Consider the following 72,089-nt stretch of genomic DNA (forward strand, 5'->3'; position numbering starts at 1 on the left):
CCATTCTTCGGCCCCCCCCCCCCCCCTTTCCCCCCCCCCCCCCCCCCCCCCCCCCCCCCCCCCCCCCCCCCCTCTCTTTTTTTCTCCCCCCCCCCCCCCCCCCCCCCCCCCCCCCCCCCCCCCCCCCCCCCCCCCCCCCCCCCCCCCCCCCTCCCCCAACCACCCCCCCCCCACCATTCCCCCCCCCCCCCCCCCCCCCCCCCCCCCCCCCCCCCCCCCCCAAAAAAAAAGAGCATATCCTTTTTCCCCCCCTTCCGGCGCCCCCCCCCACCCCCACCAAAAGGGGGTGGAAACCCCCCCTGAAGTGATAGTGGCAGAAAGGAAACATCAGTCAGTTGACCAGGTGGAGACGAAGAACGCCAAATAGCGCAAGGAACCTTCTGTGGAGGGTAGTCAGGGAGCTTCCAGCGCCTCAAATGGTATCCCGGCCTAATATCCCTCATAGTGGAGGAGGCAACACCTCTAGGGGGGAAGCAAATATCGAAGACATTCTCAAATCTCAGAGATCCAACAACAACAAGGGAAGCTGGAGGCACCTTGGGTATGAACAAATCATGCAAAACCAAAGCTAAGCAAGCCACTTGTTGTTTTAATGACTAGGTTATTGATGTTCAATGGTATTAACAAATTGGAAGTCTATTTGGATGGCAATAAGTGAATCCCATCTACTTCAAGTATGTTTGTCTTCTTTGATGAAATAGATCAAAACCGTGAAAAAATGTACAATTGTACATCGATGGTGGCCTTTACCATTGGGTAATTTCTAGAGTTGTGTTTGCCAAATTCTAATCTATGTTAGAAGTATTGTGATTTAAGCAAACCATTGTACATAATACTCTCTACTTCTCACATGTAAAGAAGTAAAGCTAAGTGCTTTTTTACTTGAACAACTGCCAATATAAGTAAAACTACTAATTCTCTCTCCTCCCCCCTCGCGCACACACACACACAACATATAAACCTTTCTCTATATGAATTTGAAATGATATTTTTAAAATATATTATTCTTAATTAGAATGAATAAATTTTTTTTAATCAACGTAGGGTTGGTAGAGGGATAAAGACCCAAACTTCTAAATAAAGAGATTGTGGGTTTAGCATATATAATTTTAGTTGCTTTGATAAGAATAAAATTCATTTTTAAATTCAAATTACTTTGCTCTTGATACATGCAATCTCTTGCTAGTTGGTAGAAATTCTTTTAAAACAAAATATTATGTTGTTTCGAAAAAATAAATTGAGATTGACATCATTGTATTATATTTATTATTATTATTATTATTATTATTTAATAACAATTATTTTATTATATTTTATTGTTATAAAAGAAATCATCAAACGCATGCTTTGGACACATATATAGATCCTCTGGAGTATGGAGAAAGGTCCAACAGTCAAACGACAAAAAAGATTTTAGTTATTATTTGACAATTTGAAAGGATTATCTGTAGTCTTTGGGGAAAAAAATTAAAACCTTTCTGTACCTCACTTACCTTTTATTCAATTTTTGTGTTTAATTTTCAATGAATAAATAACCATTATCAAAAACCCAAGGGCAGAGCTAGGACAAACAAGGAGGGAAGAGAAAGGGGGAGGAGGGGATGGGGGAATGGGGGGATGGGGGGACGGCCACTAATTGTTTGGTTGAAGGGAGAATCCTAATTCAAAGTAAAGAATCAAGTGTAGCTTAGACCGAGTCTAAAAACTTAGATTTGGATGTCTATCTTCTAAATTGGTGCAAATGAGCTTTTTATATATAGGAATGAAAATATTATATAAACTGAGAGTCACATTTATAACTTTTTCAATAAGAGATGTTGGTCATTTTTAATCCAGCAAATGTTTTTTGTCTATCTTCTAAGATTTTGCTCCCACAAAAAATTATGAACGGTGATTTCAAAGACTAGTAATTCCAAAGACTGACCAACAAGATAAAAAAAATGTTAGGGCTAAAAAAGAATCTTATGATCCACACTCAATCTTGTGCAAAGAAGTGCCCTCAAGAGTGAGGCCAAATAATTTTTCAAGCTATTTGGTTGGGTACAAAAGTCATATGTATTTTCAAATTTATAAATCAATTTATTTTATACTAGAAAACTTTCACGTGCAGTCATATAATCAGGTTGGGCAAGCGCTCAATCAAATAAATTCATCTTAGTTGAACCATTAATTAAAGGTTGTTAAATATATCATAAAAGTAAATAATATTTCGAGCTATAATGTGAAGTAAATGAATAAAAATAAATAAACTGAATACAAAGAAATGTCTTGATTGTGGAGTTTTTCAAAAATGCTAATCATGTGAAGCATATTAAGAGTATTTCATTTCATTTACTCCCCTAAGTGAACCAGAACCACTTTGTTCATTGACACATTATGCATGCTTGAAAATATAAAGAATCATACAAAATCCGCATGGATAATGGGATATTTTTGTGGCTATTGTCATTTTCTCTAGTTATCATTTTCTAAAGAATAAGTTTGAGATGCTGAAAGCAATTAAAATATAAGAAATAAAATTCACGTACAATTTTTTTTCTTCTAATTTCGTAACAATATAATTTATATTAGACTATTTATTTTTCATGAATTAATGATTATCCAAATTCCACCATACAAATAATTATCCAAATATTTCGATCACAATATTTTATATATTTTCATATACAAGATGGGTTGTTTTTAATTTTTTTTTTGAATTAATAATTTTTTTGGAAGTATTGTCATATTAGAATTAATAATTGATGTGCTTTTAGGTTTTAGCACAGTGGTGGCATATTTCTAGATAGAGTTTAGTAAGTATAAGGAAATCACATGCTCAAACTTCTGTCCCTACACACCTTCTCCCTTCTCTCGGACCTAATTAGTCTATAAAATCCAAACCATCCATTAACTACTAATTGAAGTTCCTTTTTATGTTTATGATATGATAAACGCCATATTATGAACGCTATTGCTCTATCTTTTCATTGCAATAACTCAATATTTTTCCATTACAATAAGTCTATACTCTTCTAGATTATTCTATTTTTTTTATTATTATTATCTTTTTTGGAGGAGTTCATCTGGGCCAGCTTACGCAAGCTTGCGCACCACGATTACATCCTCAAGGGAGATTATTCTATTTTTATTTCATTCATAGAAACAGATCCAATCCAAATCATCTATTGTTTTGGTTCCCAATCGAAGTATAATATCATAAAATAGAAATTGATGATTTTTGTTTTGATGTTGACTCTTTAGTAACAAGATCGATTACTTGGCCGCTCCAAAAGTAAGCGTTCATGGCCGACTTTGTCCCTCAAAAGTATATGTAAAATTTTAAGTTTAATGTTTTTTTGACAGAAAAGTTTCATATGTATTAAGGTTTATATGAAACCGAGTTTTATGTTCTAAAGTGGTGTTTTGTAATAGAATCAAACCTTATTTCTCGAAAAGATATTTTCTTAACTTTTTTATTAACACCCTACTACATTTTTCTTTTATTTTATTACAATTTTGTGGTAAAAAATACACGTCATCAATTTTAACAGGATTTTTTTTTTAAGAAATAAAAACAGGACATCTCGGTTGGATATGGACAAAGGGGTCACCAGAAGATTCTTTGTGCTTGTACGTGTGCCACTTCCCTTATTATCTCTTTAAGTGTCTCGAGCACAACGAACGGTGCAGAATCCATGTGAACAATCACATCAAGCCACCAATGAAGCAGAAGAAAAAAGCATCTTCCTCGACAAAGCTTGAAAACGATTTGTTCCAATTGGTTGGCCCCCTGCTTCCTCTGCAGTCATCATCTGATCCTTGACAGTTTTAAGTGGACAGCTGTAACGCAAGTGTGGAACATGATGATGTGGATTTCTTGTATTTCTCCAAAAATCATTTTAATTACTTAATTTACACGTCACCTTTGACGTATGTTTTGAAACACCACGGTAGACTAGACTCTCTTCTTTGATCGCGTTTAACGGTTAAGATTCCCTGCAGTTAGCATTTAGGCACCATTATTAAGGGTGGGCCCCACTCAATTGAAAAAACTGCAAGTGGATTCTTGACCGTTCGTGGTAGTTATCACTAAGAAATATAAGATTTTTGTTTTTTTAATAATAAAAAAATAATCAAGTAATTATCAGCCAGCGACTGTGGAGAAGGAAGTGGTGGAGCTAACATGGCCAAGAATCTAAAACCTTGCGCAAATCCTTGTTGTGTTGGGCTTGAGATAGAATAACGAGGTCGGTTAGTTAGAGTAGGAGATAGATCTGGTTTCAGGATCTGATAACTCTTTTCGTTTTGTCTTCGATTCCAAGTTATGATGCATTGAAGTCCATTAATGGCAGATGCCGAAGTTTCAGTTTCTTAATTTATTGGTGGATCGGTAGATCTGAACAGTTCCTACTGCCACTGATTTACTATCTTGGTTTAGCTTCTGTCCTCGAGGTAATTGTTGCTTCAAAAAACGTGATTCTGAGCTTGATTTAAGTATTTTCTGGTTGCAGATTGTGTTACGTGTTGGATTGCTATGGTGTTATAGAGGCTTTTTAATTTACTTCTAACAACCTATCCTGCTGGATAGTTGCAAGTCAGATGCAGAGTTAACTCTCGATGAATAATTGGCAACTCCGTAGAATATGGATTTGTTATTTGTTTAAGGCTAGCAGCTGAATTGAAGTGAATCTTTTTTTCCGAAAAAAAATAATTTAGGCTTCTTTACAGTTCACTTATAGAAACAAATATGTTGTACTTTTCTTCCGTTAACTGCTACTAAACCATGTGAGGGAATAAATGAGTTGAAGGTCGGTTCTGGATTGTTGCAGTAATGTTTTTCTTGTTTTTTTAGGTCAACAGGTAATTTTCGTTTTACTAGGATATTATTTATTGCAGAATTTGAATTTGTTTACTATAAACTGGCTTTTTATAAAGCCAGACTAATTCGACATTCTTTGCTTTCAATTTTCTTTCTCGAAATTCCTCTTTTCCGGCACGGCGTGGCGCATCAATTTGCAGGAAGCTTGAAGCCATGGAGGACAGAAGAAATTATAGAAGAACGATGAGTTTTGGAGTATCGGATGTGGCCTTAGAAAGGGTTATGGCATACATCAACGATCCTCGGGACCGCGATGCTGTGTCTCTGGTTTGCCGTAAATGGTGTGAGATCGATGCGTTGACACGGAAGCATATTACTATAGCTCATTGTTATACAGCAAGCCCAGAGCTTCTCAAAAGAAGGTTTCAGCGTCTTGAGTCACTCATACTGAAGGGAAAACCGAGAGGTGCAATGTTTAATCTTATACCTGAAGATTGGGGAGGATATGCTCGTCCTTGGATCATAGAAATTGCAAGGAGTTTTAATTGCTTGAAGTCACTTCATTTCCGGCGAATGATTGTTACGGACACCGATCTTAAGCTTCTTGCTGAATCCCGTGGTAACATGCTCCAGGTGCTCAAACTTGATAAGTGTTCTGGATTTTCAACAGATGGCCTTTTGCATGTTGCACGCCGTTGCAGGTGCTTTTACTCCTGTGGTAGCTTTATCATTAATCCCCCCTTATAATCCTTCTTATCTTACTTATCTTTCTACACTTTAATTCTAGTGGGCGTCTTCTTGCATAAGTTAATTTTGGAAATAGATGCTTCTGAATTAAAGAAATCTGGGAGAAACTATGAGGACTCCTTTCAAACACGCCGTATTGCTAATTTCATGGTTTCAAAAGTAAACATCCGAGTTAAACTAAAAGATTGTACTGTGTATGAATTAACTGTGAGTGGTTTCCATAACAATTCAATGCTGGAGTACAGACTCTGGCTTGATAGTGCCATTCAATTTCCATGGATGGTTTCCATGACAATGCAATGTTTAATGAGGATCTTATTGGTTGAGTCTGGTTGCTTTAAAGGGTCGAGGTTCAAAAAGTTTCATCTCTTGTCAGCTGAAGGTCATAGTTTCTGGAAACGATGAAATATGGCTGTTATTTAGTTCTATAACATGTCCTCTTTCTTCCTAAATCATATAACTCCTGAGAAAATGTGACTCTTTCTGCCAGTCTGAAATTCTTGGCTATGGTTGACAGACCATGGCACCGTGGTGATTTACATACTTGGTGTTATTCTATCAAAACAGTATGCGATTTCTACTTTCACTAGATGCTGCGATGAAACTTCTGAAGTTTGTGCTTCTTGCTTTTAATCAAATTAATTTTATATCAATTCCTAACCATCTCTTCAATTTTCCCCCCTCAATGTAAATCCCTGAAACATGTGTATATCAAAAACCTGCTGAATCACAAGAAATTTTGCATGTACTGAAAATGAAAAGTTTGTTTTTAGAACCTGTTCAAATAATCGTATCTGAATGGTCTGCCATTTTGAGCCATGTGGAGAGTTGGTTTTGGCCAACTGACCCGTGGCTTTGTTGTACACTTTGAGGATTAGCCACAGTTAAGTTACAGCCTCAAGTTCATTCAAGTACTCTATCGTCTGTGCCATTGCGTCCTTGTATCTTTAGTGAAAATCCAATCCAAAAAGTGGTCCTACTTTAATATTTATTGGCAGAGATTTTCAACTACTTGGGCTATCTACGTGATAGACTGAATTATATAGCCCAAATTTGAGGGTGTAAAGGGTCATATGAAAACAGATATTTGATTAGTAGTTGAGTTCATTAGGTAATGTAGTTGACTTAATTCAGTCATTGAATAGTCCTTGTCAGGAATACTTAGGACCTTAGGCTTCATTTTCTTATACATAAGTCACCTATCCCATAATGATACCCAATCTGGATTCAAATTGGTGTAGCCAAGAAGGTTTGCTCTTTTATCTCTCATATCCTCTGTCCAGTTCTCTCTCTTTCTTCCTTCTCTTTGGTTATTGAGCAGGAGTACTGTTCAGTCCTATAGCAACCCTTATCTGTTATCTCCTTTGTTTCCACAATGCATGGAGCAATCCAGCAAGCCTCTTTCAATTCTGGTTTGATAGTTCAGATTTGGGTCCTACAGAACAGTTGATTGACTTTTTATTCCTAATAATATGGAATCTAGGTTGGCTGGCTGTTTCAACTTGGTATCATGGCCTAATCTAACATAAATACCATGGTTTCAAGATTAAAGTTTATTTTCTCAATGCAAAAATCTCTTTGCCACTCATTGTTAGAGTGGAAAATGAGAATCTCGTCTTGCAGATGGTGGTGAAGATGTTGACTGAGACTAATACGATAGTTGTTGACCATTCAGGAACTTGCTTGTGTTAGATTCTCCCTCAAATTTTGAAGAACTACAGGAAATTCTATTAATGATAATTATGAATTATAGTTATCTTGTTGAAGGTGGACCTTGGTGCCAGGGTAAGGTTGCTCCATCGTCACAGTTTTAAGTCTATGAAACAGCTTCCCACGTGGGGGTAAGGCTGACACAAAAACCCTCTCACCCTGCAGTGGTGGGGACCTCATACGGTGGGTACACCCTTTTTTAGTTATCCTGATCTTCTTTTTTATTTTCTTGTTAGTTGTCATGCCTGCTTTCCTCGTAATTTGGATCTGTATGTGTGTGTTTTTGGGAGGTAGGTTTGTTTTCGTGGGGGAAGGCTCCGGTATTATCTTCTTGACAGAAGGCTGCAGTTTAGAAGTACTGCTCTTGCTAGGAAAGAAAGGCCTTACTATCTTCATTTGAAGGTCCTGCTTTTAATTCTAGATTCCTTGTTAAAGACCATCTACAACAGTAAACATGATAGTGTCTTGCTGTTCCATTGTCAAGATCCAATTGTGAGTCTTGCCAACCATTCATTTAGTCTTTCTTTTGCAGTGCATCTGTAAGTTGCTGGTTTCAGATGCTTTGGTTATCTCTGGATGTTAAGCATTTCACTCAGTGGATGTATCATTGGCAATCTATGCCCCTACATAATAACATACTATGAAGTGACTGCCTGATTTTGAGGGTTTGCCTGATTTTCCCTGACTTGGAAGATGGTAACCATGACTCCAATTCAAAGAAATAAAAGTTGTGCCATTCCAGTAGAACTGTTAGATTTTAGCAAGATTTTAGCACTGGACTGAAGAGATAAAATAGGTCAAAGTCAGTCAAGTTCAGTGAGATTAAGCCGTAAAACAGGACTTCCTAAGGTTTGGCTGGGGAGAGTATTGAATTTTCTAAGTTTACTGGTGTGACTGGTATAGTGTAAACATTATGGAGAATCTAGGGTTTATATTCTGTTTCTGGGATTCATGTGAAGTGTTCCTGAGATCAGGATTTGGAGTCACATCTGACGTACAGATCAAAATAGTTTTTTCATTCCTAATCAGTTTATGGCTTGATCTTAGTTGAAGGACTTAATTTCTGCTTTTATTTTTCCTTTGCATTTAAGTTTTGGATAACTAACAGTTTGAAAGTGTGAGCAAGACTTCTTGTTTTTTGTTGGATGAATGAGAATTCATTACCAAAGAAAATAAGGGGGAGGGGGAAGGAGATACAAGTGAATGCAAGGGCAGAGCCTATACAAAGCCAGCAAAAGTACCTAGCTAAACAGCAAAATTAAAAAAGAATAAATGGCCAAGGCCACAAGATTTTTTCCCTTCTTTTTATGTGAGACTTTGGCACTGGGTCAGGCCCAGTGGAAGAGGTGCAAAGGCCACTGACTGGGCCTGAGAGGACCAAAGGGGAGAGAGGGCAACAGGGGGGAAGAGCAAAGGGCCCGGCACTGGGGGGCCCAGGAGAGATGAGCAAGAGTGAAGAATGGAAACTGGGGATAAGGAGGGAATCCTTTCTGTGCAAAGCAGGGGAGGGGGAAAAGAGGAAAGAAGATGAGGTGGGTTAGGAGGGTCCTCGATCGAGGCAGGGGGATCAAGCAAAGAAGAGAAAGAGGAGGGAGGTTCTGCAGGTCGGAGGTAGGCTGGTTAAGAGACAGAGAAGAAGGAAATTGAGAGATCTGTAGGTGTTTGATGACAGGAGTAAGAATGCTCAGGCATCGAGGACCAGGCCCAAGAATGGAAGGGGAAGGCATGAATCCGTCAATGGCCAAGCTGGAATAGCACAAATTGGCGATTGCAGAATCCTGAGTATTGGATATGGTTACATGCTCTTGGTTGGAGGAGACTGCAATTGCTTCAATTGAATTGGTCAAGGCAGGAATGGCAGCAGGGGAATTTTGAGCAGGGTCTGCAGGAGAGGCATCAAACAAGGATCACAGAGCAGTTCTGTCAGGGTCATCGGAAGAGGAAGCAGGTGCGAGAGGGGCAGTGTGAGATGCATGGGGTCTTGACAGAGTTTGACTGCCAAAGGGAAAAGCCATTCTGCAGGCCTGGGTTTAGAGGGTTTGCTGGAGTGATTTCCTGTGGGAACAGGTTTCTGCTTCTGGGACATTCTATTTCTCCGTGGTGAGGGATCAATGTCCTTCCCCTTGAAGGTACATGAGTTTTTTTCTTTGGGGGGGGGGGGGTTTATGGAACACTAATTTCATCAGCATGTGCCAAGACAGGAGCAGAAGTGACAGCAGGAACAAGGAGTTGGTTGGATGGAGGAGCTGTGTCATCTGGATTCATTCTTGCATTCACTGTAGCACAAGAGTGATGGCTGAAGAGGTTGCAGGAACTATAGTGTGGGGGTTTCCAGTCAGATTTCACATCTTGGGTAAAGCTGAAACCACATTCTCCCAAGATGATGATTGATGAAGAGGAGCATCCGCATAAACCACGATGCAAATACAAGCACAGGAAAGCCTGTCTTACTTCAGACTCATGATGTTGGTGTGCAGGACTTTTTTTGATTTAGAATAGGAATGGACCTGAATAGCCTTGGCTGTGGGCCATAGTGAACTATGTAGTCAGGCTTTTTTTTTTTTTTTTTTTTTTCTGTTATAAAATCTATTTAGGCTTAGAGAATGGGTATCCTCCTCACAGTTGAGGTCAGACAGACCTGAATCTTCTTTCTGTTCTTCTAATCCCTAGCCATCCAACTTTGCTTTTATGATTTTCTGACATTATTCAACTGCTGTGGTTTGGTTTTGTGTTCAATTTCTTTATGCAATTATTTCTCTTATCAACTGGAGAATACGATTCATTTCAAAATAGAGTGGCTCGTTTGTCTGCAGTAATTCACTTTATTGTCTTCCATTATTCACATAATTTCCATTCATATCAACATCTTATTGACCATCTCTATAGCTTCTTATACAGTTGTATTGTTTTCAGCTATAGAACCTGGGCCTGTGTCCAGCCCTCATTATTGCTGGAGGGCCATTACCTGCTGGTTTATTTCTTTATTTCTTTTCTTCTCCCCCCCCCCCCCCCCCCAATTGATATGCTTTGGCCTTAATGTAGTGTATCTTGTAGTGTTGCTTGGAACTGAACTTGTCTGGTGATAATCTTGGCTATCTTAGTTATGTGACTTTTCTTGTTCCATTTGGTTCCCTTAGTTTTGACTTTGGACTGAAGAAGCAATGTTTACTCAATCATCATCAAACTAGCACTATCTGCCTGGTATCACTTCCTCACAAGTTGCGAGCAGGAAGTGTGGCAAGCACTACAATGTTTGCCTGTAACCAAGCATTTATATTTTTGATAAGTATGATATTCTTTATTTTAAATCTTCCATTTTTGAGCTAAACGTCACCTTGGCTTGAAACCTAGCCCTTTTCTTTTAAAATAAATTCAATAGTTCATACAATCTGAAGTGAAAAAATAAAAAGTTTTCTGCCTCTTCAACTTTGACCACTCAGTTGCTTATAATCCAGGTATGTGTATTTGTGACTGCCTGGAATTAGGGTAAGTTATCTCTCAGGTAACTGCAGTATTTGGATCAATTCTGACTTTGAAGTTCTTATTCTTCTATATCTTGGGCTCCCTGGAAACCAAAAAGAGTTGGGAGGTGGAGCTGAAAATAGAGTAATATTTATGAAGAGAAACAACTGTATTTGGGTTTATGGTATCAAGGAACTACAGCATCTGGTTGCAAAGTGGAAGTGGGACCTACAAGGAGTTTATGTGCACCTTGCACTGCAATTTTTTAGGTCATTGCATGCTTGTTATTATTTCCAGTTGTTTATATTTGTTTATTTTGTTTGTTTTTTGTTCCTTTGCCTGTTTAGGGTCACAACTTACACCTAAAAAGCCGGAGCTTGACCGGCCTGATTCATTCTAGGCTTGGGCTTGATTTTCAGTTTGTGAGAACATGTGGGACAGGGTTTTTTTTTTCTCTCTCTCTTTTTTGTGGGGGGAGGGGGTGTGCACCATTACAATTCTTGATCAACCTAATATATTCTACAATTTATATTTTTATTTGATTGTTTATAATATGCTCCAAAATATTTTGATTGATCCCATTTAGTAGGAATGGTGCATTCATTTTGAAAAATTATGTGCCTGGAGCGGAGGACTCTTTTAATGAGTTCTTTTCAATGAATTTCTCAACTTTTAAAATGAATATCATATAATTTGAATAGAACTGGATTCATAGGTAATCTGATTGATCACATCTTATGGTAGAATCATGAGGAGTTGCAGGCTACTGTCCATACTATATATTGGTTCACCACAGGAAAATCTTTTCACCATGCATGTCAACCATTAAAATTTTCCAGTTTTAGCTTCCACTTCACAGTATGATTTCCTAATTTTGATCTGTTTTGAACATGGTTTGCACTACCATCGCGCTCTTTCTCTTGAGTTTCTTGTTCTTCCTTTTATAAAGCTTCATCAACTCATATTGGTCCTTGCATTATCCACTGCCATCTGCATGAATAAAATAATCACTCCTTTTTCATTTTCAGATCCCTACGGACACTGTTTTTGGAGGAGAGCTGCATAGAGGAGAGAGATGGTCAATGGCTCCATGAGCTTGCTATGAAAAACACAGTTCTCGAGAACTTGAACTTTTATATTACAGATCTTAGTGAAATCAGTATCAGGGACCTTGAATTGATAGCTATAAACTGCCGCTCCTTGGTCTCTTTAAAAATCAGTGATTGTGAGATCTTGGATCTAGTGGGTTTCTTGCGTGCTGCAACCTCATTAGAAGAATTTGGTGGGGGTTCATTCAATAAGCAAGCAGAAGACTATGCTGTTGTCTCGTTCCCTCCAAAATTATGTCGCTTAGGCCTAAGCTACATGGGTAGGAATGAGATGCCCATAATATTCCGGTTTGCATCCCAACTCAAGAAGCTGGATCTCCTGTATGTCATGCTTGATACAGAGGACCACTGTCAGTTGATTCAGCAATGCTCCAATTTAGAAATTCTCGAGGTATTATCTAGAAACTATTTTTGTCCTTTCAGCATATCTATCATTGCATTTTCTTGGAAAGTTAACCAAGGAGCTTGGTCTCTTCTTTCTTATAAGCAGGCAAGAAATGTCATTGGAGACAGAGGGTTAGAAGTTCTAGCTCAGAGTTGCAAGAAATTAAAAAGGCTTAGAATTGAGAGAGGTGAAGATGAACAGGGAATGGAGGATGAACAAGGTCAAGTTTCACACACAGGGTTATCTGCTTTAGCACAAGGCTGCACTAAGCTTGAATACTTGGCTGTTTATGTGTCTGATATAAACAATGCTTCATTGGAATCGTTTGGCACATGCTGCAAAAACCTCTCAGATTTCCGTTTGGTGTTGCTTGAGCATGCAGAGAGGATCACAGATTTGCCACTTGACAATGGTGTTCGAGCCCTATTGAGAGGTTGTGAGAAGCTTAGGAGGTTTGCTCTCTATCTACGAGCTGGTGGCTTGACGAATGTAGGTCTCGGTTATGTAGGGCAGTACAGCCAAAATGTGAGGTGGATGCTTCTGGGTCTTGTGGGAGAGTCTGATGGAGGGCTTTTGGAGCTCTCAAAAGGCTGCCCTAAACTTCAGAAACTTGAAATGAGAGGTTGTTGCTTCAGTGAACGTGCACTGGCTATTGCTGCAACACAGCTAAGGTCACTGAGATATTTGTGGGTGCAAGGATATCGTGCATCTGCAACAGGTAGTGACCTATTAGCCATGGTTCGCCCCTTCTGGAACATTGAATTAATTCCTTCAAGGCATTTTGTTTCAAAAGATGAACAGGGGAATGATATAGTTGCGGAGCATCCAGCCCAAATTCTTGCTTACTACTCCCTTGTTGGACAAAGAAATGATTGTCCAGAAACTGTCATCCCACTGCAGCCGCCGCCATGATAAATTCTTGAAAAATTCATGAAACTGTACGTATCCTCTCCAGATTGTCTCTTGTACTTTCTGCAAGGGCATTTAAGTTGCCCTGTCCACAGATCTCCCCCTTATTTGTGTTTTGAGTCCTTTCAGAGCCATTCTGCAATATATTTATGTTATATCATAGTCTGAAAGAGCTGGCCATCATGTGAAATACGTCCAGAAATTCTTGTCCTGTGAAGCCACTTCTCTCAGGCCTCCTCCTTTTCCAGTGTTGGTTGATTCAAGATGTCTTCAGTTGAAGCTAACTGCTGGAACTTACAAATTAGTCTGAGAAAATTACAGGGATTGAATCCAATTTGCTCCCTTTGCATTTAAAGCAGTGCCTTGGGCAACCTCAAGAAACCTTAGCCCGTGCATGACACTGACCCTATATTAGCTTCTTGTTTGAGTCCAAGATAATGAAACAGAAGCATCAGTATGGAGTGGACTGTTAATCTTTATGGTTTCAACTTTGTGGAGTCTTTCCTTGGTTGGATGATAGAGACCCACATTTGCTACTCTCTCTTGTCATTTGATCTCCCTCCACCCTTCTCTCCCAGTGTACATTTGATTTCTCATATTTGAGTTCTGTCCTTGTGTATGAAGAAAATTATATTATATGAGTGGAATTTTGATGTATACCCTGTCTCACATGAATCTTCACCCACCAAATCATGGCTACGCCAGTCTCAAAGCATGCATGAATTAATTTTTATTTCACTTTTTGTAGTTACTAGATAGATTAGGCAGAGTCATGTTTCCCCTGCTTGTAACAGCGGATATTTTGGTATTAAGGATGATATTGTTTTTGTATCCATATAGAAAACCCATAGACTGTTGAAAAACTAACTATGATGTATGTACAGAATGTTGGGCTATTAAGAAGGTTTATTCTTTTCCTGATAAGATGCTATTAAGAAGCATCATATGGATAAACTCAGTGTAATAAAATGAGGATGTTGAGGTGGATGAGTGACAAAACTAGAAAGGATAAAGTTAATGCATGATTACATTAGAACTAGCTTGGGAGTAGCCTTTGATAATTGGTAAGGTATATAGAAGTCATTTTGTGTAAAAGTGCCTTACGGAAGAGTTACTTAATTCACATTGAAAGAACTACAAAAGCTAGGGGCAAAGCTAAGATAACCTTGGAAAATGGTGAGAAGAGACATGCATAGCTTAGGCCTTGTATCCAAGTATGACCTTGAACAGAGATTATAGGAAGCCAGGGATCCATGTATCCAACACTAGTTAGTTGGGAACTGGGATAAGGCTTGTGTTATTGTTGTAGAAAAACTCATAGAAAGGGTGAGTGTAACATTACTACGGCACAGCAGAAACGACTTGAAGGACATCAGTTTTCAATTCAAATGTGGATCAAGATGATATGGTTTATATTTGAGCATAGGAATAGCCTCTCAACAAAAATTGCTTGTGCAGAAATTTTGGCACCGGATTTGCCCCCCTTTTTTTATAGTTTACATCTGAGCATTTCTTCTCTGTAGTTCAGATAAAATAATCATGGGATGAGAGGACAGCAGAAGGGTTTCAATCCCACTCCCTACAATTAACTGAGTTGTTGTTTGTAGCCACGGTTTTTATAATCCTTACTGTTCTTTGATTGCTTTGTTGAGTTCCCTCATCTTCTTATTAGTCTTCAGATGCATAGGAATTGGCCAGGGAAGCAGTTCGGAAGTCATTGGTTCTGCTAAAGAATGGAAAGTGTCCAAATAAGCAGCTTCTTCCATTAGATTAAAATGCCTGGAGGCATGCAGATGATCAATGGATATTGGAACTTGGAAGTCTCCTGTCTTGTTTATCTTAAAATCTCCTTTGGGTGATTCTTAGCCTGACTCTATACCATGTTGGGTGTCATACTGTCATGCATCAAAGAAACAATAGAAGCCAAAACAGAAGTGATCGATTTATGAGAAATCTCCATCACCTGCCACCTTTGCAGTTCAAATTTCTGCTTTGCCATTGTTGCCATAGGGGAAGCTCCATATTCAGGAATAGCTGATGTTATGTTTGGAGGTCATGAATTTGGGGTTCTGCATCCAGTATAGATTATCTACCACAGGTCTTCTGCGTCCAACCGTGCAACTGCTGGATGGATGACATTTGGATGCACAAGGATCCGATAGTCCAGCTCTTTGTGCGTCTAGTTCAGATGTCATCATACAACGGTTGGCTAAACTGAACGCAGAAAGCTGGACGCAGAGGATCTATATATGTGTCTTTTAGCTTCTTTGTTTTTTTTTTTTTTTTCTTCTTCTTTTTCTTTAGTCCTTTTTTTTCGATCTACTGATGCCAAGTGATGACCAATGAGTTGGCTTTTCCACTACTGCACTATATTTTGGTTCCTTTCATTGAAGTGAATCCTTAAATAGGAGGAAAAATTGATTCCTGATGAAACACATGCATAGAGTAAGAGTGCAAGAATGCAAGTCAAGTCTATGGCTCTTTTTAACCATTAAGTTTTTTTTTGTTTTTTTTAGTTGCCAACTCCGGTTTTCAAGGCTTTGCCTTGACTAATCTGTGGTGGGGGAGTCTCCCAGCGGGGATTTTTTGCATCCACAAGGTTTTGATACCAGAACCTTACTTAAGCGGACCAAACTGCTTACCACTTGGACCAACCCCCGTTGGTTGACCATTAATTTCTAATAGAATAGATATAGTATCTGTTTGCATGATAACACATGGAGTTTTCAAGTTCGTGACTGTGATTATGATAGGTTGAAATTATCACCTGTCATGATCTTTAAGACACTTATTTCCAAATATTGAAGATCGAGAATTTGATTTACCCTTGTTAAACTATCAAAATATATCATTAGAATGTTAAACTAAATTTTGTATAATAATGGAAAGATTTTAAATTATTTGACCCTTGAATGACATCAAGAATAAATTCCCCCTAAGCAATATATGATCCAAAAAAAAAGTATGATCACCTTATTTAGTGACAATGTATATAGACTTACATTTTACAATAGTTTTCAACCGCTGGATAGAAGAAACAAAAGTGTATCAAGCAAAGTTTTCTTCAAGATATAATAGAAACTTCATATTAACTATATGATAGATATTCTTTTCATTTTAACAAAAATAGCTTGTTAATAGGAGGTCATGTTAAAATTAGCTTGTTAATAGGAGGTCCACCTAATATTATGATTTGTTTTAAGGTGACATTAATATCATAAGAGGTAATTTAAGGGGTGGCACTAATATTTTCCTTTATATACTCTGTCTAAAATTGTTTTATTTTTAAATATAAAAGTATCTTAAAAAAGGGAGAAATATATAATATATCAAACAGCCCAAGAGATCTTTTCTTTTTCAATTATATCTTTTTAGACAGAAAAAAGTTTTGTATACTAATTGTATATTTTATAAGGTCATGTCCATTCAGATGATTGAAAATATAACTATCTATGTATAGTGTATACAATCATCTCAAATTCTCAAGATGATTTAAATATTTGAAACACAAGAGACATATATTATACCCAAGTAGCCCTTCACCCTAAACATTTCAACCCTACACAATGGTTGAAATCGCTTGTGTTGATGTGATAATACCAAACATTTAATTGAATTCTCTGATATTTGAGATCTAACGGTTATGATTATAAAGAAAAGATCAAACAAAACTTTAATAAGACCTATGAAATCTCAAATTCAAGCTTCTGTCATTCTACACCATCTCCATTCCAAAAAAAAGATTTATTGATCAAAATTAGAATAAAGTGAGGAAAATGCTTTCCCATGCAGCACTTGACAAAAGGAGGCTCTTTTCAAAAAGAAAAGTGGGTAATTTTGTCATTTACCTAAGAAAAGCTTATATGGAATGATCATATTGCTCATGTTACCTTGAATTCTTTACAACTTGGGGTTCGCGGTGGGCCTAGAAACTAACACACGCAACTGACATTGGTTTCCACTTTTCCATAATCCTTTTCACATTGCATTACTCATGGCTGCAATTTTTCAAATTAAACAACAACAAATAAAATACAAACCAAGTTAATTTTCGATGTATTAATCAAGTACCTAAAATTTGGTATCAAACTACAGCATTACATCATAGATATATCAACTTTGATCACTCTATGGCTTATTTATCCATTAATTCTTTCTAAGATGGTTGGGTTAATGGTTCTATTGTCTGCTCACATTAGTCTTCCCACAAACTAGTATTTAATCATTTTGATACTAATGCCTCAGCACTTTCTCTAAGAAGCACTGAAAAGGAGAAGAAAAATTATATAGAATCATAAGATATTTCTTCTACCTAAACAGAGTATCTTGAATCCCATTAGGCTTGGAGAAACAGTGACTTCTACTGGTTTTCTTTTTCTTTTTTGTTGCAATGGTTGTCGGTAATGCTACAGGTAGCTCATAGCTGGGCCTGTGTAATGGCAACAACAATTTAAACAATTGGATTGGTAGCTAAAGAGATAAACCATGGGGAAGGTTTAAGAAAAAGTGATTTAAGGATAAATATTTAACTGTACTTGTGATCTGACTTGGAGCTTTATGTGTTTTATATGAAATTCTTAAACTTATTGATTATTAGTTTTCTACCATCTAAGTAGGATCTTCATCCAACCAAGCTAGCATGTCCTTCTCATGGAGAAAGGCAACAAAGACAGAAAAGATAAAAGAAAGGATTCAAGCATGAGATGCTTGAGTTAGTGGAAGATAGACTCAGCCACTACTAAGGTTTTGGTGGTCAAGTTCAGTCAACTAGGCCATATTGCAGGTATAGATTTTCAAATGCCCAGAAAGGTAAACAACAGGAGCTCATACCAAAGGAAATCAAATGAAAAGTGAATGTGCTCTGTGACTAGGCCAACTTGATCCAAACATCCGATGAAATGTGGCCTCCCATCAGATTGTAGTGGTTCTACTTTAGCATATTTGAATACATGTAAAGTTTCAGGACTGATTCCAACTGTTGATTTCAGCCAAATGCCAAATGCTGAATTGATTCTTTTTGCCGAAAGATAGCTTGAAGTGATATCTCTACCCAAATGTACACTTCAAACATCTCTACCAGACACAACTACGCAATACCCGTCCTCGAGAACAACCCGTTAAAAAGAATGTCCCCAAGTATCTATCCGTAAGCTTTCACATCCAATGCGAGATCGATTTTTCTTTCAGTAGAACCACATCATGTAATAGTCATCAGTTTTTAGCCTTTCCAGCTGGGGTAGAAAATCACAAAAAGTATTGATATTTGAAGTTTGGAACTGCAGAGTCAAAAAAAATGGTAACTTTCTACTTAAATGATTTGCATAATTAGATTATTATTAGTTCATATGAGAACTAGGTAACTAATGATATTGGCTTTGACATTATTGAATGGTCTTCTCCTGAATCATGGACAGATGCTTAACAGCTTAGCACTTCAAGAATGCCTAGATTTCACTGATGGTTTTAGTAAACTCAATAAAACTAGAACTGCTTATTGCTAGTTACCAGCTAACAAATGTTTTTATATGCAACTCTTATTTTGAAAAGGTGAAGAGATCAATTGAGACCGTAGATGACCTTATAAGAGATGTTGAAGGAACACTTCTTTAAGATATTTTTGGTATTCCCCCGTCAAATTCAAGCAAATAAGAAAGTGTGATCTGATCAACGAAATGAAATAAATACCAAAAGGAACTCCCAACCCACACACCAAAAATTCAATTTTAGACTTTAATACAAACAGAACCCAATTTTGGGATCCTCTGTTTCTATTTCAAAGCTCAAAATTTGACACAGGTGCACAATATAGATCCTATTTACTGAAGATCAAATACATTTTTAAGTACTAAAACATCCCAAATATTCACAATGACCCACCACAAAAACACAGAGAAAGGAACTTCAAAGTGAACAAAATGACATTGGACTCTATCTGTGCTGAATATCCAAGAGATGCATTATCCATAAAGCTGTAGTTGTAGTAACAACTACATCTGGAACACCATGTTGTGAGACCCAAGATGAGATCCTCGATGAGACTCTTTATGATGGTTTTGCCCTTGTAGCTTAACCCCATACGGTGTCATCCCATATGCAGATGGAATGAACATGTTGCCGTGTGTGGAGTTGAATAGCATGCCTACTCCATTACTGGGTTGGTTCCAATCAAATAGTGTTTTGGGTTGTTGAGGACGCAACACAGGCTGATCTGGAGATGGATGTCTGTTTTCTGGAGAAGGTGGTCTGTTGTTGTCTGTGATATTAACCGTAGTAATATCATGGATGCTGGATCTCCTCTTATCTTTTCCTCCTGAAAGCTGTCTTATAAAATACTTCTGTGCATGACTAGCTACTTGAGTTGGGGTCCTTGTAACTACAAAATTCCGAGATATATTTCTCCAATCCCCTTTGCCATACTTTTTAAGGCCTAAGAGGAACAACCTGTATCACCCAATAATCATGTCAATTCAAAACACGAAAAAAACCCATTTGAAATGTAAATAGGCAGATAAATAGCAGGTTCAATGCTAGAAGGTTCATACTAGCAATTCCAGTCCAAAAGTTCATAGTTAAAATGTAGTTTAGATTGTAGAGTTTATCAGGAAACCCACAACAATGAGGCCAAAAGTTCAAACTTTATTAATTTGATTGTAGTCACTTTATCAAAATCAGATTTTCCAACAACAAACCTTCCTATCACGATGAAATCACTCAAAGCTACAGATTTAAGAGGCTTTGAACTTGGAAAGAAGAAAAAACAATATGAAGTGGAACTTAAAACTCTTCAAAGGGTGGAACAGAGTCATCTAAGAAGAAAACAGAATTGCAAGAATTGGACAAAAGAGATTGATTACCTGTGCTCATCTTCAGTCCATGGGACCCCTTTCTTCCTTTCCTGATCAGGGCGACCAGAGGAAGACCTCCTTCCACCAGGACCAAAGCTTTGTTTGAGTCCATCAAATCCAGTGTTGTTCTCCCAATCCAATGTGAAAGTAGAGGTACGATATCCAGGGATTGGTATCCGACCAGCTTCTATCTCGCAGACATCATCTTCCAGTTCCTTGTACTGCTTCATCACATCCCAGACAGTCTTCCCTGGGATCATGGCTGCAACTTTCTCCCATCGATCAGGTGTTTCCTTATCATATACAGCCAGAGCATTCTCAAACATCTTATTCTCCTTTTGGGTCCACTCTGTGCTGTTGCTGCTCTCTTCAAACATCCAATTTGAGTCTGTACAATAGAAGTCTGGAGAAAGAATTCCCATCCCCCACTTCATCTTATCTAGTTACAATTGATGGGCAACTGCTCCTCCTCTTAGTTCCCTCCTTTTCTTGTCAACATCTCCATCATTTAAACCAGGGAAACCATGAATTCTCCTATGGTTTAGATTATGAAAACCCGAAAAAGAGATATCAGAGCAGGGGAGGAACAATCCCGAGAGGAAATGTAGCAGGGTGGAGGTTTTAAGAGGAGAACAGACGCATTAAATCAATAAGCATTTGCAGAGAATCCGAATACCTTTTTATATAAGCATAACCTAAGGAATCTAAAAAAGGTCCACTTTAGAAATTCGACAAAAACTGAAATCTTTAAGAAAAATAATTGAAACCAGAAATAAAAAGGGATCTTGTTAGTCAGGATAAACCCTGAGAGTGGTTCTCAGATCTATAGCACTTACACTCAAAAGAAAAATAAGAGATTCGAGAAAATTGGTATTTGAGCAGAAAAAGCAGCACCATGAGAAGCTTAGAGGAGGGTAAAGATAATCAGTACTACAAGCACTTCCAATTTATCTTTCTATGTATAAAAAAGGTAACCCAGAATAGGGAAAACCCAGAAAAATAGTGAAGAGAAAATCAAAACCCAGATATGAAAAACACTAGGGCAATTCCAAAAGGCCGAATAAACAAAATCCAAGTGCAATAACTGTAGAAAACAAAGAGAATCGGACGAATCCAAAGCAGGTGCAAGAGAAAAGAAAGGCGGGAAAGATCTGGTTTTTTTTTTTTTTTTTTTTTTTGCTTTCTTCTTCTTTACTTGGAGCCCGAGCTAAAAAACGGAAAGAGAAAGAAAGCAAACAACTAGCGGTGAAGGAATGAATCTAAATTAAAATTAAAGAACTTTCATCTCCAATGAAATCCCAGGGATAGGCAGACAAAAGAAAGGGAAAGCTTAGAAAGAGACCAGCAATCACAAATCACTGCAGACTTCACACACTACAAGAGAAAGGAGAAGCTAGAGAGAGAGAGAAAGAAAGAATATAGAGAAATGAAGAGGTCAATGGTGTTGTATTGTGATTGGTGAGTACCGTGGTATGCGGCACTGCAGAGCTCATACGGTGGAAAGCTTCCTTCTTTATGTTTAAAATAGAAATGAGAGAAAGGAGATAGATACAAAGAGTTTGGATTAGGGGTTCTTATCAAAAGAAAAGGAAAAAAAACCTAAGGGTCTGAATTATACTTCACTCATGTTTTAGGTTTTTTTTGACATATGAATTATACTTCACTCATGTAGAATATTTTATTTGAAGAGTCAGCATAGATCTACGTGATTTTAGTTTAAAATATTATACGTGTCTAAACCCTATAACTCATTAATCATTTATTCAAAGATTTCGTCTAGAGAAGAGCCAAGTATGACATTCAAATAGGAATTCTTGATTTTGAATTAATCTTGATATGAGAAAATTCTAATCACTGTTAGAAAATTACATTAATCTCACATTCTTTTACCATACATTCAAGAGAATATCTACTTCTGAATCGTTTAATTGCAATCTCAACTTGAACTAAAAATGGAATCGTTAAGAACCCTAAATGCATTGTAAAAGTCAAAAGAAGAATCTAAAATTTTTTCTTAAGGGAAAATCCACATAGAATTGCTGGCAAAAGCAGTGGCTGCTCTAATCCAGCTTATCAGTGTGGTGAAACGACATGTGCATAGAGGGTAATATCGTCATTAAACATGAGAAAGAAAAAGAAGAAAAAAAACAAAGACACGTAGATTCAGTGTATTCACCTCCAAAACAGAAGAAAGAAAATAGAAGAAAGGGCAACAAAGAACCATGGAGCATGTGCTCAAAACAACAGAGGCGAGTAAGATTGTCCTTCACGGACTTGTATCATAAAGTAAAAGTCAAATTTTCTTTTTTTTTTTTTTTTTTTGTAAAAAAAGTCAAATTTTCCATGTAACCTAATGACTGCCATTCATTTCTTGGAATCTAAGATCTATATAAAGTAATAAAAATTTAGAAAAAAGATAAATAGACGAAACATGAATCACCGCCGATTCAGAAAGGTGAATTTAAGATCCAATTAAAACGAGGTACTGATTCGAGACCGATTTTCCATATAGAAAACCTGTCTAAATTGAATTCCAGTTACTCAGAACCTGACCACACGATGAGCCAAACGGGCCCCATAAACGAGATGAGACGCCTCCAACGCTAGTTCCAAACACAAAGGGTCAAAGACAAAAGGATGAGAATGACTGATGAACGATTCCTGACCGTCTGATTAAGAGACCAGTATTATTATTAGTTTTTTTAAAAATTTATTATTATTGGTTCTGTGGTTCATGCTATGCACTTTGAATGCAGTTGAGAGAGAGGGAGAGAGTCTGGAATGGCCGACCCAAACAAACCGTAATAAAAGTTAGGTTCGTAAGGCGGTGGGGGCCACGTCAGGGTCGGTCATCCACTCATGTTGTCACAAGTGGACCGAGTGTATCTGGCTTGGAATGCCAACCTGGCCGTGCGCGTTTATGTCGATCGAACTGTATTGATGACGTCATCGGACGTTCCAAGTGTCATGTGAGTTCAATTTCGCTGTCTTTTTTTTTTTTCTAAAGCTTTTGTTTTTTAGCTAGAAAATAATAGAAGATGGGACCCACGTGTTTTCACATACTCCAATAGAAAAGAAACGGGTTTCCCTCTGATGTGACCAACTGCTCCACTGCTATTTTGTCCTCACGTATTAAAGTAAAATGATTTTTGCGGAGCGCGTGCTCTCACTCACTCGTTCGTGCGTTGGCGCCTTTTGGTCATTATTATGTATGCACATGGTAACGGACTAACGGTTACTCTTTATTTGGGCTCGCTCGTTCAGTCATTTCGCATGGGTTATAAAAAAAACAAAAGAATGTTCAGTCATTTCACATTCGGTATTTTCTTTTTCAAGATCTTTACTGGGCACGTACACCAACGCTCTCGTGATTTTAAGGCAAATCAAACATACAGGACCATTGCATTGATACCAAAATACCTTCCGGGCGGAAAGATCATCCATTGTTGGAGCGAAAAATATCGAGATACAAGTTCGTAACAACAATAGTCAAAGGTTAGCATTAGGAATGAGATTAGCGATATAAGTCACAATCTGCGGCTAGGGGGCATTATAACAAACTATGTTCATTGTATAATCAATATAAAATCACTGAAGAAGATGTAAGATCTAGAAGGAACAAGAGTAGATTATGTGGTTCGGCCAAAAGGCTACGTCCACGGGAGAAAGGAGGCTATTGTTTTCATTAAGTTTTAGGGTTTTACAATGATCCACAATTTATAGGCTTATTTCCACCGTCTTACCCTCTCTAACTGGGTACGGATTATGACCCGACCCAATACAATTTAACACTCCCCCTCAAGTTGGAGCATGAACATTATGAATGCTCAACTTGCTAAGAAGAAAATGATATTGTTCTTGACTCAAAGCTTTAGTAAAAATATCTGTCACTTAATGCTTAGAAGGAACATAAACTATTTGAATTTGCTGAGCCTGAAGTTTTTCACGAATCACAGGACAATCAATCTCAATACGCTTTGTTTGCTCATGGAAGACTGGATTTGCAGTGATGTGGATAGCCGTTTTATTGTCACAAAATAGATCCATAGATTCCGGATGCAAAACTCCTAAATCCTTAAGTAAATAACGCAACCAAGTCAATTCACAAGTTGTCGTGGCCATTGATCTGTATTCTGCTTCAGCAGAAGATCGGGAAACATTTGATTGCTTTTTACTCTTCCAAGAGATAGGACTTGATCCAAAGAAAACACAATAGCCAGTAGTAGGACGACGAGAAGTGGATAGCTTGCCAAATCAGAGTCACAATAAGCATTGATGTGTAGGTTGCTAGCAGAAGATAACAAAATTCCTTTCCCTGAACAAGATTTTAAATAGCGTAAAATTCGAAATGCATCATCCAAGTGAGGCTTTCTAGGTTTCTCCATAAATTGACTGAGAACTTGCACAACATAAACAATATAAGGTCTAGTGACTGTGGGATAAATCAATTTTCTAACAAGTCTTCTATATTCTGTTGGAGAATGAAGAAGTTCGTCATCTTCACTATTCAATTTTAAGTTTAACTCCATAAGACAATTAATGGGTTTGGATCCAAGTAGACCTGTGTCATTAAGCATCTCCAAGGTATATTTCCTTTGAGAAAGGAAGATACCTTTAGGTGATCGAGCAACTTCAATGCCAAGAAAGAATTTGAGAGTGCCTAAGTCTTTGATATGAAATCGACTAGTAAGAAACAATTTCAAAGCATTGATGGCAACTTGATCGTTTCCAGTAATAATTATATCATCCACATAAACCAAAATAATAGTGATGCTAGACCCACTAGAAGATACAAACAAGGAGTAATCAGCCAATGATTGTTTGAATCCAACAAGTTGTAAAGCATAAGTGAACTTGGAGAACCAATTGCGAGAAGCTTGTTTTAAACTATATATGGACTTATGAAGACGACAAACCAAATTATTCTCCCCCTTTCGGGAAAAACCAGGTGGCAAAGACATGTAAACTTCCTCATCTAGATCACCTTAAAGAAAAGCATTATTAATATCCATTTGAAAAAGAGCCCAACCTTTAATTGAAGTAATAGCAACGAGGCATTGCATGACTAATTTCACAATAGGGGAAAATGTTTCTTGGTAGTCAACACCTTCAATTTGAGTAAATCATTTGGCAACCAAGCGAGCCTTGTAGCATTCAATAGAACCGTCAGCTCGATATTTAATTTTGTATACCCATTTACACTGTATAACAACCTTGCTAGGGGGAAGAGGTTGCAAGCTCCAAGTATGGTTTAGCTCAAGAGCCTTAATCTCATCAGTCATGGCAGCACACCATTTGGGATTATGGGAAGCCTCAACAAAGGAACGAGGTTCAGAATCAATAGAAATACTAGAAAGGAAAGCACGATGAGTAGGAGAAAAAGCCGAATACAAGAGGTAATTATTGAGGGGATAAGGACAAGAAGGTAGTGAAGCAACATTGCACTGAAAGTCTTGGAGGTGAGGAGGAGGGTGAATAGGACGAGTATTACGACGAAGAGGGACTCTAGGATCCTCAGAGTGTGATTCTATTAAAGAGGGGGCTGGAGTAGAATGAGGAGGGGATACGGGATCATCAATTGCAGGACAAGGAAGGACAGGTGGGGAAGAGGGGGGTGGAGTAGGATGAGGAGGGGATATAGGATCATTAATTGCAAGACAAGGAAGGACAGGTGGGGAAGAGGAGTGGGGAGAAGGAATTGATTGAGAGAAGGTAGCATGTTGGTATGGAAAAATCGTCTCATGAAATATGACATCCCTACTAGTGAATATCTTACGAGTGACAGGGTTGTAAATACGATATGCCTTTTGCCCATATGGATACCCAACAAAAATGCCTAGAATAGCCCATGGAGAAAACTTAGATTGATGAGGAGTTAAATTCTTAGCATAACATAAACAACCAAAAACACGAAGATGAGAATACTTAGGTGAAACACTAGTCACAAGCTCATTTGGAGTTTTACCCTTTAACAAGGGGGTAGGAAGACGATTAATGAGATAAACTGCAGTTTGGACACATTCCCCCCAAAAAGTTAAAGGTAGATGTGCTTGAAAACGTAAAGTTCGAGCAACCTCAAGGATATGTCGATGTTTACGTTCAGCAACTCCATTTTATTGAGGAGTAGCAACACAACTACGTTCATGAATTATGCCCAACTCATTAAAGTAAGAAGAGAGAGAGAGAGAGAGAGAGAGAGAGAGAGAAACTCAAGACTGCTATCACTACGAACTTTCTTGACAAGGTAATTAAATTGTGTTTTTACCATGACAATAAAATTTTTAAGAAGACATTGAGTTTCAAACTTGTGATGCATAAGAAAAATCCAAGTACAACGAGAATAATCATCAACAATGGTAAGAAAATAATGAACACTAGAAAAAGAAGCAATAGAAAAATCACCCCATATGTTACAATGTAAAAGAGAAAAATGACAATTATTCCGTTCAACATGCATTGGAAAAGGTAAACGTGATTGTTTAGCAAGATGACAAATATCACAATGTTGAAGTGAAATGGTAACATCAAAATTATTTTGAGATAAAAAATTGTGAGGAAAATGAGAAGGAGGCCCTAATCGCCACTGCCACATGTCAAAATTATGTGAGGTTTGGAAAACAAAGGGAGCAAAGTAACCATGAGCACGATAAAATTAGAGACCAGCATGCTTTTCACCACTCCCAATCACCCGTTTCGTGGTGAGGTCTTGAAAAACACAAAAATCAGGAAAGAAAATAGCAACACAATGCAGAGATTTGGTGAGTTGACTGACAGACAATAAATTATAATGAAAACCAGGAACATAAAGTACATCATGAAGTTGAATAGAAGAAGATAAGGGACCAGTCCCTTTGTGAGTCACTGGGACAGATGTACCATTGGGTAGACGAATATGTTTAGAATTAGCATAAGGTTTAACATTATTTAAAAGATGCAAAGAGTGGGTTATATGATTGGTGGCACTTGTATCAATAATCCAATGAGATGAAAAAAAATAGAGGAACAACAAATGGACTCACCAGATAAATTAGCAGAAGGTTGAGGGCTTCCAGGGCTTCTATTTTTGACAAATTGTATAAACTGCTGGTACTGTTTGGCAGTGAGAGATGGGCTAGAGCTAGGAGCCATCAAACCAAAAAACAAAGAACTTGAAATTTCTCCCACAGTCGTGCACCCAATGGTTGGGATATCTGGCTTTCACCCAGGAGACCCGAGTTAAATTTCCACCAACAAATAAAATAGAAGATTATAATCTTTCCTGTTGTCTTTTATTCTTTGCAAGGGATTCAACTGAATAAAATAGAAGACTATAATCTTCCCTTTTGTGTTTTATTCTTTGCAATGGATCGCCCAAGAGGATTTGGAATCACCGATTCCAATGCAAAATTATTTGGTGAGTGACGACGTCTTCTCCAACGGAACCACGACGTCTTCGCCAACGAACTCAGAAAAAAAAATTTTGTAGAAGAAGGAAGCATCGCAGGTGGGAGAAAAAAAAATTGCAGCAAATAAAGAGGGGATAAATCGAGAACCTTGACTAATACCATGTTAATTATATAATCAATAAAAAATCACTGAAGAAGATGTAAGATTTAGAAGGAACAAGAGGAGTTTACGTGATTCGGCCAGAGGCCTATGTCCACGGGAGAAAGGAGGCTACTGTTTTGATTAAGTTTTAGGGTTTTACAATGATCCACAATTTATAGGCTTATTTCCACCGCCTTACCCTCTCTACTTGGGTATAGGTTATGACCTGACCCAATACAATTTAACAAACTGGGAGCAGCTCAAAGAGTATATACCAAAACCACAACAATCCTAACATTTGAAAGCTGTTCAGGACCTAATGTATTTAGCACCTAACATAGAGGGCATAGAGATTGTCACAACTAATAACCAAGAGGTCATAAAGAATGCTACGATGATGGCCAAAACAACACTGAGAGAGGAAGAACCATGTGAAGGGCAAAAAAAAAAAAAAAAAAAAACTAAGTTAAGCAAAGCCCGGGGAGCCCCTCTCTCTCCAAGATTTAACTTCAAGTTAACCAATGCAATCGAGTCCTAGTTGAATCAGATTGCCAAGTGTTGATTGATCTGATCACGAATAATTCATCAATTCCATCCTATGACATTAGGCTCATTGTGTATAATATTTTACATCTTAGTTCTACTATGTTCATTTTTTCATATTCCTAGGTTGGTTAACTATGCTGCAGACCACCTAGCAAGGAGAGTCTTGTCGGTTTTGACTACGACTCAATGGCTTTTATCCGCTCCTTGTTTGCAGTATTTATGTAACTCTGTAGCCTTGGCTCAATCGTCTCAATAAATTGGGGCTTCATTACCCAAAAAAAAACCAGTGCAATTATAACATTGTCCATTATATGTGATATTTTACATCTTAGTTTTGCTTTGGAGGAATGTTCCTTCTTTCGAATTCCTAGGTTGGTTAACTATGCTGCAAACCATTTAGCAATGAGGATCTTGTTGGTTTCGACTATGATTTAATGGCCTTTATCGGCTCCTTGGTTGCAGTATTTATGTAACTCTGTAGCCTTGGCTCAGTCATCTCAATAAATTGGGGCTTCATTACCCAAAAAATAAATAAATAAATAAATAAGAGAGCAATTATTTTGGATGGATAAGAATGGGTGGGTTAAGACCAAGAGTTCGGCGGTTCGGCCGGTGAGGTGGGCCAGAATGACCCACCACACTATTCAAATATTCAATGGACTTGTTAAAGCCAAAGCTCCAAACAAAAAACAAAAAACAAAAAGAAGCTGCTGCCGCTATTGAGGACCAATGAGAGAGCGAGTGAGTTTCACCGCCCAGCCGCTTTTCGGTTATGAGTGAAATTTGCGTGACGAATTGCTGTGTTGTTTTCTTTAAATTCACTGCCAAAACTCGACAAAACCAATCGGTCCACCTCGATTTTCTAAATTGCATTCATTTCACATTTCACACCACGTGGGTCCCATTAAATCTGCCAATAACCCATTCATTCATTCATTCATTCATTCATTCCACTCTTCTATTCATTTACGCGTGTTCGCAAGCGGATCGGTTAGTAGGTGGAGTCAGCGGGTTTGACCAAACCCGCTAATAAATTAAAAAAGTTATTTTTGTTAATCAAAAATTATATTCATAAAACAACTTCTTAAGAATAAGTTATTAACTCCCAATAAAAAAAAAAAAAAAAATTCCTACTCACTTGTCTTGTTAGTGAAAGGGTTTGGTTTGGTTATAGGTGAAGAGTAGTAAGATTTGGCTCTAGATCAGGAATCCTGTAGGGGTGTGCTTATGGCAATAGGGCACTATGCTACGTTTTTCAGTGGTTTTGAGACATTTGTAATAAATCATCAACTTGTATCGATATTTAATCTTGACCGATTCGATGTCTGTAGATTATAGAAACTAATAGTAAGACCCTTCTCTCTAGTCAATTATATAAGAAAAATTTCTCGATTTTCTCTGAATGAAGTGATCTCGACTGTCTCCTGTATACGATACAATTTTATGTCTCTTCCGTACAATGCAATTTTATCATGCATCGGCAAACTCCAACATCCCTGAGGATCAAAACCTTTTCATTAATTAATTACTCCTCTTTAATCTAATCATGACTATCTTGCTCCACTCATTTTGTATGGTACTTGTGTTATTACATTTCATTGGTGCATTCTTAATATTAGTAATGTATATGGAAACCATCGCTCCCCCTCCCATTGAATTCTCTTGTACCTAAGAGACGACTCTTAATCAAGATTAAATATTTAATTAAAATTATAATTTATTTCTTCTATAAAAAAATTAGTTTTATTCTTTTAGGTGTACATATTATTTTTTTTTGTTTGAAAAATTTTCCCCCAATTTAATATTTATTTTATAAAAGAAATGTCTTTGGTTGGTGCTTTTTGACAGATACATAGAAGTTATGATTGGACGCATTTCTAACATATTAATTAGTTTTTCAAAAAAAATCCTACATATTTTTCTATTTTTTAATAATGATTTTTTTACTGAAAATTTTAAAGACTTTTGTTGCATTATGTAACACATAAATTAACTATTCCTAATTATAAAGAATATATTTTCTACCTTTAGTTTAATTTGTCTGTTAGTGATCATGCTTAATTTTTAATTTGTTTTTATTGTGTTTAGTGACTTATAGTTTCTTAATTCTTTTCTTCTACTTTATTATTATAAATATATAATTTTCATTTGTCACCATAACCAACCACTAAATGCCCTTCGAGGTAGAGCTGACCAAGACCTTTGAATTAAGAAATCCACGGGTTGAAAAAATAAATATTTTGATTAATGACAAAATACATCATTCAAGAACATGATGAACATTAGTTAATTGTAAAGAAATAAATAAATAAATATATATACATTGATTATCTCACTTGTCTTCTTAGTGAAAGGCTCTTGGTTTGCTTTAGGACCTTTGGTGAGGAGTAAGAGTTGGGATTCCATCAAGAATTATGTTAGGACTTATTAATGGCGATGTGTATGGCAATATACTACTCTCCCCCAGTGTATGGCAATCGTATTTTTCAACTCATCGATATTTATTCTTAACCAATTCTATGTCAGTAGATTTAGAAACTAAAATCGTTTGCAGCTCTTGGTCGATTGCTCTTCACATCACTATCTCACTCCTCGATCTAGCTCTCATTGATGACCATCCATTAATTCTTTCAAAAACACGAATAATATTCTCTTTCTTTAATTACATAAAAAAAACCTCTCAAATTTTATTGAGTGAAATGATCTCGGTAGTCTCTTGTATAAATATATACTTTTATGTCTCTTCCGTACAATACAGTTTTATCACATCTCAACAATACACTTCTCGCATGTTACTTGCGTTGGATACTGTCCCCCTGTCCAACACCCCGAGGACCAAAACCTTCTCATTAATTATTTAGTCATCTTTAATCTTCTCATGACTATCTTTATCCCCTCATTTTGTACCGTACTCGTTTTATTACATCTCATTGGTGCATTCATAATATTAGTAATGTATAGTGTTGCTTGGGTGGAAACCATCACTTGCCCACGCTGAATTCACTTATACCTAAGAGATGACTCTTAATCAATATTAAAATATTAAACTAATATTATAAATTTATTTCTTTAAAAGAAAATAATTTGCTTTTTATTTCTTTTAGGTGTACATATTAATTGTTTTTTGTTGGAAATATTTTTTTATCCCAATTCAAAAATTGTATTGTAAAAGAAAGGGCTTCAGTTGGTGCTTTTGTCAGATACATCCAACTTATGATTGGACGCACTTCTAACATACTAATTATTTTTCAAAACAAAACCTACAGATTTCTTTTCATTTCAATAATGGTTTTTTATTGAATTTTAAAGAGTTCTGTTACATTATGTAACGCATAAATTAGCTATACTTAATTTAAAACTAATACCCTTTTTTATGTTTAATTTAATTTGCTTTTTTAATAATCATGCGTTCATATATATATATATATATTTACTATTTTAAACAAATAATTTTTTTTATCACCGTGGCCAACACTAAATGCCCTTCCAGGTAGAGCTGACCAAGACATAAGTACTAATAAATTCAATGGTTGAACAGAAATGGGTAATATTTTATTATTATAAATAAAAATATTTATTTATTCACTAGTTTTAAATTACTCTTACCTTTTCAAAACTCCAAAACTCCAAAGGTTAGGATGGGCTGAGAGAGAATCATGAAAAATTGACTCTTCGAAGATCGGGAGAAAGGTGTTAGAGAGAGAAACATGAAACAGGTCATCTCCATCAATGTAGAGAGGTTAATATAATTTCCGTTTAAAACCAACCCAAACAAAAAGAAAAATAAATAAAAATCTCCAATTGCAATTTATTAAGAATTTCATAAGAAACAAAAGTTTGTTAGGAGTATATGATATATTAACATCCTATTTGTCTATCTCTCTTTCGTTCACTGAAAATTAAGAAGACGACGAACAGGAGAGAAAAGGATAATGACATACTAGGTGCTAACGTATCGTACACTGCATCCTCCGAAAAAAATTAGATGTTATAATGGACCTATCATCTATATAAAATACTTTATAAACAAATTCATGATCATGACTTTCCAAGAATTTGTGTATAATAATCCATTCAAAACTGCTTTTTATTTTTTTTATTTTTTTTATTAGAAAAAGAGCGTCATTAAAACTAAAAACACTTATAGCCATAATGTTGAGTTGCATTACCAGTTCCCATTAGTTCGGAATCAAATAAAGCTAACTTTTCAAACAAAAATTGGAGCATTGGTGATGGGAAATTGTCAAATATTACATGTTTGGTTGTCTTAGCAATCTTAATTAACATAGCTATATCGTGTAAAGGCCATGTTTCAAAATTTGGTTTTGGTAATAGATTTGGCAACTCTTCTGAGTTGCACCTTATCTCCTGTATCCCAATCCCTTGTGTTGCTGCCTTCTCCATCCCGTATTGTATTCCAAAAAGGATTGCTTCTAGAGTGTCCGGTATCTGTACGGTTTCAAAATTGATGGACTGTATATGTCCATTCCTGTGCATCTCAATGCTCCATCCTGCCTTCCCTAGGTGCTAGTTAAGTACTCTTGCACATATTAAGACAATATTATTAATTCTTGGGATGACATTGTACAAATTTAATTCCTGAAAGATTAGATTTTTTGCATTTGGTATTGGAGATTTATGAATTGTAATTTCATTTTCATGTAGTTTAAGATTTGCAATCCAGTGATTCAGGCTTTTTAACACCTTAAGAGGGTTAGGTGTTTTTTTGTTGAAAAGCTTTAAGATTTCTTTCCTGCCAAATAAAATAACAACAGATAATAAAGACGGAAAGAAACCATTTGGATTTGGATTTATCCAAAAGAGATTCTAGGTTTTGACACAACTCAAAATTGACAAGTCTCTCCAATTTTCAGTTCATAATCCCAGTGGTCCAGCAGTATGTATTCTTTTGGCCCAGTCACATGATATAAAAACATGCCAATTGGTTTCACTCGCTGTTTCACAGAGACCACACTCAGATGAACAGTTAGACCATTGGGCAAGTTTTGATCTGATTGGTAGACCGTCGTGCAATAACCGCAAAAAAAAAAAACCTTAAAATTTGGGCTATGGGTAATTCCCAATAGAATTTCCACCATCCAGAAGAGAGGTTCCCTAAAGAAGAGAAGCACCTTTTGGTTATCTCAGAAAAAGCTTTTTTCATTGTGAATTCTCCATTTGGAGAAAGCAAAGAGGACCATGAGTCGTCATGGTCCAACAAATTTATTGGTGTTGAAATGATAGAAATAAGATTAGGATGAGTTAGAAATATCTCCCTGTTGGTGCTTTGGGTGTTGTTGAGAACTTCTGCGACCGTTGCTTGACGTGGCCATATTGAGAAGTCTTGTGTTGATTTTGGATCTGGCACTTGTGTTGGTAACCAAGGATCAAACCAGAAAGAGGTTTGTTTTCCTGATCCAATCTTTCGTTTCATCATTGTTTTTAATTGAGGAATTATAGTCGCAAGACTATTCCAGATCCAATATCCTTTCTTTGCACTGACTTTAGGGTCAAAAAGAGATTGGTTCTTGAAATATTTTGCTTTTAGCATATGAACCCACAAAGCATCGGGTTGAGCTAGTATCCTCCATCCTTGTTTCAGAAGCAGTGCAGAGTTGTAGTCCTCCATCCTCTTAAAACCCATACCTCCCAATGCTTTTGGCTTGCAGTATTTACCCCAAGCAATTAAGTTCAGTTGTTTCTTCTTGTTTGGCTGACCATTCCAAAATCTTTGACAGATTGCATCTATCATTGTGCATATTATCTTTGGAAATTTCAAACATTGCATTTGGTCTAGCGCCATAGATTGCAGTGATGTCTGCATCAGCACTCCTCTTCCTGCGAAAGAGAGATTTGTTGGCTTCCAACAAGCCATCTTCTTGGTTATGCGCTTGAGCACAAATTGTAGGTTTTTGCTTTTCCTTTCCCAGCCATCAGTTTTGTTCCCAAATATGTTGTTTTGCCTTTTAATTCTGGTACCCGTAAGATAGATAGTATCGCATTTCTATCATCTCTAGGCACATTCCGGCTGAAATGTACTCCGTTTTTCTCAAGGTTAATCTCCTGTTCTGTCAAATCCGAGAAAAGTTCCAGTACAGCCTTCAAAGCCGTCACTTCTTCAGTGTCTGCCTTACAGAACAAGTGTCACATCCACCCAGCCGGTATCCTATCTGGCATACCCGGGATGTGATTCACAGCCCGAAGATCAAGATTGAGCGGCCATGCCTCCCACATACACGACAACATAATCATGAACAATATAATCAATGTTTAAAGTAAGAAATAAACAGGTCAATTGAATAGAAAAGATAATCAATCAGAGTGCGGAATTTATCAAGTATTAATTACATATAAAGTAATATCAAAAGAGAAAGAGTGATCAGGAGTCACCCCTTTAAATATAGCGGAAAGTGGTTAACCAAACTCAGTTACAGTCAATATCAAGAATAAATCCATAAGAGTTAAAGACAACATATCCAAATGTTTAACAGTCATCCAGGAAAATGGGGCACTACGCAAAGGTTTCTTTTATCCTAATGATTGTTTCTTCATAAGTGTGGATGAAGTGAACCCAGTGCGGCTGCTCCCTCACCATGGTGGGGCTAACCCTGGTACGAACCATAATCTTCCTCGGCACAATAATCCTGACTCTCATCGTAGCCATCACTCGAAGGGTAGTATGTGTGATCATAGCTCAGGTCGTAGAGTGCGCCATCAAAGTCTTCTACACCTGCAGGATAATCTAACAAATTGCACGAAAGGAATGAGTTCAAAAGAACTCAGCAAGGCAAGTCGTTTCATAATACACAGTTCATTCGATAAAAGTCATGATATGATGCAAGATGATATGGGACAATGATGATATATGATTCTAATCCTAAGTATGCTAGTCTCTAAGGTAGACATGCTTTAAGTCATAGCACCATACTTCTTTAGGTCGTCTGTCACTCCCCCTCAATCATACAAGATATCTTGGGTCTGCCGGGGTAATTGGGTAAAGTCCTCATCAAACCATGGTTGGGGATTAAGTCACCACTCTCTCACATCACCATTGGTATAAGTATTGGCGCATGTCACGGCGAAGCCTAGCCCAATGCAAGTCATCTACTCAGTCGTATCATGTCAGATCCGGATACTTTCCCTATGGCACCGATCAACTCGGTTTTGTATCCTTCACACTAGAGTCAGCGTATCCTATGGCACCGACCAACTCGGACTACGGACTCATCAACCCTATTGGTCATCCACAAATGGTAAATGGGAAGCTCTCACGTCCTCTCACGGGTTGGTTACCGGTCTTGAGCGCCCGTGAGCCTAGGTCTATTCATTTGCAACCCTACCAATAAATGGCCCCTTTTGGGTATCCGCAGAATGGTTTAAGTCCTCTCACGGAGTGGTTACCGGTCTTGAGCTCCCATCAACCATACTCTACCATGGGTCGTTCGGTCTCAATACCCTTCCGATTCGGGTCTGATACGACAAGGAATATCCTAACCATACACCTAGACGATCCTATGTATGTCATCCAATAACCCGGGAAAGTGTCGATGGACACCTTTGGAGAATATCCCATACTATTCCCATACTATTCACTTCTCAATCCCAAGTCATACATAGTCACTAACAAGCTCAATCTCATCATATCATATCAAATCAATAATTCACCATATAATTAAAGGCATGTCATAACATGATTAATCATATGCATAATCATAAATGATAATTAAACATGATATTCCGAATGACATATAACATACAATTACTGATAAAAATGCATATAATAGTCATGCATGGTTAAGGAGTACACATAGGAAATATATCTACTGAGTTCTCAAAGTATAAACATGTTTACAAAATCAATGTACTTGAATTAACGACCGTCCTTTCCTTAATCGAGTCGTAAATAAAATCAATGATCACCAAGAATGGTCCCAAAAGTCAGTGTTGGTACCCTAGACAACATACAAGTAACATCAGAGAAGAAAACAATCGAATCGGAAGTCAAACGAAGCAATTTGGCCAAGTACAGGGATGTTACCATCTCTTGGTTGACTGGCTTGGTCGACTGTCAATCGACCAAGACTTGTTAACCATGGGCAGAATTGAAGACTTGGTCCGAAACTGACCTTCTGGTGCTCCGATCGACACGAAATTTGGAGAGCATGACTATAACAATATGAAGACACTACACACTAAATTTCATGACGATCCAACGGTCCAATTATAAATACCCAAATCGAAGCCTTATGTTCTATATGATAAATATCAAGAATCGAATTGGAATTGATTAAAATTGTAAAGAATGATGGGAATCAATCAAGTGAATGTTAAGAATTAAGTTAGAATCATGAATTCATAATAATCTAGACCTAACATGCATTTACATATCAGTTTTGAATCAAGACAATGTTGAAATGAAAGGAATCAAAGCAATGAAATGTAAGCAATCCTAATTGGAAGCATAACATAGCAAGAGTGGGGTGATAATCATGGAATTGAATGGGGGAAAACTCATGGTTAAGTGTTTGCAAGGTTGCAGCACTTCAACCATGGTCTTAAGATCATAAATTGATAGAAAATGAGTAGATTAGAAGAAGAATAGGAGGAATCACACCTTGAGTTGATGATTGAGGTGCAAAACTAATGATTGGAGTCAAGGATCTTCACAAACACCAAGAAAAGCCCAAGAGAGTGTCCAACCTCGTGCTCTGAAGTGCCAATGAATAGTTTAGGTCCTCATTCATGAGTTCCAAAAAGGTAGGGGCAAAATGGGAAGTAATTTTGTAAATTTTCGGATTTCATTACTGCTGGTCGACTGTCAATCGACCAAGCAGTCGACCAAGGCATGACAACAACTTAGAACAAGGAACTGGAAGGCCAGACAGATCCGAATTGAGTTGGGTTTTCTCCTACAAGTCAATCAAAAAGTCTAGTTTCAAGAAATACCTTTGGATTGATCACAGGGGTCCAACAGGTGCTTCAACTAATTCAATCTTCTTCGAATCGCAGATTTTACTCAACACTGACAATGTGCTCAAGTAAGGGGCATCATTGTCAATGTCCATAGGCTCTGGATCAAGCATCGAATCTTCAACTAAGAGGGCCCACAAGTCTCTTCTACCTCCACTTCGGGTCTTTGGACCTGCAACAGTACAAAATTTGGGCCGGGTCAGGGTTAGGATAAGGCCGGATTTTACAACAAGAACGTATCATCTGCAAAAAACAAATGAGTAATATCTGGTGCCCTTCTCCCTATTTTAATACCACCGATTAGCTTTAGGGATTTATATTCATCGAGGAGGCGAGATAAGACTTCCATGATTAAAAGAAAGAGATATGGACTAAGAGGACACCCTTGTCTGAGACCTCTAGATCCTGAAAACCATGTGTAAGGGGATCCATTCATCTTAATCAAGAAAGTGGGAGATGAGATTAAGATGTCAATTAATCTACACCATTTGTCATCAAACCCAAGGAAATGAAACAGCTTGATTAAGATGCCCCGATCAGCTTTATCATAGGCTTTTGACATATCTAATTTCAAAGCAATGAACCCTTTTTTGCATCGGGTTTTTTTGCATGAAATGAAATATCTCATGGGCCACAATGATATTATCCGTGATTTGTTTTTGTGCCACAAACACACCTTGGTTTGGTGAAATGATTTCTGGGAGAAAGAATTTCAATATTTTTGCTATGATTTTGGCAATAATTTTGTAGGAAACATTACACAAGCTGATGGGACGAAAATTCAAGACTAATTTAGCATTTTCTTTTTTCGGGATGAGGCAAAGTAGAGTGTGATTAACTCCATCTAGGAGAACCTCATCCAAGAAGAAGGACTTTATAAACCTGAAGACATCCTCACAAATGACGTTCCGAACTTCCTGAAAGAAAAAAGCATTAAAATCATCCATTCCTGGTGCTTTGTGAGGACCCAACGAGAAAACTGCATTCTTGATCTCTTGATTGTCCGGTATGATGGACAAGTTACCACCATCAATATTGATGGGAGGAAAGAGACATTCTACAAAACTAGGGTCCAAAGTTTGATTTGATTGGAACAGATTTTTCATAAAATCTGTAAATACCCCAGCAATCTCACTTGGTTTTGTGAAAATTCTCCCATAAGCCTTGACCTTAGAGATTTTTCTCTTGTGGAGGTTAACTTTACTAGACAGATGATAAAATCTAGTATTCCTATCCCTATCAGAGATATACATGCCTCGAGACTTTTGGAACCAAAACATCTCTTTCGCCTCCATGGCCCATTCAAGTAGTTGTTTTTTTTTCCTTAATTCCCTCCCAGTCAGGATTAGGCCCTTGTTCAAGAAGCTCAATTTCATTCAAAACTGCTTTAATTAGCATAATTGCTTCTTATCCAACTATAAACTTAATTTGATGCTTCACAAGTTCCTCCCCTAAAAAACGATTCCTTATCCTTATTTGTTGCATTGAAACTAACTTACTACTTAGCAATATTATTTAATAAGTATCTAGAAACAACTTTTTAATGCTGAGCGTAATTAGTCGTATGGATGATAATGAGGATTTTTATCCTCTCAATTTCTAATCCTTTAATTCCTTTCAATTGGCAGTCTAGAATCATCACACCTGAATAGTCTCAAGTTCTAATCTTCTAGTTCGCCTCAATTGCTAGACTATAATCATGACACAGGTACCTCTAATGGGCACATTTTTAAAATTTATTTATTTATTTTTCTTGTGAGCCCCTATATGTTTGTCATTATAAAGCCGTCAAGGGAGCTGATCCATACTCCATGCTAAGGTGAGAGAGAGAGAGAGAGAGAGAGAGAGAGAGAGAGAGAGAGAGAGAGAGAGAGAGAGAGAGAGAGAGAGAGAGTAGTGAATATATTTAGGTAATTAATTAGAATTAAAACATACTATTGAATTAATGAATATATTTAGGTAATTAATTAGAATTAAAACATACTATTGAATGTAGGCTAGTCAACTGTCATGATTCTAGACTAGCAATTGAGGGGAATTCTAGGATTAAAAATTGAGTGGATAATTTTCCAATGACTATGTATCTTCCAAAGTTATGGTAGGATGATTTCTACAAAAAAAGGGTAGGACAATCGAAGTGGAGAGGTGCTTTAGGTGTGAAGTGACAAACATATGTCTATTAAGCTTAAGGAAATATTATGCAAGATTGTCATCCTTCACCGGTGAGGATGACCACACAGGTAACCAACGCAAGTCGACATTCATAAGAGTATCAAACAAATGTGGGCAATACCTCTCGGCAAGATTGACACATTGGTTGCGCAAATCAAATAATCTCTTATCTAGCACGACCAATGGAAGAGGGGGCCCAATACTTTCTTCTTTTTCATTATCCATCCATCCATCCGAATGTGTGTATCTTTTTAAAATCCAATGTTTACAACTGAGAATGAAAATAGTCAAAGACGCTCTTAGGTAGTAAGGGGGGGGTGTGGGTTGTGTCAATACATCTGAGAGAAAGAGTGCAGATGAGATCGCCAACCCAAAATCCCCTCGAGCTAACGGCTGACTCGAAGCTACTTAATAAAGTACACCCTATATAGAAAGTAGAGAAGGAATGAAAACCTTGACCAACATACCAAAACTGATTCTCTAGACGGGCAGAGAACCGTTAGACTCAATGCGCCCCTACTATATATAATAGATAGTTTAGTTTGGGGCAGAATGTTGGATAACTAAGAGGAGCCAATGATGAGCCTAATACATCAACTCTCAAACCTTTTTATGGATCTGTTTTATCTTGCTTCTTCTTCCTCCTCTTATTCCTCTGCGTCTGTAATATTCCTTACTGTCTACTTCTTCTCTTTTGCAAGTTAAACTCCCGCCTAGGGGGCATGAAGTCATGGTAGGTCTTTAATGCTCGGTCTGGGATTTTTGTCACATCCATCCAGCCGGTACCCTACCTGGCATACTCGGGTATGTGATCCACAGTCCAAGGATCAAGCATCGAGGGACCATGCCTCCCACATACGCGATAACACAATCATGAACAATGATAATCAAGGTAAAAGCAATAAATAACAAATATCATGAATAAATACGAACAAATAATCAGAGTGCGGAAATAAATGATACCAAGTGTATAAGTATGATTATAAGAAAGAGAAAATGAGCGGAAGTCACTCTCTCAGTGGCAGTAGAAAAGTAGTAAAATCAAGTTAAGTTACAATGCAACATTTAAAGAGTAACTCAATGAAAGTTAATTACATATCCTAGTGTTTAACAAAATCCAGGGGAATGGGGGCACTAAGCAAGGGTTTCTTCTATCTAAATAATTATGTCTTCATAAGTGTGGACGAAGAAAGCCCAGTATGGCCGCTTCCTCACCACAGTGGGGCTAACCCTAGTACGCAGTGTAATCCTCCTCGGCACCATAACCCTGATCTTCATGGTAGCTACCACTCGGAGGGTAGTATGTGGAATCATAGTCCGTCTCGTAGGGGTGCACCATCGGAGTCTTCAACACCTGTGGGATAATCTAACAAACATTTGCACAAAAGGAATGAGTTCAAAAGAACTCAGCAAGGCAGTTATTCCATAATTCATAACCATATAAGTATAAATCATAACATGATGCAATATGATATGAAACACATGATGCAAGTATGATTCTAACTCTATGAATGCCGATCTCTAGGGTAGACATGCTTTAAGTCATAGCACCATACTTCTTTAGGTAAGTCTCAGTCACTCAATATCGAGGGGAATTGGGTCCTGCATCTCTCTCGGACAATCCATGGCTAGGGTTTCGGTCACCGCTCTCTCACATCACCATTTGGTCTAAGTATTGACACATGTCAAGGTAAAGCCTAGCCCAATGCAAGTCATCTACTCAATCCTATCAAGTCAGATCCGGATACTTCCATTCCTTCCATCCCCGGATCCTTTCCGGTATCCTTCACACTAGAGTCACGGATATTACTCATAGGACTCACCAACCCTATTGGTCATCCACAAATAGTAGACGGGAAGCTCTCATGTCCTCTCACTGATATGACTCACCGGTCTCGAGTGCCTGTGAGCCAAAGTCTAGTTATTTGCAACCCTACCAATAAATGGCCCCTTTCGGGTATCCATAGCATGGTTTATGTCCTCTCATGGGTTGGTTACCGGTTTGGAGCGCCCATCAAGCCATACACTACCACGGGTCGTTCGGTCCCAATGCCCTTCCGATTCGGGTCTAACATGACAAGGGCAATCCTAGCCACATAACTAGACAATCCTATGTATGTCATCCAATAACCCGGAAAGTGTCAATAGGCACTTTCGGAGAACATCCCATACTATTCCCTCCGATGCCCAAGGACAGAAGCGTCAATAGGACACTCCCCAATCCCAAGTTATACCTAAGCAATCACATACTCGAGTCCATCATATCGCATACATTTGATACATCATCATGATAGAAGTTAAATCATAACATCGAAATGATCCATCATATATACAAGTAGCAAGAATAATAAATCATTATAACAAGAATATATGAAATCACAATACCATTGTTCTAAAACATGTATAGCAGTCCTATGATATTCAAAAGCAATCAAGAGGCTATGTTCACTAAGTTATGAGCATCAAGACATAAGTACATAGCCTATGTATTTATGGCGATAACCATCCTTACCTTAAGTTGAGTTGATGATGATCCAAGAGTTACAAAGGAATGATCTAATAATAGTGTTAATACCCTAAACAAACACAAATGAAAGATTAGAGAAGAAATCGGGAAAATCGGAGGTCGAACGGGTCAAAACTAGGTGAAGTTGCAATCAACAACATGTTTGGTCGATGCTCTTGGTCGATGCTCTTGGTCGATGCCATTGACCAAGGAGGATCGACCAAGACAGTCTCGTGGCTACATATTGGATTTTGGGATTTTTGGTCTGAAATCGGTCTTCCAGGGCTCGGATCGATCCGGAACTTGGAGGGATGCTTAAGCACAGTACTAGAACACTATTAATCAAGGAATTAACACAATCTAAAGGTATAAATAGAAAGCCCCAAATTAGACTACTAAGTTATATAGATAAGAATCATAGCATGGATTGAAATCAATTGCATTTGCATTGGAAAGGCATGAATTAGCTAGGGAACTTATAGGAATTTGGTTAGAATCATATGCTAGTAATAAACATAGACATAGCATACTATATACCTCAGTTTAGGATAAGAATGCATGAAGTTAAGAAGAGAATCAAGGAAATGCATATGCAAGGTTTGAAATGAGAGCATAGCATCAATGGACAAGGGAGAGGATCATAGGTTAAGCAAGAGTGAACACTTGGAGTGATGGTTGCAAGGTTGGAGCATCAACTCTAAGGTTTCAACAGCAAGAAAAGGAATAGAAAAGAGTAGAAAATAATAGAATAGAGAGTGAGAGTGATGAATCATACCTTGTAGTTGTTGATGGAGACAATGAACAATGATTGACAATGATTTGGGTGTAATCTTCTTCACCAATGCCAAGGAGGTCTTTGGGAAGCTCTCCCCACGTTCTCAGGAGTGGTAATGATTAGAATAGGGCTCAAAACACGAGGCTACCATAAATAGGATAGGGAATATTCTAAAGAATCATTAACTTCGAGTCTGGGACACTTTGGTCGATGGTCTTGGTCGATGGCATCGACCAAGGAGGATCGACCAAAACAGGTTTTAGCAGAAAATCCAGAAATAGTTCAGCAACTTCGGACAGGGATTTGGAGGCCTATACAGGGTCAAATTGAGTGGGGTTTTCTTCTACAAGTCAATCAATAAGTCTAGTTTTGGGAAATACTTTCAGATTGTGCACGGGAGTCCATTAGGTACTTCAACTAATTCACTCTTCTTCAATGCGCAGATTTTCACTAAACACCGACAATGTACTCAAGTAAGGGGTATCATCGTCAATGTCCATGGGCTCGGACTCCGACTCAAAATTATCAATCAAAAGGGTCCACAAGTCTCTTCTACCACTGCTTTGGGTCTTCGAACCTAAAAACAGCAATGGATCCGGGTTAGGGTCAGGGTAAGGATAGGGTTGGATTTTACAATTTTTGCTTTTATGTAGGTTTGAAATATTTGAAAGTGATAGTCTTCACCCAACCCTTCATTTCATTGATTTCTCTAAACTTACTTTCCACTCACCCACCCAAATCCCATCACATTTACTTTTCAGCTAACTCCTTCTCCAAAAATAGAAACGACAATCGTATGTCCTATTTTATCTCATTTCCCCTCAACCCAGCCCTATCCCCTGTTTCCTACTTTCCATGTTCTACCCCACAATATTAGCATGAACAGGCAACACTCCCGCCCTCCCTTTGGCCCTCGACCTGGTGGCACCTCTGGATCTCAAATTCTGGGCATTCCGAAGTACTCTACCAAAGGCTTTGAAACCCACAGAGGGGTATGCAGTGACTCTTGGAAGGCAGTGAAACCTTCATGAGCTTCACTACATCCCTCTGGGTCTCTCCCTCTTGAGAATAACTCTGCTGAGTTGGTGCTGTATGGCTTTGCTCTTGGTTTTCCAAGAGAACTCATAACCGCCACCTGCAAGCGGTTAGCAGAGGAATGGCTACATCTTGGTGCCATCTCTATAATTGGAGTTGGAAGAGAAAACTTCAAATTAGTCTTTATCTTTGAGCTCCACCGAAACTCTGTTCTCTCCATGTCTCCTTGGAAGCTATATAGTGCATTTAGCAATGCTTCCCCTGTCAGATAACAGAAAAAACTCAAGGCTACCTCCGATCCTAATTTGGATTCAATTATGGGGTATCCCCTCCAACAACGTTTCTTATAATGGGATCTTTCAGCAGCCTCTAAGGTGGGAAAGGTTCTTGATGTTCAAATGAATCCTAAGGATTTGGGTCTTGTTGATGATGTTGCTAGAATCAGAATAGTCTTTGATATCAACAAGCCTATTCTCCGACAAACATTCATCTAGCTTCTAACCAATGAATGGCATCCAATTGATGTTAAATATGAAGTCGATGTACTCTGTGTTAAGTGTGGGAAGATCACCCATCAAACTAGGTTTTGCAAGAAGTATGAATTCGATGATCAAGGGCTCTGCCACAACTCTTGGCTCTCTTATGATAACGTAACTGTAGCTCATCTCCCTGTTGGTTTATCAAGAAGCTTCTCCACTACTGAACTAAAATCCCTTCTAGCAATGCCTTTAGCTATGCCCTCAGTTACTTCAATTTCGGAGTTTGCAACACAAGTGAATGAAGAAGAAGAGATAGGAGAAGAAGATAAAGAAGAAGTCATTGAAGATGATCAGACCTCAGCTCCCATGGGCTGCTATAAGTCTGCTGTGTCTCTCATAGGTTTTGGAATAGAAAATTCTGCTGGTCCTCCTGCTGTAGGTAAAGAAAAGAAATCTAGTTCACTTCCTTGTAAAATTACAGCAAACTGTTCAATTAAGGGAAAAGAAAAAGTAATAGAGAAGGTGAATATGAAAAAGGTGATAGAGAAAGTAAAAGAGAAAAAGAAAAGATGTTGATAAAGGCAAGAAAATCATGGAGATTTCAGAAGAAGATGCGCCACTCTCAACCTTCAAGGAGCTGATTGATAGGCAGCTATAGCTAGAAGATTTACTGAAGCAACAACACTCAACAATGGTTGCAAGAAGTCGAAAACCTCCCAAAAGCTGAACTTTATGATGAAGTGATTCGGAAATTTTCGATCGTTTATAGAAGTTGGAAAATATTGCTCAATCCCTTCCCATTTCTACCAATGGTACTCCATTTGGCCTGATCCTTAATCAATTTCCAAACCAAGTAGGGATCTCTGCCAAGGGACTAGGAGCTAGTAGTGATGCCTGTGATGCTAGTCTCCATCTCAAAAAAAGAAAAAGGAGTGCTGAACTAAACCTAAACCTCACACCATTGGCCTCCCTTATCAGGAACCTTGATGCTACCCTTAATGCTTGTGATGAACCTCTCACTGTCTTTTTCAACTTCTTCAATGAAATGGAAGCTTGTAACCACATCTCCTTAACATCAACCACAACCACAACTCTAATTTGGCCGAAAATGCTGCCCAGACTGATGCACTTCTGAACTCTCAAACTGCAAACTAGCTAATATCCAATAGCCTTGCAGAGATGACTAACAACCAGGACTTGAATGCCCCCTAGGTACCTATGCATCCTTTAAATCTAAAGCTCTTGTTTGTATTCTTTGATTGCTGTATTTTCTTTGGTAGGATCTTTTGAACTTCAAGTTTGTAACTGACTTCAAGCCCATCAGCCTTTGTAATGTAAGCTACAAAATCCTAGCCAAACTCTTGGCCTCCAGACTTAAACCACTCCTTAGGGATGTCATCTCTCTGGGTCAAGGGGCTTTTGTGCCTAATAGGCAAATTTTTGACAATATTTTCTTAGCCCAAGAAAATTTTCACTTTATGAGAAACACCAGGGGAAAATCAGACTATATAGCCCTCAAACTTGACATGTCTAAGGCCTTTGATAGAGTCAAATGGGGGGTCTTAACGAAGTTATTTCAATATCTCGGCTTCAACCAAAAATTGTGTGATCTCATCTACTCCCTGATCTCCACTTCTTCCTTTTCTATTAAGCTTAATGGTTGTTCGTACCTTTGGTTCTCTGACTCTCACAGACTATAGGATGTCCTCTTAGCCCTTACCTTTTCATCCTAATTATGGAGATCCTCTTGAGATTGCTTAATGAGTATAGATCTCTAAACCTCTTCAAAGGAATTAAGGTTGCGAGAAGGGCTCTTGAAATTTCACACCTGTTTTTCGCTAATGATATCCTCCTGTTTTGCCATGCAGAAAAAGAAGACAACCTGACCCTAAAAGCAATACTAGACTTATTTTGAGATATTACGGGTCAAGAAACTAATCTTGCCAAAAGTGAAGCCTTTTTCAGTATAAATGTATCACAACAGCACAAGCAATCTCTCCTTTCTACTCTTGGCATCAAAGAGATGAGTAAAGAAGCAACCTACTTAGAAACAAATTAATTTCTAGAAAGAGCAAAATCTAAATCCTTACAATTCATCCTTCACAAAATGCGGGGAAAAATGGCTTCCTAGAAAGCATCAAATCTGTCTTATGCAGGTAGAGGGAGTACTAATTCAATCAGTTCTCCACTCATAACCTCTCTATCATATGCAAAATTTCAAATTTCCTCTTAATTTTTGCAGGAAAATTGACTCCTTGTGTCAAAATTTTTGACTTGGGCATCCTGATAAGCAAAAGCAGCTCACACTCATATCATTGAAACAATGTTGTCTTCCCAAAGAACATGGAGGATTGGGATTCAAAAAAATGGAGGATGTTAATACTGCAATTCCACTGAAACAAGGGTGGAGAATTCTTACCAATCAAGAAGCACTATGGGTCCAAACTCTAAAGGCTAAAGACTTCTTGAATACATCTTTATTCGATCTGAAAGTACAGTAAAAAAGGGTTCATGGACTTGGAACAACATCTGCAATATCCTACCTCGCCTAAAGAAAATGGTGGCAAGGAAAATTGGTAATGGAAGTGAAACATCCTTTTGGTTTGACCCATGGACACAACCTCACAACAATCAACAAATATTCACACCAATCCAAGAGCCACACAACTACAATGTTTGGGCGCAAAATGCAACGATTGCACAAGTCAAAAGTTCAGATCAACTAAGGGAGTATTCTCTTACACACAATCAACCTCACCTCACCTTCCTTATATCTGTCACACCCCACTCACCGGTCTCGGTTATCCGTCTGACAACCTGTGGGAGTGAATCGTCACAAGATCCATAGTCTTACCCATCAATAATAATAAACACAAGTATAGACAATCAAGAGCAAGAATAAGTGCAATAATTAATAAAAAGGTTATAAGAGTCCAAATACTCCAATAAATATCCAAGAAAGAATCAAAGGAAAGAATCAAGAATCAAATATAAAATCGAGTTCAGCGGAAGCAAAATAAGTAAAATAAATAATCCTCTTTCCGGTTTTCTTTTCTAAATCTAAAAGCTGGTTTTCTAAATTAGCAAGTAAAGGGGTCCTCCAATATTTCTCCATATGATCATCAAAATCCTAGCACTCTGTCTCCGTCGGCCATCAATGGGTGCTAAAAGCGCACACCAAGCATCTTCAGGAGGCTTCATGCTTGCAAGTCCATGAACCACTGTCTGTGCCACATCAGCTTCATACGAGAGGGCTCTTTCATACGAGTCATCTCCAACTTCTGATGTTGTGCTGCCATGCCATCTGTACACTCATATTATATATACAATGAAAGGAATGAGTTCTGACGAACTCGGTAAGGAACAGACAATTCTCATATATATGTCAATACAATCCATGAATGCATATATGAAGTGATATATATGGATGGTATGTAGAAATATGAATGCTACTAAGATCTAACTATGCAAGTTTCTAACAGTTGACATGCTTTAAGATATACACCAGCCCTCCTCTGGGTAGGTCTAGTCACTCTGATTCGGCAAGGATTGGTTACCTCTGTAGGGATCCTGGGCAAAGGGGTAAGTCCACACCTAGCTCTCAAACCATGGCTGGGGTTAAGTCAACACTCTCTCACCACGACCATTGGCAATGAGTACTGGCGCATGTCGGGGTTTCTAATCCAATGCAAGTCATAAAGGTAACATACTATATGAAGTCCAGATACTTCCCCTATGGCACCAACTAACTCGGTTTAGTATCCTTCGCAACCTAGGAGTGAGAACCCTCATGGACTGGGCTCTGCTGTTGGACTCCACTCCTTAACCCTATGGTCATCCACATTATTGGGGTGGATGCTCTCATGACTCCTCATGACACCCGGTCCACTCCTTGAAAGTCCATGAGCCCAACCGTAACATATGAAACCCTACCATTGCATGACCAATAGTGGACCACTGAGTCTCCGCACGGGTCTGGTTACCGCTGTAGGATGAAACAGAGTCATGTCACCATTGTCATGGGTCACTCGGCTTCAATTCCCTTGCCGAAAGGGTAATAGCATGTGGGGTACCTAGCCATGCAATTCTAGACTCTCCTAGGTATGTCATCCAGTAATCATGATAGTGCTAGAGGCATCAGCGAGTATGTGTCCCATACCACAACCCTTTGATATCTCCAACCAATATATCCCAATGGAATACCCCTTCTATCACAACTACACTACATCACTCTTTATCATACCATGAACAATTGTGCAATATCATAAAAGATGAAGTACATCAATGAACACCACAAACAACAAGTATACAATAAGATTCACATGCTTTATACAATTACAGCAAGTTACATGATCAAAGAATAGTAAATAGAACAACTGAATCATCATGTATATGTAATTGCATATAAATAAGAATGCATGTCCTTACCTGTAATTTAGTAGAAGTCCTTTAAATTGCAATCCAAACACAATTATAAAACTTTAAGTAGAAACAGAGGACACCTATATACAGGGTTACAAGAATGTATAAGAGTCAAGAGTCAAAACAAATCCAAAATCAAACCTACATAGTCATTGGAAACCGGCCGGTTGCTTGTGCCGGTCGCTTAGGTTAAGCAACCTCCACAAGTGACCGCCCCTGTTTTAGACAGTTTCCAACTCCGAAAATTAGACTTTTGATCATCCGATTCCAATCTGTTTTGAGATGATCTTAGTCCGAATTTCAAACTTAATAGGTTTATAACAAAGGGGTGAAACGAAACCCTAAAATTAACAAAGATCAACTACCCAAAATTCTCCCCTTTATTAGATCCATCCATTAACAAATGCAGGGATTCGTTTCTGGATAGGATCTCATCAAGAACATTGGTAAGGGAATTACAACTAATCAATTGGGTAGCCACTAACAAAAATGGGGATGGGTTCATATCAATTAGAGGTTAAAAAGAAGAGAATAGTAGATGGAGATTCATTACCTTATCCAGAATCACCAAGAATAGAAGGGAAAAGGTTCCAGATCACTAACAGCACTTCGCCCACCTTCCAGCACGTTTCCACTGCCGCCTAATCGCCCAAAATAGCAATCCCGAACATAATAATGCGTTAATAGGGTGAGGGATGCTATTCATAACAAACAGGGGGCAAAATAGGGCATTTTCCTGCAAGTAGAAAGTGGCGGTCGCTTGGTTTAATCAACCGCCACTAGCAACCGCCCCCAAGTATATTGCTATACAAGGGTGCTTTGCTCAGGGGGTTGAAACCCAAACACAACCTAGCCCTAAACAACACATGGGGGAGGTCTTACCTTCATTTCGGACATCTCCAAACACCACTTTCCTTCTACCAGAGATCCAACTTCCCAGTAAGGCAAGTTCTTCAACAAGAGAATCCAGATCCATGGGTTCTGGATAAGGATCATGGACTTCCATCTGGACACTTCACACATTAATCCGACTAGACCTTCGGGTTCTCGGACCTACAATATGGATTCCGGGTTAGAAATACGGGGGTTGTTACAATTTCTCTCCACCTTACTTCGAGAAATGACTCCTGGTTTTTTCTCCTCTCCTGTAATGGAATTTTTTTTGCCAAATTGGCAGTAAAGGAGCTAACAAAACAAAGAATTTCTAATCATAGTGGCTCCCTTTGCCCCTGGTGGAAATTCTTTTGGAAGTTGCCCTTGCACCCTAAATTTAAAAACTTCTTTTGGAGAGTATTACGTGAAGGTCTTTCAACCACGTCGATCCTTGCTCAATGGACCTTTTCTCAACCAAATTGTCTTCTTTGTGAAAAGCAGGTTGAAACACCTTGGCACCTTTTCATTTCCTATGAATGGACCAAACGAATTTGGGCTACTAGCTCGCTTGGCTTACGTTTAGATGAATTCTCATAGCAACCCTTTGTACAGTTATGCGCCAACTTCCTCTCTATCCCTACCCTTGATAAATGTTCCAAAAAGTGGTTACTATCGGGGTTTATAATCACTGGCTATTTTGTATGGCAGGAAAGGAACCAAAAAATCTTTAAAAATCAATCCCCCAACCCACAAAAAATCATTAATAACATCTCTTCTTGGAATGAAACCCTTCAATTGCCTCTAAGAACTCCTGTATTACTGTTAGTTAATGTTGGTACAATAGTTGAAATGCACACACTTGTTTGTTTTTATCATAATATATTACTAACCATACAGTCATCCATCACTAATGATTCTCAATTGCCTCTTTTACTATGTGCAAGGGTACTTAACCCACAACTAAACTCAGTTGAATGGAGCATAGGTATTTTGTGGGAATGACTGCTTATATATGTTAGCATAGGCAGTATAGACAGAGGTGACATTCTTGAAGCTACAATCATTCGTCTTTATATAGGAATCGATCGAGCCCACTCTTTATTTGTAAAGATTGCAAACATCTAGTGCAACTTACAACAAACGGTGATCTCTTTCAACCTACAAAGCACAAGCAGTGGCCGATTGCTTATGTTCCTATTTTGACACATCTAATTTCTTGTACAAAGAATATAAATATTAGCACTTTCCAGAACCCCGCCCTCGAGACATGGTTTACTACTTTAGCCTATAGGTCATCAATAGCCTTAAAAAACAATAGGACCACCATGGATGTAACTAAACTATGTAACTATCCTTCAGAGTAATCTATTATCTTTATTTCAAAAAAAAATATATCCTTTTGAGTAATCTATTATCTTTATTTCAAAAAAAAAAAAAAAAAAAAAAAAAAAAAAAGGATATGAAGGAAGATTAATCGGATTCGACTAGATGGAGCTAAAAGAGATGGGGGTACACTTAAAATTGATTCTTAAAGAAGTAGTAAGAATGGATATGCAAGTGCTAGGACTAGACACCAATATGTGTGCTAATAGAGTCGTTTAGAAGACTAGGACCTTCAAGCTAATCTCATATAAAGGGATGTTCCTAGAACCCTACCTTGACATTGTCTCCTAATTCACCACCGGAGGTGGTGGTCTAGTGGTTCTAAGTTCACTCCCTTCCAAGTTTGAATCCTCTTTGCTTCTTTGTGTCTTGCATTGGGCAATTGTGTACTCTTTCACCTGGGCGGGGAGTTGCTACCAGCTTTTGTGGACTATACTAGGCCTCCGGTGGAGTTACCTTGACATGATCAAAAGGCTAATGCTTGCATAGATTAAACTCGAAAGCTTGAACATTGCAAGGTCGTCATTACTACATCTTCTCTTTTTTTTCTACTGAAAAGAAAAACATTGTCTCATAATTCTCTCTCCTCTTTGACTTAACCCCCAATGACCCATCTAGCAGATTCCATTGAGTTGTTGTATCTAGAAACTCTTGGAACTAGAAAGCCCAAACATTGCAAGGTCGCCACTACTGCATCTTCTCTTTTTTTCTACAAAAAAGAAAAACAGTGTCTCCTTAATTTTGCCTTTTTGACTTAACTCTCAAGGGTCCATCTACCGATTCTATTGAGTTGTTGTTGTTGTGTCTTGAAAATCTTGGGTCATATATAGGAAACTCACTGAGATGATGGTAGGGTTAACCTCAATCGAATGGATCGGGTTGGGTTTGGCCTACTACGAATTTAAGCCCAACCCTAGGGTGACAAGATTGACTATAGCATCTTTGAACTCTACAGTCATCCAATTTGGACAAAAAATAGTCCAACTTAAAATAAAGTTGAAGTACATAAATAATATTATATTTATTATTATTAAAACGAAGAACTGATTAAATCTGCCAATAACCATTCAACCATTCAACTCTTCAATGACAGGTGTTTGCAAGCGGATGAGTTGGCTGGTGGATCACTGGATTTGAACAGCTAAAATAAAAAAAAAAATAATAATATTTCAGTTAATGAAAAGTTATATTCCACAACTTGTTAAGAATAGTTATTAAAGGAAAAAGAAAAAAAAGCTTTGACATTATGAATATGCGCTGATTACTTTACTTGTGTTCACGGTGAAGGATTTTGCTTTGGTTTTAGGTTAAAAGTAGAGAGTCCACATCATCTCCCCATTAGTGGAGCACCCTGTACTTATCGACGACTTTCCAACCACAAATTACAAGGGAATAATAAAATATATATTTTAAAAAAAACTTCATTACCTAATCCTATGGACCCCGCATAATTTATGGTTGTAAAGTCGTGCTTGACAGAGAAATGATCCGAATTCAAAAGTAGAAGAGTAATAGTTAGGATCAGGTCAACAATCCTGTAAAGGTGTACTATGGTGATAGGACAGTATGCTACCCTCCTCAGTGCTTTAGGATTTGAGAAATCGATAACAAATCATTTTGATATGATATTTATTCTTTGCCAACTCAATGTCTATATTATAAAAACTAATCGTAAGGCTCTTCTCTCTAATCAATTATATAAAGAAAAGCCTCTCAAATTTTTTTGAACCAAAAGATCTCGACAGTCTCTTGTATGCGATACAATTTTTTGTTTCCTCCGTACAATATAAATTTATCAGATCTCAACAGTACACTTCTCGCACGTTACTTGCATTGGAAACCAGCTCCGTCCAACATCTCGAGAACCAAATCCTTTTCATTAATTTACTACTCATCTTTAATTTTTTCATGGTTATCTTGCTTCCCTCATTTTGTAGACTACTTGTTTGATCACATCTCATTGGTGCATTTCTAATATTAGTAAATGTATAGTGTTGCTTGTATGGAAACGACCACTTCCCCATGTGACTTTACTTATATCTAAGAGACAACTCCTTAATCAAGATTAAAATATTAAACTAACATTATAAATTTATTTTTTCTATCAAAAGAATTTTAATTTTATTTCTTTTAGGTGTACACATTAATCTTTTGTTGTTGGAAATATTTTTTTTCCCAATTTAATATTTATTTTGTAAAAGAAGGGGTTTCAGTTGATCCTTTTTTTTAAGATAAACCAAGTTATGATTGGATGCATTTCTAACAGATTAATTATCTTTCCAAAGCAAAACTTACCGCTTTCTTTTTATTTTAATAGTGTTTTTTTTTATTATTATTGAAAATTTAAGGAGTTTTGTTACATTATTTTACGCATAATTAGCTATCCCTAATTTATAAACATATTAATTATCTTTTCAAAGCAAAACTTACCGCTTCCTTTTTATTTTTAATAATGTGATTTTTATTGAATTTTAAAGAGTTTTGTCACATTATTTTTATTGAATTTTCTTTCTCTAATTTTGAATTCCCCATACCTTTTCAGGACTCGAAAGGTCAGGTTGGGTTTAGAGAGACATGGAAAAATAGCTCGCCGAGAAATCGGGGCTAAGATGAGAGAAAAAGAAACATGAAACAAGTCATCTCCATCAAAGTAGAGATCTTAATATAATTTTCATTTTGATAAAAAAGAAATCTCCATCAATGCAATTTATAGAGATCTCCAAAAAAATGTGTCTGCTAGCAATATATGATATGTTTACACTGTCTTTCTCTATCTTTCTCTTCCTTTCATTGAGAATTAGGAAATAATTTTAAACAAGGAATGAGAGAGAAAAAATATAGAGACAATGTGGGTGCTAACGTATCGTACACTACATCCTCTGAAAAAAAATCACATAGTGTAATGGACGCATCATCTCTATATATAATATTTCATGAAAAATGTTCATGATTATAACTTTATCCATTCAAAGATGCTTTAATTACCATTTGCATCTTATGCAACTATAGACTTAAGATGCTTCACAAGTTCTCCTATATCTTTTTTCTTAAAACAATTCCTACTTGTTTGAAGCATCGAAAAACCTTTTTAACTTATTTATTAACAATATTATTTAAGAAGTGTCACAGGAGGTCGCCACGTATGTATACAACAAGTGTCATAAAGTCCCAACCCTCGTGGTCGAGTGAGGGTTCACAGTAAAAAGGGGTCAGTCATCCTAACCCATAGTGCTCAAGCATATCTTAAATCCATTGCTTACAGCTAGCCCACACTTTGGATGAAGGTTTGTTCCTAAGCAAACCTTTCCAGCCATACCTAATAGGGAATTCAATGAAAGGGTGGTTCCCTTAACATCCTCCTTGGGTGGTGCAACTGCCAAATTGTTGGTCCAATAGCACAAGGGACTGTCTTATCCAGCCTTCCTTTCCATGCAGGTGTCGGTCTCGATGAGAGAGAATGGCCTTGGTGACGTGCCACCACAAGAGGAGATCCGCACAACCTAGATGATCCAATGGTCCTAAGGAGTCAACTACAAATACCTTTCACCTATCACATTTAGTAGTAACGCTCATTTTCTCTCACAACTCCTGTTAAGCTTCTCAGCTCGAGGAGTTAAAAGCCCCATTATTTGGTGTTGTTGTTCTTGAATTTAACTCGACATTCGTAGATGCTTGCCCAACCACCGGAGTCAATCCACACTCTCTTTTTTTGTGAACAGAAAAGCCAAAACTACCAAAGTCATCAATGGTTCATGAAAGGGGTCAAATTTGGATGCAAAAGGTGCCTCTGTGAGAAACAAGCATTTTCTTAGCCATCTTTCATCTTTCATCCCAATCTTTTTTCTTCATCTATTTTCTCTATGAAATCATGACAAGAGGAACTTTTGATGTCCCCAAAGCTCACATTCTGATGATTTATTTTTTTCGGGATGGGGTGGGGTGGGGGGTGATGTAAACGCTAGGTTAAAAAAGAGTGCTAGAAAAAAGATGTTCTACCTCCTAGGGACCCAACTTGTGTGTACCAACTTGAAGAGCATGCATTTGATATTACAGAACTTGTGGAAGGAGCTTTTGGAAGTGCAAAATGCCTTGCCAGTAGATTTAACCAGTGGACAGTGTCTCCAAACCATGGAGTAGCAGCTTCTAGAGATGGAAAACCTCCTTCAAATGGTGGCCTTGCAAGTTGGACAGGTTGCTTCACAAAATCCTACTTCTCTACTATAATATCCAGCCCTATTCTAACCCTGACCCTAACCTGGATCCACTGTTGTATTTAGGCCCGAAGACCCGAAGTGGTGGTAGAAGAGACTTATGGACCCTTCTGATTGATAACTATGATTCGAAGACCGAGCCCATGGACATTGACGATGATACCCCTTGCTTGAATGCATTGTCAGTGTTTAAGGAAAGTCTACGCATCGGAGAAGATTGATTTATTTGAAGTATTTAATGACTTCCCATGCACAATCCGAAGGTATTCCCCGAAACTAGACTTCTTGATTGAATTGTAGAAGAAAACCTCACTCAATTTGACCTTGTATAGCCTTTCAAAACCCTACTTGAAGTTGCTGAACTAAACCTGTTTTTCTGCTGAGAAATATTTTGGTTGATCCTCTTTGGTCGATGCCATCGACCAAAGACCATCGACCAAAGTTTCCCAGTCAGCCAAGTTAATGATTCTATGGAATATTCACTTTTCTAATTATTGTAACCTCGAGCCTTGAGCCCTATTGTAATCATTTTCACTCCTGAAAACGTGGGGGGAGTTTCCCAAAGCAACTCCTAGGCATATGTGAAGGATACTCCACCAAAAACTCATTGTTTATCATTGATTCTTGCCTCCATCTTCAACAACAAGGTATGAATCATCATTCCACTCTCTATCCTACCTTTTTCTATTCTTTTCTATTCCTCTCTTGCTGTTGAGACATTGGAAATGGTGCTGCAACCTTGCAACCATCACTCCAAGTGTCCACTCATGCTTAACCTATGATTTCCTTAGCCATCTATTGATGCTATGCCCTCATCTCAAGCCTAGCATATGTATTCCTTGATTTTCCTCTTAACATCATGCCATTTTGTACAAAGCTGAGTTGTATGGTATGCTATGTTCATGTTTATCACTATTATATGATTCCAATTGAATTTCTATAAGTTCCCCTAGCTATTGCATGCTATTTCTAGGTCAATGCAATCAATCCCAATTTGTGCCATGATGCTTGTCTCTTGAACTTGATAGCTCAAATTGGGGCTTTCTATTTAGACCATTGGATTATGTTATTTTCTTGATTTATAGTGGCCTCATACTATTCTTAAGCATTCCTCCAAGTTTCAGATTGATCCGAACCCTGGAAAACCAATTTCGGATGAAAACCCCCAAAATCCACTATTCTGTCTCGAAGAGATTTTTGGTCGATCCTCTTTGGTCGATGCCATCGACCAAAGACCATCGACCAAAGTTGTTGTTGATAACAACTTTAGCCAGTTTTGACCCATTTCACATTCGATCTTCCCAATTTCTTCTCTAACTTATTATTGATGTTTGTTTAGGGTCTTAACAATTCTTTTGGACCATTTCTTAGTATTCTCAATTCATCATCAACTCAAGCTAAGGTAAGGATGGTTATCTCTATAAACATATAGGTCATCAACTTATGAATTGTGTTCTTACTTTAAGAGTAGAATCTCTTGATTACTTTTAATTATCATAAGACTGTTATACATGTGTTAAGACAGTAGTATCGAAATTCTTATACTCTTGTCATGTTAAATTATTATTCTTGATTTCTTATGTCTATGATGATTCATTTCAATATCATGATTTAACTTTTATTATGAAGATGTATTGGATGCATGAGAAATGATGAACTTGAATATGTGATTGCCTACGTATAATTTGGGATTGGGGAGTGTCCTATTGACACTTTTGTCTTTGGGCATCGGAGGGAATAGTATGGGATGTTCTCCGAAGGTGCCTATCGACACTTTCCCGGGTTATTGGATGACATACATAGGATTGTCTAGTTGGGTGGCTAGGATTGTCCTTGTCGTGTCAGACCCGAATCGGAAGGGCATTGAGACCGAACAACCCGTGGTAGTGTATGGTTTGATGGGCGCTCTAGGCCGGTAACCAATCCAGTAGGGGACATAAATCATGCTACGGATACCCGAAAAGGGCCATTTATTGGTAGGGTTGCAAATAGCTAGACTTGGGCTCACGGGCGCTCAAGACCGGTAACCAATTCGTGAGAGGACGTGAGAGCTTCCCGTTTACTATTTGTGGATGACCAATAGGGTTGATGAGTCCGTAATTTGGGATTACGCTGACTCTAGTGTGAAGGATACCGGGAAGGATCGCCAAGGGCGAGGAATGGATATATCTAGATCTGACTTGATACGACTAAATAGATGACTTGCATTGAGCTAGGCTTTACTGTGACATTCGCCAATACTTATATCAAATGGTGATGTGAGAGAGCGGTGACCGATTCCCCTACCATGGTTTTTGAGATGACTTTACCTAACTTCCCTGGAAGACCCAAGATATCTTGTATGATTGAGGGGGAGTGACTGACAACCCAAAGAAGTATGGTGCTATGACTTAAAGCATGTCTACCATAGAGACTAGCATTCATAGAGTTAGAATCATATTTGCATCATATGTTCCATATCACATTGCATTATGTTATGTTTTGTATATGTATGATTTTAATTATGGAATAACTACCTTGCTGAGTTCTTCGAACTCATTCCTTTTGTACAAATGTTTTTAAATTATCTTACAAGTACCGAAGATTATGATGGCACCCCCTTCGAGACGGACTTTGATCCTGCATACTACCCTCCGGGTGGCATCTTCGGTGAAGATCAGAGTGTTGGTGCCGAGGAGGATTACTATTCGCACCAGGGTTAGCCCCACGATAGTGCGGGAGCGGTAGAGCTGGGCTTTCTTCATCCACACCATTGAGGAGACCATCATTAGGACAGAAGAAACCCTAGCTTAGAGCCCCATTTCCCTGGTCTATTTATAGAACCATTGGACATGTAATTAACTTGTTTTGGATTATCTTTTGATACTTGGAATTGTAATTAACTTAATCATACTTCATTTCCCCTGCTCTGAGAGGGTGATTATCATACATTCTCTCGCCTTTATGATCACATTTATACTTTGACATTATCTGCTTTTCCGCACTCTGATTTATTGAATCTAATCTTATTCATGATATTTAGTATTAGTTGCTTTTACCTTGATTATTATTGTTCATGATTATGTTATCGTGTATGTGGGAGGCATGGTCCTTCGATTCTTGATCCTTGGACTGTGGATCACATTCCCGGGTATGCCAGATAGGGTACCGGCTGGGTGGATGTGACAGATTGGTATCAGAGCCCAAGACCAAGTGGAACCCCGACCACAGAAACGATGACGGAACATTCCAAGTCACAGACCCAAAAGTGACTCAAGTGCTTTAGAAGTGAATAATAGATAACCTGGATTTGAAACCAAAATAATGAAGCACAAATTGAATCCTGAATAAGACACAATAATATAAATAAAATAACTGAACTTCATTAATCTCATAGGAGAGTTTTACAGAAATACATCCAACTTAGCATAAAAGAAAATTCCTAGTTATGGTGAGTAATAAGGATGCTCTCTTGCTCAATGCATTGGAAATCTTGTTTTGTTGACCTGATTTTTACTTCATGCTTGACAAAGATGAATTGCAACTGCATAAAACTCAAGCTCATAAGTGGACCAGTTCTTGTGAGCATCACTCAACTTCTTGCTACAAGAAAGTCACGGTCTCTCTTCTGTGCATAGCTTCTCTTTGATCAAAGTGAAGATCTTTTTGGCATCTTCAGTCCATTTGAAGTTTCTTTTCTTTATGCATTTTGTGATAAGAGCTACAATTGAACTGAAGTTTCTTAAAAATCTCCAATAAAAAGCCGCCAACCTATGAAAACTTCTCACCTTAGTAATGTTTTTAGGTGTTGGCCACTCTCAGATTGCTCTCACCTTCTTTTCATCAACATGAATACCTTCACATCTCACAAGAGAGCCCAAAATTGCTAGGCTACTTGTCATAAAGCTTCACTTTTAAATTTATATAGAGCTTATTCTTTTTCAGCACACATATGCCTTTTTCAAATGAATGAAGTGCTTTTCCTCATTTCAGCTATAAACATGTCATCAAAATAAACAACAAAAAACCTCCCAATAAAAGGTTTCAATACTTGGTTCATTAGGGGCAAGAATGTACTTGGGGCATTATATTACCCAAATGGCATTACCAACCACTCATACAATCCTTCCTTTGTGTTAAAAGCCATTTTCTGTTCATTGTAAGGTCTAATTTTGATTTGGTGACACCCACTCCTTAAGTAAAATTTGGAAAACACTTTAGACCCTTTCAACATATCTAGCATGACTTCAATCTATACTACACGGTTATTTTATTGATTGCTCTACTATCCACACACATATGCCAACTTCCATCCTTTGGCATCAAAAGAGTAGGAACTGCACAAAGGCTCATACTTCTGGATCTACCCCTTCTCATGTAGTTTTTCTATTTTCTCATAAAATTTCACTTTCTTGTGGGCTCATATGATGATGTACATAGGCTAGCACCCAGTATGAGGTCAATATGGTGTTGGATATCCCTTATGGGAGGTAATCCAGTGGGAAGTCTTCAGTAATGATTTCCTCAAACTCTTTCACGAAACGCTTTAGTTTGAGAGGGACATTGGTGGCTTTGACATCTCACCCTTAACTACTAGGGCCTAAAATTCTCCCCCTTCCTTGGTGTCTTCCATGATATCTCTAACAATAAGGAAAGAATCCCCCTCCACTTTAGAAGCTTTGGGTTTGTTTTCCTTTCTCGTAGGGGCAAGAGTGATCTTCATTTCATCTCTAAAGAAGGTGTAAATGTTATCCATGCCTCTATGATTAATATCCATATCATATTGCCAAGGTCTACCCAACAACATATTGTAAACATCCATATCAACTACGTCACACAAGACTTCATCTTTATAGTATTTTCCAATAGAAAAAGGAACTCGACATTGTTGAATTACCTTGATATCTTTGTCCTTATTGAACCAACCAATTCTATATGGAGATGGATGCAGTTCTTTTTTAAGTTCAATTTGTCCACCATGCATTTGGAAACAATGTTCTCGCTGCTGTCGTTGTTGATGATGACATCACACTCTCTCTGATTCACAGTGCATCTTGTCTTGAAGATGTAATGGCATTGTGTTCTTCTTCTTGTCTTGAAGTGAGCATCAATCTTCTCACAATAAGAGAAACTCCTTCATCTTCATATGTAAGTTCATCTTTTTCATCTTCTTTATTTTCTTGACTGTCTTCCCCATCATCACTAGTTTCCTTCTTGATCATGTTTGTTGTCCTCTTCCTTGGGCATTGATTTGATTAGTACCCAGATTCACCACAATTATAGCACTTCAAACATTGAGGAAGGGCATAAAGATTCTCTTTGTTGAGTTTGATCATCCAACTTGCCTTGTTTGACCACTTCCACTTCCCAAAACTTGATCTGCAATGATAGACGGTCTAGACGATGACTCAACTATTGACTTACTTCGAGTTGGTGTTGCAGAATGGCTTGCTTCAACTATTGCAAATTTACTAATCATTTGCCCTTTTTTTGTCAGCTTGTCTAGTTAACTTGTGCCTCAATTTGCGTTGCAATCTTAATAGTTTTAACCAAAGTCCAAATAGACTGTAATAGAATTTTTATCTTGAATAGTGAGTCGCAACCACTTGTGAACCTCACCACTTGTTGTGACTTAGTTTCTACCAGGTCATTACGTAAGGAGAGGTGATAAAATTCTTCCGCATATTCTCACACCGACTAATTTCCTTGCCAATAGTTTTGGTACCGCTGGAATAAAACCTGATCATGATTTGGTAGTAGTAATGCTCATTTTCTCTCACAACTCTTGTTAAGCTTCTCACCTTGAGGAGTTAAAAGCCCCACTATTCGGGGTTGTTGTTCTCTAATTTAAGTTGACCTTCGGACGTGCCTGCCCAACCACTAGAGTTGACCTGCACTCTCCTTTTAGTGAACAAGAAAGCCAAAACTACTAGAGTCATCAATGGTTCACAAAAGGGGTTAGATTTGGGAGCAATGGTGCCTCTATGAGAAACAATCATTTACTTAGCCATCGTTCATCCTTCTCCTCCTAATTTGTTTTCTTCATCTTTTTCTCTATGAAATCATGACTACAAGAACTTTTGATGTCTCCAAAGCTCACATTCTGATGATTTTTTTTGGGGGGGGGGGGGGGGGTGATGTAAATGTCATGTCAAAAAAGAGTGCTAGTAAGAATATATTCTACCTCCTAACGACCCAACTTGTGTGCACTAACATGAAGTGCATGCATCTGATACTAGAGACCTCGTGGAAGGATGATCCACACTTCATGCGACCACGGTCTCCTGGCGTCTCTCTGCTATTTGCCAGAGAGAGATCCTAGTTGTGGAAGGTGAGAGAGAGAGAGAGAGAGTAGTGAAGAGATTTAGGTAATTAATTTGAAAATTAATTAGAATTAAAACATACTATTGAATGTAGACCAGTCAACTGTCATGATTCTAGACTGGCAATTGAGGGGAGTTGTAGGATTAGAAATTGAGTGGATAATTTTTCGATGACGATGTAGCTTCCAAGATTATGGTAGGATGATTTCTACGAAAAAAGGTAGAATGATCGAAGAGGAGGTGCTTCAAGTGTGAAGTGACAAACATATGTCTATTAAGTTCAAGGAAAGATTCTACGAGACTATAACTAAACTAGCTATGATTTATGGGCAGAATGTTGGATAACTAAGAGTAGCCATATAAACAAAATATGTGCAATAGAGATGAGAATGGTTAGGAAGATGTGTCGCAAGACTAGAAGATATAAAATAAGTAATGATTATATTAGATGCAACTAGGGTATTGCACAATTTAAGACAAGTTAAGAGAGTGCCACTTGAGGTGGTGTGGACATGTCCAAAGAAGGCCATTAAAGGCACCTAATAAGGAAGAGTAATTGGATTCGACTAGATGGAGCTAAAAGAGACAGGGGTAGGCCTAAATTGATTCTTAAAGAAGTAGTAAGAATATATATGCATGAGCTAGGACTAGATGCCAATATGTGTGCTAATAGAGTTGTTTGGAAGACTAGGACCTTTGAGCTAATCACATATAAAGATATGTTCCTAGAATCCTTCCTTGACGTTGTCTTCTAAATCACCACTAAAGGTGGTGGTCTAGTGGTTTTAAGCTCACTCCTATGCATCTCGCCAACCCCAATGTCCCAAGTTTGAATCCCCTTTGCCTCATTGTTTTTTACATCTAATGGTTTTTTTTTGACTATAATAGGCCTCCGGTGGAATTATCCTGACAGGGCCAATTCTTGCGCTACAGTTCAAAAGGCTAATGTATGCATAGATCAAACTCAAAAGCCCAAACATTGCAAGGTCACCACTACTACATCTTCTCTTTTGTTTTCAACCAAAACGAAAAACATTGTCTCCTAGTTCTCTTGCCTCTTTGACTTAACCCTTAATGATCCATCTACTTGATTCAATTGAGTTGTTGTAACTAGAAATTCTTGGAACTCCAAACATTGCAAGGTCACCACTACTACATCTTCTCTTTTTTCCTCTACAAAAAAGAAAAACAGTGTCTCCTAATTCTCTTGCCTCTAGAAATTCTTGGGTCATATGGGTTTTAGGAAACTCACTGAGATGAGGGCAGGCCTAACCTCAATCGAAATGGATCGGGTTGGGTTAGGCCTATTACCAGTTCAAAGCCCAACCCTTGGGTGTCCGGATTGACCATGGCATCTTTGAACTCTAATAAAGTTGTAAACTTGTAATACATAATAATATATTTATTATTATTAAAACGAAGAACTGATTAAATCTGCCAATAACCATTCAACAATTTTTTTTAACCCAACTCTTCAATGACGCGTGTTTGCAAGCAGATGGGTTTGTACTTGGTAGGTGGATCAGCGAATTTGACCAGGCAAAGAGAGAAAAAAAAAAATCAGTTAATGAAAAATTACATTCATACAACAAATGTTAAGAATAGTTATTAATTCGAAAAAAAAACAAAACATTAAAAAAAAAAAATCATTGTGAATATGAGCTGATTACTTGTTTTCTCATTTAAAGGTTTTTGCTTTGGTTTTAGGCGAAGGTGAAGAGTAATAGTTAGGTGTTAGGTTTATCCTAAGTAATATATGGGTTTGGATTAATTACTGTGATTAATAATTAATTGGGTCTCAACACATCGGGCCGATGCACTACCATTAGGTTTGAGATAGACTAAATCGGTACATTGTAGAAGTGAACTAGGGTTTATGATTGCTATTATCAATAACTATGATTGGGTTCCTCTAGTCCTTTAAGTTATTTTGTTATCTTCTCTCTCCACAAAAAAGATGTATGGTAGAAGGACGAGGAAATTGGAGAAATTTTCATCACTCTGCAGATTTGGATTAATCTTCTCTAACATAGTCTGGTGTAAGGTATTTTCAATACTTTATAAATATCATTATCGTATTCTAGTTATTGCATGGGTTTATTATTGATTAGGGTTTTAAAGAAAATCCTTGAAGTTCTAACATTAAGATCATATCATGATTTTTGTAAAAGTGTACTTATGGCGATAGAACAGTATCCTACCCTCAGCAATACTTTGGAATTTGAGAAATCAATAATAAATCATTAATTGGTGTGATATTTATTCTTGATCATGCAATTCCATGTTTATAGATTATAGAAATTAATAGTAAGGCTCTTATGTCTACTCAATTATACAAACAGAAACCTCTCAATTTTTTTTTGAACGAAGTGATCTCGACAGTCTCCTATATGCAATACAATTTTTTGTCTCCTCCGTACAATATAAATTTATCAGATCTCAAAAGTACACTTCTCGCATGTTACTTGCATTGGAAACCGTCTCCGTCCTGCATCTCACGGATCAAATCCTTCTCATTAATTTATTACTCATCTTTAATCTTTTAATGATTATCTTGCTTCTCTCATTTTGTAGACTACTTGTTTGATCACATCTCATTGGTGCATTTCTAATATTAGTAAATGTATAGTGTCACTTGTGTGGAAACGACCACTTCCCCATGTGACTTTACTTATATCTAAGAGACAACCTTAATCAAGATTAAAATATTAAACTAACATTATAAATTTATTTTTTCTACCAAAAAGAATTTTAATTTGATTTCTTTAGGTGTACATATTAATATTTTGTTGTTGGAAATTTTTTTCCCAATTTAATATTTATTTTGTAAAAGAAGAGTTTTAGTTGGTCCTTTTTTGTCAAATACACCCAAGTTATGGTTGGACGCATTTCTAACATATTAATTAGAGTAAATTGCACTGGCACCCCAAAATGGAGGCTTTAAAGCATTGACACTCCACTTTACATTTAAAAAGCACAGAGACCCCAAAATTGAATTTTCATTGGATATATTTGTCAAGTTTATCACTGAAAACAGTTAAGTTACTGTTTATTTTAAAAAATACTCATATAATAAAGGGTAATTTTCATCTGGACCCCCTGAGGTTTGGTCCATGTCACTTTTAGTCCAATTTAAGTTTCCTTTTGCATATGGCTCCCCTGTGGTTTTAAGAAATGTTAAATAAGGACAATCTTAACAGAAACTGTTAGTTTAATAAAATTTGTGACAAAAATACCCTTGTGTCCTTTGGATTTTCTTTATAATTATTTTAGTTTTAATCTACTAAATACTAAAATAAATAATAATAAATAAATGAAAGGCTTACAAAATCATTCCAACGCAAAAGCAATAGAGTTTGAAAACAAAACGGAATAGTTGATAGTTGCTCTGCAAGTTCACAACCAAAGGAAGAAGACGAACAGACTGCTTCAAATCCATGACTTGAGCCAGTTATTCCTGTCCTATCTTCTTCTCAAATTTCAGTTTTTTTGCACCCTGTTTTGGTTCTGTTACCGATGCAACGATTGAACAACGGCAGGGATAGCACCGAGCTTCTTGGTTCTGTTACCGATGATCTGATTCTCAACTTCGCTTAGGGCTTTAAGCTTCACCTCACCATCACTCGATTTCAAGCGACTGATGAGATCTGGTTTGTGCCTGCTGAAGCCAGCATTTTGGTCAGAGGGGAAAAAAAAAAATCAGACATAGCTCCACCGATGCTTTTCTTCAAGGACTTGCACCAAGAAACTGAAGAACATTCCATGGAACATCAACATAATGATGCTGAGCATACTGAAGAAGCCATTGTTGAAGAAGAATTAGTAACTTCTGAATGCAGGAATTAAGAAAGTTCATACTCTCAGTGAGGTTACAGCAATGTCTATCTATGTCAAAAATTATAACCATGGGAATACTCTGTTCTATGAAAAGTAATGAAAGAAAATTGATTGAAGGATAGAAGTTTACACTTTTTCATGACGAGCAAAAGATCCTTAAGAGTACCCTTGTGTAGAAACTAATGTTTCCTCTAATACGCTGGCTTGACTCCATCAGTTGTCACTTCCAAGTTTCGACCAATGCCCTTATTTAAAAAAGACATTTCTTATCTAGGTGAAAATTCAAACAAGATAACGTGTTAGAATCTGCGAATGATGCTTTATAGCAATGTTGAATTTCATACGGGCTCTAGCATGTCTGGTAGCGCGCCAGAGAAGCAGAAAATATGCATATTTCACAAAAATAACATTCTGATGAAAAACCCGTCGACACACAGAAGAAAAGCAATGGTGGAGGTGTGTCTAATTTCTTTTCTCCCTCTGACCAAAATGCTAGCTTTGACGGCCACAACTAGATCTCATCAGCCGCCTGAAATCGAGTGATGGTGAGATGAAGCTTAAAGCCCTAAGCGAAGTTGAGAATCAGATCATCGGTAACAGAACCAAGAAACTCGGTGCTATCCCTACCGTTAGTTTCAATCCTTGCTGGCGTCACCGTCTATAAAATCTTAGCTGCAAGGCCAAAACAGGGTGAAAAAAATCGAAATTGGAGGAGATACGGAGAGGAATAACTGGCTCAAGTCATGGATTTGAAGCAGATTGTTCATCTTCTTCCTTCGATTATGGAGAGAAACTATTGTTTTTGCGTTGGAATGATTTTGTAAGCTTTTTATTTATTTATTTATTTATTATTTATTTTAATATTTAGTAGATTAAAACTAAAATAATTATAAAAAAAACCCAAAAGACACAAGGGTATTTTTGTCACAAATTTTATTAAACTAACAGTTTCTGTTAAAATTGTCCTTATTTAACATTTCTTAAAACCACAGGGGAGCCATATGCAAAAGGAAACTTAAACTGGACTAAAAGTGACATGGACCAAACCTCAGGGGGTCCAGATGAAAATTACCCTATAATAAACAGTGTTTGAAAAGTTTTCAATGAAAAATTGGATAAATATATTCAATGAAAATCCAAATTTTGGGGTCTCTAGTGTTTTTTTTTTTTTTGGTTGCCAACTCCGGTTCCAAGGCTTTGCCCTGACTAATCCGGTGTTCGACTCGGGTCGCACACGTGGTTGGGTGGGTGAGTCTCCCAGCGGGAATTTTTTGCATCCACAAGGTTTCAATACCGGAAGCTTGCTTAAGCGGACCAAGTTGCTTACCACTTGGACCAACCCCCGTTGGTTCTCTGTGTTTTTTAAACATAAAGTGGGATGTCAGTGCTTTAAGACTTCCATTTTGAGGTGCCAGTGTAATTTGCTCTATTAATTATCTTTTCAAACCGAAACTTATCGCTCTCTTTTTATTTTAATTATAAATTTTTTTTTTTGAATTTAAAAAGTTTTGTTACATTATGTAACACATAAATTACCTATCCCTAATTTATAAGCATATTAATTATCTTTTCAAAGCAAAACATACCGCTTTCTTTTTATTTTAATTAGGATTTTTATTGAATTTTAAAGAGTTTTGTTACATTATGTAACGCATAAATTAGCTATCCCTAATTTATAAATAATCATGCGTTCATTTTATTTTGTTTTTATCGTGTACTTTACTACTTTAGTGACTGTAATCACTTTTTTTTTATTTATTTATTTTTATTATTTCTAACATATAAATTCTCATTTGTTACCATGGCCAGCCACTACATGCCCTTCCAGTAGAGCTGATCAAGATCTAAGTACTAAGAAATTCAGGGGTTGAGCAGACATATGTAATATTTTTCATTACCATAAACACAAAATATTTGTTTCTTTTCTAATTTTAAATCCCCCATCTCCCATACCTTTTTAGGACTCCAAACTCAAAAGGTTAGGATGGGTTCAGAGAGAGAGAATAACATGAAACAAGTCATCTCCATCAAAGTAGAGAGCTTAATATAATTTCCATTTTGATAAATAAAATCTCCATAAATGGAATTTTACTGAGCCACCCGTCGGGGTTATTCAACTATAGACTTAAGATGGATGCTTCGTAAGTTCTTCTATATCTTTTTTCTTAAAACAATTTTTACTTGTTTGTAGCATCGAAAAACCTTTGTTAACTCATTTATTAGCAATATTATTTAAGAAGTGTCACAAGAGGTCACCATGTATGTATACAACAAGTGTCATAGAACCCCATCCCTCACGGTCGAGCGAAGGTTCACGGCGAGGACGGGTCAATCATCCTGACCAATAGTGCTCAAGCATATCTTACATCCATTGATTACAGCTAGCCCACACTTTGGACGAAGGTTTATTCCTAAGCAAACCTTTCCAGCCGTACCTAATAGGGAATACAGTGAAAGGATTGTTCCCTTAACATCCTCCTTGGGTGGTGCGACTACCAAATTGTTGGTTCAATAGCACAAGGCACTGTCGTATCCAACCTTTCTTGCCATGCCCAGTGTTAGTCTTTGATGAGAGAGAATGGCCTTGGTGACGTGCCACCACAAGAGGAGATCTACACAACCTAGATGATCCAATGGTCCCAAGAAGCCAACAACAAATACCTTTCACCTATCACATATAGTAGTAATGCTCATTTTCTCTCACAACTCTCGTTAATCTTCTTATCTCAAGGAGTTAAAAGCCCCACTATTTGATGTTGTTCTTGAATTTAACTTGACCTTCAGATGTGCTTGCCTAACTACCAAAGTCGACCCACACTCTCTTTTTTGTGAATAGGAAAACCAAAACTACTAGAGTCATCAATGGTTCATGAAAGGGGTCAGATTTGGGTGCAACAGTGCCCCTGTGAGAAACAAGAATTTTCTCATCTATCATCCTTCCTCCCAGTTTGTTTTCTTCATCTTTTTCTCTATGAAATCATGACTAGAGGAACTTTTGATGTCCCCAAAGTTCACGGAGCTTAATGTGTTTGAATTTAATTCATAAAGCGGTCTAACAATTAGTTCCTTCCCATGTAGGTTACAAAAAAAGCTTGGTTATACAAAATAATTTACATATATATGAGTTTGTCCTCAACCCATGGTTACATTAGAGAAACACCTAGCCCTTGGGAACAAAGTGGAGATGTCTCCATCCACTTTGTATGCATTGGTTTATGCCGAGGGCATCACTGTTATTAATGGAACTCTAAAACATAGTTTATGCTGGTCTATAAGAAGATGTAAGTTAAATCTAGGATTTTAAATTGAAGGATGAAAATTGTTATTGATTGTTGATCATTATTTGTCATTCTAATGTATTTTAGAATTATTTAGACAATTTTAGTTGTCAATGTAATGCATTTTTTGATAGAATGAATAAAGATGTTGGACTTTTAGAGGTTAGAATATTTTTTTTTTCAAATCTTATTTCTGAATTCAAAGAATTTTGAATATTTAACTGTTGCATATTTTATTATACGTTTCAAATCTTATTTATTTATTTATTGACAATCTTACGTAAAATACACAAGGAATTTTGTCATTATTATAATTCGACAGGAAAATATGCCATGTAAAATTCCTTTGGTTATTTAACATCTTGTCAAGTACTTTTATATTTTAAATAAATCTCTTTTGAAAAGAAGCACTATAAAAGCTTTCGAAACTATTTAAAATATCTTAGCTCGACAAGGAAGACAAGAAGAGAGGCGCTCGGCATACTCTTTGCTTTGTCTAGCAGCGTGTCTGAGAGAGAGGTTGAATTATTGGTGAGTTTTTTTTCCACTCCAATTGTACCCAATACAAAAATCTTAGTAGTTTTGCAATATCCATACCTTTGTATATACTAATTGAAAGAAAGTTTGATAAACATGGTTATTTTTGGAAGAAAAGACACTACAAGAAAAGTGTTAATTGCGATGGCACTTTTGCCACGAATACAGGATACCATGGTAAAAGGGTTTCAATCCTCGGCGGCGCTCATCCGAGCGGCCATCCAGCGGCTGCTCTGGATGAGCGCCACGTGTTAGATAAAAAAATCTGAACCGTTCAGCATTTTACTATATATTTTCCCTTTAACCCGTTCAATAAATCCGGTTTGAGACCAAACAGGATTATCAACCCGCTTCATCGGTTCACCCATGTTCATATTAAGGCCGTGTTGAACAATTGCACCGGCTGAACCAGCTCCGCCTCCACCACCAGCACTAACAGTAGGAGCAGTTCCACTAATTGGTTGAAAAGTTGCCGGAAGACTTGTGCTTGCAGGTTTGTAAACTACAGTTCCATCCGAACTGAATGCTAATCTCATGTTAGGTATCCCTAAAGGCTGAGAAGAAATAGGACTATTCTGAAGACCAACACCGAAAGATTCTCTAGCCGTCATGATTCCGGGCTCAGATCTAGACATCATGTAGAGCAATTTGATATCCTTTTATACCATAAACCCTTAAAATTATCATAAAACAAGGAAGCACCTACAGATCAAACCATCCAGAATTTCTATTGGAAACTGAAACGCAAATAAATTAAAGTCGAAATCTATGGATATGTAGAGAAATGGCAGTGATTTTGCTCTGAAGCGTGAAAATCATCACTATGAAGCAAGATGGTTACTGAAGAACACTTGACTCCAATGAGAAGTTCCACTGGAGGAAATTCAAAAAGCTTTGAGCCAAAATTTTAAACGTTAAATAGCATAAACCACCATCTGAAAACTTGAGATACTGAATTTAAATAAATTTATCTGTACTACCATCTGGAAGAACTATTCATAACCTTTTTGTCGGAAGCCAACACTCCAATTCTTTTTGGGGCTTCTTCTTGTTTCCCTAGAAACCGAAAGATTGCTTCGCTTCGCTTCAATTCTGTTCGTCAGCCTGGGTTCCATCGAATTCCGTCGGGAAAGGTTCACTTGGAACTGTAAGCCTTGCTTCCTGTGTCTCCGATGGAAGGGTTTTGCAATGGTCTACTAAAGTGAGGTGAAATTGATAAATAATCCCGGTTGGTCTTAAACCGGGTTTATTGAACGGGTTAAAGAGAAAATATATAGTAAAATACTGAACGGTTCAGATTTTTTTATCTGACACGTGGCGCTCATCCAGAGCAGCCGCTGGATGGCCGCTAGGATGGGCGCCGCCGAGGATTATAACCCCATGGTAAAAAGTCCAACTATTGTGATGAAAAAATTTCGTAATATTAAAGCACTATATGCTACGGAAAACAAATACCGTGACAAAAAAGCCTAATGAATACCACTTATTATATGCTGTGGTAGGTTTTTACCGTGGCAAATAGTCAATTCCATGTTTTTATGTAAAATGGAGGCTTTAGCAATAGCAATTACACTATATGCCATGGTTATTTATTTCTGTGCAAATAGTCAATTTCAGATTCTCCCCTGACAATAACAATTAGACTATATGCTACGGTTATTTATTACCCGTAGCAAATAGTGTTCTATGATGACTATATGCTATGGTTATTCATTTCCATGGCAAAGAGTGTTATATGATAGACTAAATGCTAGGTAGATTTTTACCATAGCAAATAGTTAGTTCCATTTTCCTTAAGGTGAAGACTTTGGTAATAACCATTAGACCATATGCTACGGTTATTTGTTACCATAGCAAACAGTGTTCTATGATAGACTATACGCCACGATAGGTTTTTACCGTGGCAACTACGCGCCTTTCCCTTAGTTTTGCAGTAAGCTGAGAAAACCCCCCAAATTGTAGATCTAAGATTTCTAGCTTGTCAGTGGCTGGAACGACTTGAGATCTGAGAAGAAAACCAAGCTTAGGTCGTGGTGCTCGTCTTCCATCGATGATTGCAATGGGTCATCTTCTCCAGGTGCTCGTCTTCCATCGGTGATTGCAATGGCTCATCTTCTCCAGTGACTCCCTGCCCCAGTGCTCCTTTCCTCTTTTTCTTCTCCCCCACCTTGTTGAGTGAATCAGGCCTTCTATCCTATAAGTATCATTTTTCTCATATGGATGAATGTCTCTCTTCCTTTTATTATTGTCGTTGTTTTTGGTAAAAATCGGCCTCCGAGAATAGCAAACTTTCATAATTTTCAACACTTGGAACTGCATATGTAATCTTACTAGTTATACCATGTTGAAATCTTATTTTGATTGTCAATATTTATCTTCATTGTTGTGATTTTTGATTGCCTATAATGCTCAATAATTATAGTAATTTATGGTTGTGGCTTCTCCATTTAGTTATTCAATAATTATATTTTCTCCTTTTATTGTATGATGAAATAATCCAATGAAAGCCAAAGGAAAACCAGAGGTTAGTAAGAATAGAAAAGGATAGAAAACAAAAGTTGATTTGAAGAACCAAATCTAATAAAAATGGAATTTGGATTTGAAGAATAAGTGTTCAAAATAGAAACACAATTTTAACGTGGTTCGATCTTCAGTATGAAGTCTACGTCCATGGTGAAATCCCCAATCAACTATGTTCTGGGGAGAGCTTTCATTATCTTTAAATAGAGATGGTAGTGTACATGATGTGGTGTTTTACAATGAGTAGAGTTCTACAAGTAAAGGAACTTTACAATGAGTGGGACTATTAGTCTTTGTGTTACACTGAAAGACTAATATCCGATAACACTCCCCCTCAAGTTGGATCGAAGATAACATCTGAGGTCAACTTGGACAATAGTTTTTGGAATGTTCCCTTGGATAAAGCTTTTGTGAAAATATCTGCAAGTTGCTCTTCACTTCTTATGAATGGAGTTTCAATAGTTCCATCTTGGACTTTCTCACGAATAAAATGACAATCAATCTCAATGTGTTTGGTTCTTTCATGAAATACTGGGTTGGAAGCAATGTGAGTAGCTGCTTGATTATCACAGAAGAGCTTCATAGGTTGACTAAAACTGCCAAATCCTAATTCTTGAAGAAGAGATCTGATCCATACCAATTCACTAGTTGCAGATGCCATTGCTCTATACTCAGCTTCAGCACTGGAACGTGCAACCACACTTTGTTTTTTACTTTTCCAAGTGACTAGATTTCCTCCAACAAATAT

General features: G+C 37.5%; 2 protein-coding genes across 2 annotated transcripts; one reads left to right on the forward strand and one right to left on the reverse strand.

The window, feature by feature from the left end:
- Window positions 1-4,125: 4,125 nt before the first annotated feature.
- Window positions 4,126-15,239, forward strand: LOC149023885 (coronatine-insensitive protein 1-like). Its single transcript, XM_089144349.1, has 5 exons — window positions 4,126-4,434; window positions 5,002-5,502; window positions 11,749-12,220; window positions 12,320-14,061; window positions 14,106-15,239. The coding sequence occupies exons 2-4, from the start codon at window positions 5,015-5,017 to the stop codon at window positions 13,124-13,126; spliced, it is 1,767 nt and encodes a 588-aa protein (XP_089000475.1). The 5' UTR covers window positions 4,126-4,434; window positions 5,002-5,014; the 3' UTR covers window positions 13,127-14,061; window positions 14,106-15,239.
- A 3,291-nt stretch (window positions 15,240-18,530) lies between these two features.
- LOC149023886 (transcription factor DIVARICATA-like) lies at window positions 18,531-21,510 on the reverse strand. The gene is made up of 2 exons (XM_089144350.1): window positions 19,978-21,510; window positions 18,531-19,564 (listed from the first exon to the last, which is right to left on the reverse strand). Exons 1-2 carry the CDS (start codon window positions 20,400-20,402, stop codon window positions 19,111-19,113), a joined length of 879 nt encoding a protein of 292 aa, XP_089000476.1. The 5' UTR covers window positions 20,403-21,510; the 3' UTR covers window positions 18,531-19,110.
- Window positions 21,511-72,089: the final 50,579 nt, after the last annotated feature.

The sequence above is a fragment of the Hakea prostrata genome, chromosome 2, assembly GCF_041222555.1.
Source record: "Hakea prostrata isolate BN-2017 chromosome 2, UWA_Hpros_2, whole genome shotgun sequence".
NCBI classification, from domain to species: domain Eukaryota; kingdom Viridiplantae; phylum Streptophyta; class Magnoliopsida; order Proteales; family Proteaceae; genus Hakea; species Hakea prostrata.

Bases quoted from the DNA above. Each gene is read 5' to 3' on its own strand.
- LOC149023885 (XM_089144349.1), top strand. From the start codon at position 5,015: ATGGAGGACAGAAGAAATTATAGAAGAACGATGAGTTTTGGAGTATCG. The intron at 5,503-11,748 runs GTGCTTTTACTC...TTTCATTTTCAG, and splicing joins CATGTTGCACGCCGTTGCAG to ATCCCTACGGACACTGTTTT. The intron at 12,221-12,319 runs GTATTATCTAGA...TCTTATAAGCAG, and splicing joins CCAATTTAGAAATTCTCGAG to GCAAGAAATGTCATTGGAGA.
- LOC149023886 (XM_089144350.1), bottom strand. From the start codon at position 20,402: ATGAAGTGGGGGATGGGAATTCTTTCTCCAGACTTCTATTGTACAGAC. The intron at 19,565-19,977 runs GTAATCAATCTC...TGGGTGATACAG, and splicing joins TGGACTGAAGATGAGCACAG to GTTGTTCCTCTTAGGCCTTA.